At 47.0% G+C, this 59,029-nt stretch overlaps 1 protein-coding gene across 1 annotated transcript; it reads right to left on the reverse strand.

Annotated features, from left to right (window-relative positions):
• Window positions 1-12,168: 12,168 nt before the first annotated feature.
• On the reverse strand, window positions 12,169-43,888 carry B4galt1 (beta-1,4-galactosyltransferase 1). Its single transcript, XM_059254123.1, has 3 exons — window positions 43,185-43,888; window positions 15,061-15,296; window positions 12,169-12,689 (listed from the first exon to the last, which is right to left on the reverse strand). Exons 1-3 carry the CDS (start codon window positions 43,597-43,599, stop codon window positions 12,546-12,548), a joined length of 795 nt encoding a protein of 264 aa, XP_059110106.1. The 5' UTR covers window positions 43,600-43,888; the 3' UTR covers window positions 12,169-12,545.
• Window positions 43,889-59,029: the final 15,141 nt, after the last annotated feature.

Below are 59,029 nucleotides of genomic sequence, written 5' to 3' on the forward strand. Positions count from 1 at the left end.
CCCACATGGTGGCTCACAACCATATAATGAGATCTGATGCCCTCTTCTGGTGTGGTGTGCAGGCATACATGCAGGTAGAACACTGTATACATAATAATAAACAAACAAACAAACAAATAAATCTTAAAAAAAAAAAAAAAACCTGGAAGCAAAGGCCAAGAGACCAGAAAGAGATAGGAACCATGGGCATTACCTGTTAAAAATGTCATCGTCTTCTCCTCCCCAGCCCCAATAATTATTAGGAAATCCATTGATGGCAAGAAACTGTTGTTTACTGAGAGCAGAGACACCTCCGAAATACTGAACGTACGGCAGGCTGGGGAAGAAACACATACACAGAGCCCCATGGTTAGTAGGCTCTGACCCCAAGTAATGGCTGGAATACACCAACTTTTTCCTGTCCATTTGAGACAAGGGCTGTGTATCCCTGGATGGCCTACAACTCACTATGTAGATCAGGCTGGCCTTGAACTCACAGAGATCTGCCCACTTCTCTCCCAAGTGCTAGGACTAAAAGCACCTGGCCACATGAATATTTTTGAAGTTTTTTTCTTAGGCACTGGGAGAAAATCTGTTTAATTTGCTTCCCCGTCCCCACTTTAAAAGGCAGTTTACTTGCTCACCATCTTTCCAAATCCAGCCCTGAACCGAAACGGTTCCTTTTGATGTTTAATTTGCTTTTACATCAGTGTTCAGATTATCTTAGAGACACACAGATATGCAGAATCTTTTTTTCTAAGAGTACAGAACTGTACCTATGGTTATCTAGAAAACAGGTCAGTTACAGGGAGGCTAAGCAGTTCTTCTACTGTGGCTCTGGAATCTGCTTTCTGTGTACCTTGTTCCTGCAAAGAAGTCCTCATTCAGGTGGCCCTGCCCACTGTCACACCATACTTCTTTGTTCTTCCTATCTGCCAATCTCTCTTTCTCCCAAAGGCATAAGGGTTGAACACTAACCCTAACAATGGCAGCTACATCCCTGGAAACTGCCTCAAATTTTCTACCTTATCAGATTTAGTAAGATATGAACCTACTTTTCCATATTTCCAAGTACTGGGACTGTGGGGGTCCACAGAGGCTGCCTAGTGAGACTTTACTCAGGGTCAGAGAATCTGAGCTTGCTTTACCCAGCAGGGCTGCATAATGGGATGATGTGACCACGGGTGTAGTTACCAGGTGTTTTGAAGGGTCTGCACTTGGCTGTGCTTTTATTTTGAAAGGGGGAGGTCTTCTGCCTCTCTCCTTGGCAGTGTATAAAGAGCCCTTTGGCATAAACCTCGAGGTGACTGGGTATTGACCCAGGGTCCTCCCAAAGCCATCCTTTCTTATCATCTCCGTCTATATTTCTATCTATCATTTCCTCATTCCTCTCTCCTCCCCGCAAGAACCCTTCACAGGTCGGAGCTGGACTCCGACAGATTCCCACACAGGACACTGGGAGCTCTTGTCCTTCTATACCCTTTTATATTTTAACATCTTGATGATTAGGAAGGATCGACTGCCCCAAAGGCAAAGGTCTGTCCAAGGGCCCTCGAAAGGCTTCAGTTTCCTGTTACCCTACGTACAACTCCAAACAACACTTAGGTTCCTACTAGACTCCAAAGAGACTGAGAACCATCACATAAACTGAGGAAAGCCAGCCAAACCACAGAACACACCCAACTGAAGATCAGTAGTGGTTCCTTGTCTTTTGGGAGACGAAGTCGTTTGTGGACAAAGGTCTCACTTTATATCCCAGGCTAGCCTTGAACTCACAATTCTCCTGCCTTACTTGGCCTCTCAAGTGCTAAGGTTGTGCCTGTGTGTGTGCTCACTCACTAAGTCGCCCAGGAAATCTTTGGACAGATGACCCTCCCAACCTCAGTCTCCCAATTGTTACAATTACAGGGACAGAACACCTCACTGGCTCGGAAGAGCGGCTGTATTCACACAGGCTATTTGCACAGGCCAAGTACACTTGGACCCAACCTAAACCCAGGTAGCTGCAGTACAGATTCCTGGAGCCTCAGCTTTACTTAAGGAAGGGAAAGATAATGCTTTTCAAATATGAGTAATTCAAAAACATTTCTATGCTTAATGCAAACAAGGATGTCAACTGTGAAACAAAAATGCACACTTATTTACTTACTGACTTTGATTTTTTTTTTTTACCCTTTGCCTGCGTGTGTGTCTGTGAGGTTGTCAGACCCCTGGAACTGGATGGAGTTACAGGCAGTTGTGAGCTGCCATGTGGGTGTTGGGAATTGAAGCCAGATCCCCTAGAAAGCAGCCAGTGCTCTTAACCCCTGAGCCATCTCTCTAGCCAGCCCTCCTCCCTTTTTGTTTTAAAGGCAGGGTCTTACTCTGAAGCTCTGGCTGTCCTAGAACTCAGTATGTAGCCAGGCTGGCCTCAAACTGTGGAGATCCACCTGTCCCCGCCTCTGGAGTGCTGGGATAAAGGTGTACACTCTACATACACATATACTATGCCTAAGACTAGACAACTGACTGTACAGCTATGTTCCACAGGCATCAGTAAGGTCTGGATCACACTGCTGCCCCTGTGGACAGGAATATTTGGCCTCCTCACTAGCACTCTGAGAGAAAAGTTCGAGCCCCGTGTTTGAGCAGAAGCCCGTGTTCTTCTTGGAAACAGAACCATATTTCTTTGACGATGCTGAGGGACATCCGCCAAGATACCCAATCTCTAGACTCAGTGTGTATTTTGAGGGTCCACTTTGCTTCCCAAACTGTGGGGCAGGGGAGGCCAGAAGGTGAGGAAAGCCAGGCACTGTTGGGAGCCCAAAGGTAAGAGCCATGCTGAACACTAAGACCTGTTATCAGGATACACAGTAACTAAAGACACCGCTGGATTAGTTCCTTCTCCAGCACTAAATGACTGCAGACTTTTAAAAAAGCAACCATGTCTCAGAGGCAGCGTTCTCCTGCAGAGCTGAGCGGCACTATGGTCTACATTTTCTAGACCACACCTAAAATGCAGCAGGTCTGTGGCGGACTCTTGCTGAGTATGTCTTACCTAAACCCAAACTTGTCCATTGCAACAGAAATGTGCCGTGGCTGTGAAAAACACCTGTAGGCATTATGGTCGTCCATCGGGATGAGGTCCACATCACTGAACACAAAGCAGTTGTAGTCATAGTCCTTCAAGGCCTCTTGAAAGCCAATGTTGAGGAGCTTAGCTCGATTGAATATGGTGTCTCCAGCCTGGGGCAGAAACAAGAAGTAGTATCAGATGCCACAAGACCTTGGAAGAGAAAACTCAAAAGGATCAGTGACTTGTCTGCTACACATGGTCATTAGTTAACTGGCGGACTTCATTTTTCTGCCCTTACTGCACAAATCAATCCTGACTATCAACTCTCCAAGTCAACAATCCCATTTCCAGGAACCTGTTCGGGAGAAGGGCTTACATGTATGTGACAAACTGAATAATTTTGTCCACTGTGAAGTGTGCATCACAGCAGCAGATTGCAAACAGTTACATAAGCATCCCTGGGGAACTGGTTCAACAACTCATGCTCAGCCACGTAATGGAATAGAGCTGCTAAAAAAAAAAAAAAAACAAGGGCCAGGTGTGGTGGCACACACATGTAACCCAGTACCCAGGAGCTTGAAGGATGTAGATTGTGAGGCTGAGACAAGCCAGGGCTAAATAGAAAATTCCAGAGCAGCTTGGAATACAGTAAGACTGTTTTACAGTGTGTGTGTGTGTGTGTGTGTGTGTGTGTGTGTGTGTGTAGTTCTAAAAGAAAAGGTGAAAAGGCATTTAAACATATGTCAGATGTTATTTATATTATTACATTATTACAAATAGACTCCAGGAAGGAAACACAGGAAATAGTGAAAATTAGGTGTCTCTTCATCTCCACTCTCTATCACAGCCTGACTGTCATATTTTTTAACTTCTACACAGCTATCAGATCATCAACTAGACGCTGCAGGGACATGGTGAGGTCCACTCAATCCTCGCCCTCCTAATACCAACAGTGTATAGCAGGAAGCAGTTGGATACACATGAGAGAGTTAGAGCAAAGCACCTGCTTAGGTCTAGCTGATGGGCCCAAGTCCTTCATATTTTCATGACTTACCTTGTTTATTTCCAGTATTATCCATGAAAATATAAGTGTGATAAAGAACTTACACTTCTGCTTTTTATTCACCTGGTGTCCCACTGTCATAACATAAAAATGTAATAGTTGCTGTCAAGTTGATGGATGGAAGGATGGATGGATGGATGGATGGATGATGGATAGATGGAAGGATGGACAGACAGATACGATGGATGGATAGATTAGATTGGACGGATGGAGAGACTGATGAACAAGTTTCAATGTACAAAGGCAGATGGTGGCACTTTCTGTAAAGTTCCAACCAAAGTAGCTCTCTGTAGGTTCCTCTAGGGGTATCTGCTCTTACCAACTCCTGAGACCCAAGGTTAGCAGAGATGGTGCCACATCGACCCTGCTGCCCTTTACACTTAGCAGCTTCCAAAGCCCTTCCTGAACGTGTGCTTTCATTCCAACCTCATAGTAGTGCCATGACGCAGTGAAGGCCCCACACTTTGGAATCCTCACTTACTGAGGCTCTTTTCCCTGAAACTCTTGGAATCAAGAGAAGGAGGCCTCCACTTTGAGTATTACTGTCCCACAAGGGCCTGGAGTCCATAGGTGAAAACTCCTCTCCCCGTGCCTGGATGAAAACTTGGAAACTGGTACTCCACAGGCTGCCCATCAGGTAGATAACACAGAAACAAACTACTTAGAGAAAGGCAGGAACCAGGAAGTCAGAAAACAATGAATGAGTGAAGAAAGCACTCAGCACACAGAGCTCCTTTCTCCAGCCCTAACAAAGCCCTTCAACCGTGCATAACAAGAGAAAGCTGAGCCAAAGGAACGCCGTGTTCTTTGGTTGCTCTTCCACAGAGACTTGACTGGAAATTCTGGGTTCCATTAATTCCAGGTAAGCCATGGGGCAAAAAGTCCAAACAGTAGAAACTGAATAGGAAAACTACGAAGTTATTGGGACTACTGTTATTGTGACAACATACTGCTAATGTCCATGGGGGATGTCATATGCAAGGCACAAAGTAATTGTTTCTACCCTTGTGGTGCATGGCTTGATCATCCTGACAATCTTTTAACAACCATTGTCCCAACCCAAATTACACTCTGGAACACAAAGCTCCATGACGACTTTTCTAAAAAGTGAAAGGGACGTATTCCCAAAGCCTCTAAGCCCTCCACAGTATACTCTAAGGGTACACTCCCATGATCTGGGGTGGAGGTCCCTCTTGGCCTTCTCTGTACCACAGGACCTGCTGGCAATGACTGTACGTCTAAGCACGGCCTGAGACTAGCAGTGTACACTTTCTAGGAGCTAAGAATGTGGAACCATCGGCCATAAACAATCGCAACGTGGAGAAGTCCCAACAGACCTGCTTGAGCCCGGTTCCCTGAGGAGAGTGTGACAGACTTCCTTCAACTCAGAAGGGACCCTGGTGTCTGGACCACATTTAGAACTGGTCAGACAATTTTCTAAATAACCTGAACCACATTGTTCCTCCTCTGCCTCCTTTCCAACTAGTGTGACCTCTATGAACCAGGAAGAAAGGAAGTACACGATACATGCTAGCAGGTGTGCTGTGGCCCACTAGGAACCTGAAACAGGAAAATGGGTAGAGAGTGTGTGTGTGTGTGTGTGTGTGTGTGTGTGTGTGTGTGTGTGTCTTCCTCTTCCTCTCTTGAGACTGCAGAAAAGTCAAGTATTTTCTAAGTTTCTTTTGGTAAAATGCTTACCTTTCTTGGTAAGAAAGACAGCATGGCCAACCCAATTCTCTCTCTCTCTCTTTCTTTTTGCTTGTTTCTTTTGAGACAAGGTTTCTTCATGTAGTCCTGGCTGTCCTAGAACTTGCTCTGTAGACCACACTGGCCTCAAACTCAGAGATTCACCTGCCTCTGCCTCCTGAGTGCTGGGATTAAAGGCCCATGCTACCACACTTCCAATTACCTTTTTTTAAACTGTACTCCACCTCCCCAGAGGTATGAAGACCCTCCCCCCAAGCCTCATTCCCACCCCTCCTCACACAAACCTTCTGCTACTTCATTCACTCAAGTGCAGATTTCTCAAGCACCTAATGGGCCGCACACACTTTCACTCCAGGCTCTCCACTTGTAGCTAAGTGAATGGGCAAATCCTACCTTTGGCCTTGGTTTCCTGCTTTGTCACACGGGTATGATGCCAGGTAAGTTGTAATAAATCAAATAGGGCATGAAAGTACCTTACCTAGTGACAGTTCAGCTACTACCACAATTATGAAAACAGGTTTTTCATCCTTCTGGAACTATCAAAATGACTCTTGAGTCCTGTGGCTGTTTTCCAACACTCCTGGGGACTCTGTCTTCTCTAGTGTTTACTTTCTGGCCTTTTTACCAGCGTCAAGAGTCCTCCTCGGGGCTGGAGAGATGGGTCAGGGGTTAAAAGTACTGTCTGCTCTTCCAGAGGTCCTGAGTTCAATTTCCAGCAACCACATGGTGGCTCACAACCATCTGTAATGAGATCTGGCGCCCTCTTCTGGACTGCAGGCAGACATGCAGACAGAATATGTATCTATAATAAATAAATAAATCTTAAAAAAAAAAAGAGTCCTCCTCAATTCCTGCTTCTCTGACAGACAGGGAATTTCTAAAAGGGATTCGGCTTTAACTGAGTTAGCCTGTGGCTCACATGATTGAGACTCCAGCAGCAGAAGAAAGTGAGACCTTTAGACCCAGGTAAAGTGTAGGGACACAGAGAGTCCGGGGAAGGGGAGCTTCCCACCAAAGCAAGTTTCTCTTTAAAAAGTGACTCAGCTTTTTTTTTCTTTTGGTCTGTTTTGGGTATTTTGAGACAGGATCTTACTGTGTAGACCCAGCTGGCCTCAAAATCACAGAGACTGAGTGTTGGGATTAAAGGCATGCCCCACCACCATGTCCAGCATGATTCAGTTTTTAAAAGCTGGCTTCTTCTCACATCTCACATTGGTAGACAAGACTCACAGTTACCCTTTCCTAATTACAGGGGGAAACAGGAAGAAAGAAGAGAGGCCAAAAATAGCTCCAATCTCTAAATGACTGAGAAGCTGCAGATGAGAACGGACTCTGGGAGTGGGGGTGGGGCGTGCGTGCAGAAAGGCATCAGATGGGAGGAATATCTGTAAAGGCTGTGAAGAAATAGGAACATTTTCAAAATTACAAGAATTCAAAACAGAGAGAGAGGTGGGCCAGTTCACAGGCAGAGAGGAAAGTGGGTCCTTGCTGAGGTACTCAAAGGCTTTATCTTCATCTAGGCCACAGAGAGCCTTACACTGTGTTTTACCTATCAGGGAGGATTTGTGTCTCCATCCAAGTAAAGGCAGGGAGACAGCCAGTTAGAAAGCTGATTTATGATTCATGCAAGACAGGCAAGCCTAGGAAGTAACGGTGAGCAAGTTCTGACTGAATCCCCTCCTCTAAGGGCTCCAGGCTGAGGCTCCATCCACTTCCTTCTCATGCCCAGTCCTTAAGTATGTACACTCCTAAGAGCCCTTTGGGGAGAGGCCAGGACAGGTACCAGAGTCTAGTCTAGCCTCCAGGAAAAACTTGAGGGCAGCTATGGAGGGCAAGAGTAGACACCCCTTGACTGCAGCAAAGGCCAGAGGAGCAGCCACAGAAAGCCATGGTTCACTTTGTCCATGTCCCAACAGCCTCTAGACTATTCATTCTGTCCAACTGTCCTGCCTGCCAGGAATGCAGGCCACCCAAGTGTGCCAGCAGCAGCTCTCTCTTGAGACCTGCCTGGACTGGGGATATACCACACATGCCTCTCTGCCAGCACAAGACAGCTCAACCACCAAGTGTTCCCAAGATCCTCTGTGAGTCAGAGTATCTGTGATGGGAGGGATTTAGTTACTGTGGCCCCGGTACAAAGCCACGCCCACTCAGACAGTGACCCCCAGAGCCAGCTGCAGGTCTACATACAGCCAATGACACTGGTACTTGCTGACCAAGCCCCAAGTGACTTTCCATGCTTCCTCAGATGCCAAGAAGATCTCAGCTGAGTGGGCTGTGAGAAGGCTAGGACAGCTTAGGACTGAGGAAGCTCTGACTGGGCAGCCCTGCAGGCCTCAGTGTGGATCTTAGAACAGCAGACAGCCTGGAGGTACCACCTAGGGGAGTAATGTAAGAGCCTGGGGTTATACAAATGCTGAATCTGGGGGGCAGGGGAGGGCGGGGGGGGGCGGGGGAGGGCCCCTAATATCTATTCTTGAGTTCCTAGCAGTTGGGTTCTAGTTTTTATCCATAAGATAGTGGCCTTGGGCTTAGACACAGTCTCCAACAAAACTTGAATCTGAGACTTAAGTTTTTCACCCAGTTCTCTGTTAGCTGAAGCAGTCACTCACAAGGATGAGCACATTGCTTTCCAAGAACACAGGTTTGAGGAACAGCACAGGAATTTTGGGTGATGTGTGCAGAGGTCAGCTTAGAACCACAGTTACACTGAGGCCATAGCCTTAGAAGGCTTGCCTCTTTCTGGGTCCAAGGCACAGAGACCTGCCGAATACAGCAAAAAGGAGGGACTAAACACTTCCAGGATGTGTAAGACACAAGCTAAAATAAAGACTTCTTCCGAAGCAACTTGTCTATTTGTATCAGTTAACTTGTCTATTTGTATCAGTTAACTATAAAAATGTGTAAAGTATTTCTTTTTCTTTTTTTTTTTTTTTTTTTTTTTTGGTTTTTTGAGACAGGGTTTCTCTGTGTAGCTTTGCGCCTTTTCCTGGATCTCGCTCTGTAGACCAGGCTGGCCTCGAACTCACAAAGATCCACCTGCCTCTGCCTCCCGAGTGCTGGGATTAAAGGCGTGCGCCACCAACGCCCGGCGTGTAAAGTATTTCTTAACAGACTATCCTATGTCTGAAAATCCAGTCTGAGGAAACAGTCTTGAATGTAGAAACCAAGACAGAGTAAACCTGAGACTTGAGGATGTTTGTTACTGTTTATTAGGCTTCTAATAAAAGAAAGGGTAATTATGGTAGAACTCAGTGATCAACTACTATGAAAGCATGGAAGTTATGAATATGGAGACTATGAAACAGCATGGGAAGATGCTAATGATATGGAGCTGAAGAGAAAGGCAAGACAGAAACATTTATATACATACACTATGAGCTCTAGCAGGGTTTAATCTCTAACAGCGAAGTCTCATCAAGACAGAAACATTTATATACATACACTATGAGCTCTAGCAGGGTTTAATCTACAACAGCGAAGTCTCTCGGGCTCTGCACCATGAGCTGGCTTCCACTGATCTCGATGTTTTCCCAGAAAGCCCACAGCAGTCCTGTGCTTGTCTGGGAGAGCCCACAGCTGGAGGGCAGCACACTCACAGGCTTATTCACAGCTTCCCCTGGCCAGCAAGGCCTGGCACTGTGTTGGATGTGAGAGCATTACCAGGGTGGCCGTGGCCGTGGCAGTGGCGGTGGCAGCAGCGGTGGCGGCAGTAGTTAGGATAGCAGCAGTAGGTAAGTCGACTTTTCTTTCTTTAGAGGAGGCAGAGAGGATAGAAGAGAAGGTGGGTGAAGAGTAAGAAGCCGCCCACAAACGGGAGCTTCTCCTTCAGTTTGCTTTGCTAACAGGATTAACAAGAGAAGGCAAAAGTCCCCCACTAAAAGGAAAAAAAAAAGGCATATGCAAAGGAGATGGGTGTCGAGGCAAACGGGCTGCAGCAGGGCAAGGGACCCGTTCTGACTACCCTGTTCCAAGGCCAAGGCCAGTTGGCTGTCACTCCCTTCTTGTGGAACGAAGGGTGCGTAGGGAAAAGCTGACATTTCCCAGAATGACGTCTGGAGGCTAGTCACTAGCAACTGAGTGCCAGTAAGTGCTAGGATCCACTCCCCAGGAGGATACCCAGGCGTGGTCAGAGGGAGACAGCAGAGAGAGGGTGGCAGGCTGCGGTGACACACTCTCAGCCTCCCCACACCACCTCTGTGCCAGCAAGCTGAGCTTCGACCGGCCCAAGGAAAGGGAGGGTGAACAGCTGAGCCCTCCACTACCGAAGCCCCATCCCCCTAGTATCCACTGACGGGAAGAGGAAACAGTAGACAGAAGTGACATAGAGACAATCAAGACAGAAGCCAAACCACGGGGGCCATATGACAGCCACCCTCATCCTCACCACAACTGATGCCGACCTCCTGGAGGAGTCCTGGTGACTGGACCACTGCCCATGACAAGTGCATCTTATTAACCTACAACAGGCCACAGCGGGGGGGCTGGAGATGGCTCAGGGGTGTAGAATACCCATTGCTCTTGTAGAGGACCTGAGTCTCGTTCCCAGTACCCACACCAGGAGGCTGACAACTGGCCATAACTCGAGCTCCAGTGGATCTGATGCTCTCTTTCAGCTTCTGTGGGCACCTGCACTCACGTACACACACACACACACACACACACACACACACACACACACACACACTTTAAAAAAAAAAACTTCAAAATAAAAAATCCGAGACAGAACAAAGTCACAGCCAGACAAAGCACCATCTGCTGTCCTAGCCCAGGCTGGGTTCTTCCGCTTTCCCAAAGCCTGTTCAGCCAGGTCTGCCGGGAAGCATAACAGGTGAGAAAGGTTCCCGGGGTCTCTGTGGCTGTTACACATAAGCCACTGCCCATCTCACATGGGCAAGTGTCTCTGGCACATTCTGGAAACAAACACAGCACGCAGATATTCCTCAGCACGTCTGTCTAATCCAGCTCTGCTACAGGCCATGATGACATGCTTCCCTTTGCAGCCTTCATAGCAGGGACAAATGAGAAGCCCTCACTGGAGAATGTCAAAACGCAAAGGAACACAAGAGACTTTGCTTTTGGTTTGGGTCTTGCTCCGTAGTCCAGGCTCACCTTGAACACGCTGTGTGGTGAGGCTGGTCTCAAACCTGCAATCCTCCTCTTTCTTACTACAATTACAGGTATGAATCACCGACTGTATCTGGCTCAAAAATGAGTTTTATGACCATGAACAATCACAGGGCTAAGGTACACTGCATCTTTCCCGGAGGACAAGGCCACCCCGAGAGATGCATCACAGGCAGCCTATGCCCTAGTCAGCAATGCATAGGAACTGCAAGGGAAGGGTCCTAGGGAAGGGCAGTGCCAGTTCTGCAAGGGTCGTGATCTGACCAAGCTAGGAAAGGAGACTTTGCTTCTGGCAGGGATGGACCCAGCAGAGAACCAGGAGCAGGCATCTTGAGTGTGGGTATAAATAAATGGGCAGGACACAAGGTAAGATACTCCATATTCCAAACCCTACAGAGTCCATACTAGACTGTGGAGGAATGGCATGGTCAGAGATGTAGGATAGAGTCTGGCTGAGGACTGGGAATCCAGGGCCAAGATGAGGCACAAAAAAGATGGTTGTCAAGCCGGGCAGTGGTGGCACACACCTTTAACCCCAGCACTCGGGAGGCAGAGGCAGGGGGATCTCTGTGAGTTCCAGGCCAGCCTGGGCTACAGAGCAAGTTCCAGGATAGGCTCCACAGCTACACAGCGACACCCTGTCTGGGGGGTGGGGGGGTAGCTGTCCCTTGCACCAAGTGGGTTAGGAACAGTGAGGAGGGAGAAGTCACCTCTACTCCAGGGGCTTCACAGAGCTACTGAGGCAGAGGAAAGGAGCTTAAAACATATCCAGAAAAGGCCAGTGTGTGTGTGTGTGGGAGACATGGACAGAGAAGGCAGGGTAAACAAAGGCATGAGGAGGAGGGACAAGTGTCTGGGTGAGGAGGACAGGCAGCTTGCCCATGGCACACAGTGTGAAGGGTGACAGGGAAGAAGTGGCGGGAGGTAGCTCAGGACCAGCCCCCAGGTGCTATCACAGCTAAGGTTTCAGGTCACTCTGGCCCTTGCCTGAGGCAGTGGGGAGATTGTTGAAGGGTTTAAATGATGGATAGTCCCCAAAGCATCTTGCCTTTCTTTTTCTTTCTTTCTTTCTTTCTTTCTTTCTTTCTTTCTTTCTTTCTTTCTTTCTTTCTTCCTTCCTTCCTTCCTTTCTTTCTTTCTTTCTTCCTTTCTTTTTTTTTTTTTTTAATTTAAAGTTGGTGCTACCAGGTGGCCGCGGCTTCCCATTTCCTGGCTTTGTCCTTTTCTGACTAAAGTATGAGAGACAGAATGCATCCCTATTTACTGTATGATACCTTGACATTCATTTCCAAGTCAAGGTCCGTCCCAGTGCTGAACTTGGCTGGATATCGTGTCTCAGAGTGGGACATGGCACTAAGTAGGATGTGCAGGGACTCTAACAGGACCCACATATGTTATGGCAAGAAGAGAAACAGAAACCCAAAGGACAAAAGCCAGACTTGCTCCTCTGCAACAACTGGGAAGCCCCCCATCCCCACCCTCTGGCACACTTACTTTGAGCTTTAAGTTTCACAGTGGCTGGGGAGCCTACACTGAACAAGGTCAACAGCTTCCTACAGAGAGAACAACTATAAACCATAAAAACGAGTGGGAGTTCATTTCTGTGTGTGGGACTCAAGATACAACCTTCCACTGAAGACGTTTATACGGCCCGGTCCCTGAGTCTCCTGAGTCTGCCGGCTGACTCACACCACTATTTGTTATCTTCTGGCCCCACAGAAGTCCCAACAGGTGGAAGGCAAGCCCCTGATGTTGGTACTACATTGGAATAAAGCAGGAGGCAGGAAGAAAAACAAAGAATTTATTAGTAAAGTACCAGCCGGAGGCAAGAGGCGGGAAGGACAGAGGGAAAGACGCAAATGAAGGCAACAACAGCTAATATTTACTGAGGGTTAGCCACACAGGTGCTTCGCAGCCTGGAGAGGAAACAGTAACTCCTTCTTTCTTGGAGGTGTCAAGGGCTTACGTGGCCTGCCCAGGATCACTGACTGGGAAATGGCTCTCCAGGCATGAATGAGGCTTACTCCCAGCCCTGGATACCAGGCTTTGAGAAACACCCCAGGAAGAGGCTAAATGGCCCCAAAAAGTGCTACTGTGACCCAGTCGGAGGGCATTAAACTCGGAGTCTGGGGTGGGGTTTAGTGGCAGCCCGCTGTTACTTGTGACCAGTATGTGTCTTTGCTGGTTATTCCTTCCCTCTGAGTCTCTCAGCTGAGGCCAGAGCAGAAAGCTCCCTCCCTGCCCTCTAGGGTCTAGGCTAGCCCCGGCAAGGGGAAGGGAAGCACAACATGACTTTTTTGCTTTTCTTCAATGCTGGAGCTCAGAGATAAGGCACTTGAATGCTTGGCAGGCATTCTACCACTGAGCTACATCCCCAACTTCTAAAAATGATTCTTTTCCTGCTACTAAGGTACAAGTGGGGTTAAAAGAGAAAGGAGTTCCTGGTATCCCAGGGAGAGGAGGAGGAAGTAGAGAGGGGGCTGATTCAGGGTTGTTTTCGCCAAAGTGTGATTCACAGAACACTCATCGCTGGAGATGATTCTTGGAAAACAACTCTGCCTAGGTTGGCTAGCTCAGGAAAGCTTCCGGGGTCGCAGTGTACCCGGGCATGGAAAGCTCCGTAACAGGGAGATCTGCCTTCTCACATATTTAGGAACCCCTGTACTAGATTATCAGGGAACAGCCTTCTCTCCTTCCTCTAAAATTCCAAAGCATTGGACTGTCATCATCCAATCATATTTGGGGCCGGGGGTTGGGGGGGGAGGGTTGAGACAGGATTTCTCTGTGCAGCCCTGGCTGTCCTGGAACTCACTCTGTAGACCAGGCTGGCCTTGAACTCAGAGATCCACCTGCCTCTGCCTCCCAAGCTCTGGGATCAAAGGTGTGCGCCACCACAGCCTGGCTCACGGCTTTTTTAAATTGATAACAAACTGCTTCAGAGCAAAGTCTCACATGCCTAGAGTGGACTGGGAGCTTTAGGATGGCAGAATCTTACACTTCTTTGGAACTTCCCTATAGTAACTGAGGCAGCACCATGCCACAGGAGCCCTTAGCTAGATGGGCAAACAACTATCCCAGCTTCCCTGAAGAAACATAAAGCCCTGACTTTGATGGAAGCAGAAAACAGTTAGCAATCTTACTACCTCAAGCAGGCTCAAAGCTGATCTTGAAACAAAAGGGGCCAACTGCCTTTTCAAACACATTTCAATGAAATCTGGCACACAGATAACTCAGACCTGTGAACGCACCTAAGAGATTACCGTATAAACATGAATTTAAGTATTGGGGATAAAGCCGGGCAGTGACAGCACACACCTTTAATCCCAGCACTCGGGAGGCAGAGGCAGTGGGATCTCTGTGAGTTTGAGGCCAGCCTGGTCTACAGAGTGAGATCCAGGACAAGAAGGGCTCCATAGTGAGACCCTGCCTCAAAAGAACCTTAAAAAAAGTTTCTTAGGTCTGTCTGAGTCTCCAGGGTCTGGTGATAAGGCAGGAAAGTCTTCGGCATTCATGTCCTAAGCAGATGACAGCCTGACACACACGAGCTGATGAGCAGTGGGAAGCTCAGCCTCGTCCACATCACTCTCTGAGGCTCTTGAATAGGACGTTCCCAGACTTTTCACCCATGGCTGGCTGTAGACACATACAGCCTCAACTTGGTATATGGTCTCTTATGGATGCCCCAGAAGAAAGATACTGTCCAGTTGGGTCAATTTCAAAGTTGTCCAAAAATCTGACACAAAAATGGAGTTTTGTTTTTGGATTTTTTTTTTGTAGAGTAGGAAGAAAAATACACAGTTACCTTAAAATGATAAATAATCAGTGTTTCACTTTGTGATAACTGGACACGGTCTTTTTTTTTTTTTTTTTTTTTCATTTTTGCTGGAAGGTTACTTCCAACACCCAAACACACCCTTCCTATTTCCCACAGCTAACAGTTGTTATCAATAAGCAAGCATACCATTTGGCACTCAGCTCACTGCACTGTTTAAATAAGGTCAGCAGCAGTAGCAGGCAGGGTGGGACTTCACTGTAAAATGTCACACTCCCTTCCCTTAGTACTGACTGTGCATGCACTCGTGGACCCGGCCGGGTTCGACCTCCCTCGCCCCATCTTCCCAAACCTCACCTGGTTGATGACGTAGATGCCATAGTCCAGTTGCTGGCGCTGTAGGACCGGGTGCAAATAATACAGCCAGTATTTGAGGTGCTCCTGCCGGTTGCGGAATGGGATGATGATGGCCACCTTGTGAGGAGAAATACAGTCCTTGGGGGAGTAACGACCGCCCATCTTTATCTCTGGGTTCTTCTTTGCCAAAAGCTCCAGATCCACAATAATATTAAATTCAATCGCCATGGGGCCAACTAGAGAGGTGGAAGGGAGAAGTTAGCCAGCGGCAGGGCCCACCACACCACAGACTGCATCAGCTGACCAGACCACAGCTCAGAGACAGCTCCTCCTGGAGGAAGGAGGACAGAGAGGGCACCCATGCCCACCGCTGGTGCAACTAATCACCTCAGGAAACCCCTCGTTCCAGGAGCTCCTGGAGCTGGGCAAACCTAGACCATCAGGTACCCATGGAACACGCCGTGCCCCAGAGACTCTCTCCCCCTCGGGGTGCGCTGGAAAATGGAGTCCTGCTCAGACTACTTGACTGCTGCTGTAGAGACTGGTGAGCACAGATGAGGAAGCACTTTCTCACAAGTCTTGAGCTTGACGTAGCTCTGCCACCTGCCATCTGTGTCGTTCTAGACAAAGGACTACTATGGCTCTTTCTAAACTTAATCTAAGCAGGATGTGGTGGTGCACGCCTTTAGTCCCAGACTCAGAGAGGCAGAGGCAGGCCAATCTCTAAGTATGAGGTCAACCTGGTCTACAAATCTAGTTCCAGGCCAGCCAGAGCCACACAGAGAAACCCTGTCTCAGAAAATAAATAAATAAATAAAACCTAACTAGACCAAAAAAAAAAAAAAAAAAAAAAATCTAACTAGAGAAAAGAAAGGAGGGTGTGGTGTATGGGGCTCACATTGAAGACAGTGAGGAGGGGAAGGAATTCAGCGGAGAAGGATGGAGGGAATGAGACCCCAGGAGAAAAGGAGGGGAACAAAAGGGACATTCAGAAAGAACATCAAAAAAGAAAAGAAAAACAACAACAAAAACCCTGCAGGCTATGGTGGCACAAGCCTTTAATCCCAGCAACCTGTGAGTTCAAGGCCAACCTGGTCTACAGAGCAAGTTCCAGGACAGCCAGAGCTACACAGAGCAGCTCTGTCTCAGAGAGAGAGAGAGAGAGAGAGAGAGAGACAGACAGACAGACAGAGACAGAGAGACAGAGACAGAGAGACAGAGACAGAGAGAGAGAGAGAACGCTGCCTAATAGTGGCTGATAAAGTATATGAACCAAGAAGGCAAGGTCTGGATGGCTCCAGAGTTTCTGTCCTCTGGTCAGAGAAACGGGCCAGTAAGAAAGTGCTTGGCTTCGAGGGAAAGGCAGACAGTCGATTCTGACATGGTGGCCAGGAACAGAGGGAAGAAAGGAGCCTGTGGAGTGCACAAGCCCAGGCTCACAGTGCTCAGTGGAGAACTAACTGCCCGGGACAAGCCAGGACGGGAGCCGCACCCAAGCACTGAAAACACTGTGCTGTGGAGAAACCCCTTGCAGTTCACTAACTCACCATTTCCTAAATCCACATCACCACTGAACTACGGCTGTCACTGGGGGAACGGTCATTTGTTTCACATCTGAAACTAACTAGGCACCAGAACACAGAGGGAAGCCTCTACGGGAGGGATACTAACAGACCAGTCACCTGAAATACAGGAGCGGGAACCACTGCTCCTGCCCACCGCTCTGCGGGCCCCAGTCTGTCCTGTTTATTAAAAAACAACGTCGTAGCTCCCATGCCCAGAGAGCATTTGCCCTCCTCAAATCTTCCTCTAGCAAAGGAAGCCGTGAGCTGCTCCCCGTGTCCGGTAAATGCTTCTGGACAGCTGCCACCTCCTCTCCCTTTCCTGGGAACCTCCTCAATCTTATCTCTCTGTCCTTCACCACAGGACCTGTTTCCATTAGTTCATTTTCTTCTGAGACACAGCTCTAATCTTATCACCTTCCTGGTGAAAGATGTATGTATGGGCTTACACAAAATGAGGCCAAACGCTTTGGCTAGGCAACACGGCCTGCCGCTCAGCTGTCCTCCCCACCTTGGTGTCTGTTTCCTTAGCCTTTCCTACTCTCCTTGAACCACATAACTTTTGCACTGACAGGCAGGGCCTCAACAGAACTTCATCTCTTGACGACCACAGAGCTCAGTCAAGAAGGGGAGCCTCAAACTCAGAAAAGCTGTGCCTCGAATCTGGGCTATGACCTCCCTTTTGGAGGCCAGGGGTCTTGCAGAACCAGTTTTTAACAATATTGCTGCTGTCCCAGTTCTGACCTCCCAAGATGCCCTGAGGTGGGAGCAGGCACTCTGTTCTAGGGCTAGGTTAGTGGTCACCTTGTACAATCCACCTCAATCCTATCAGCAGAATTTCCTGGGGTAACTGGCACCAACACACAATCTCGGTTCAACTCAGCTGACCTTGGGAGGGCCAGAAGTGGATAATTAACAAAAAGCCCAGTAGATTTTGGTTTAAATGTGTCTGTATGCTGTGTACATATGTGTTCCTATGGGTGTGTAAGATGTGTGGAGGCCAGAGTCAACATAACACCATCCCCCAACCCCCGCCGCCCCGATTGCTTTCCATCTTAATTTTTGAGACAGAGTCCCTCACTGAACTTGGAGCTCATTGATTGAGCCAGGCTGAGTTCTAGGGATGGGCTTGTCTCCATTCCTGCTCCCTGCCCCTGCAGCACGGGGGCTACAGACAGATGCTGCCAAGCCTAGGTACTGGGGATCTGAACCCAGGTCCTCAGGCTTGCAGCAAGCGCTGTACTGACTGGGCCATCTCCCCAGCCCCCACATAGTAATTATTGGGCAAAGTGGACAAAGAGAGCTTGATGGCCAATTTTCACAAGCCTTGAAACTTTCTAGCAATGAAGGTCCCTAGAGATCCCCACTCTCCCACAAGACCTACTAGGTTTAGAGGCTCAGCTCTCCAATCCTAGGACAAGATCTCTGAGAGATCTCAAGGTACAGGGAACTCATGACCCATCACTGGGTTCTTCTTCCTTCAGGGGGCCCCACACCATCTGTTCCCTACACTACCCTTTGGTTCTAGAGATACTGAAAAACATAACCCTATTTACAAGAACCCAAGAGGCAGCTGGACTGCCTTCCTACCAGCTTGCTTACACTTTCTGAAACCAACCCAGAAGACAGGAGTTCACATGTGGTCTGCCAAGCCTCCCCAAGGGTACACCTGCAAGGTGAAGTGTCCCGTGTTGCCCTGCGGAAAGATGCTGAGGTCAAGAGCCCCAAATAAGACAGGGGATTCCCAGACGCCAGTGCAGCTGCATCAGTGATTTACTGGGTGATCCTCGGACAATTTCCATCTATTCTCAGGGCACCTATTTTCCCATCCCTGAACTGCAACAATTGGACTAGATGAACTCTAAGGTCTCACAAACACCTGACAGGCTCAGAGTGCTGGTTAAAACTAGGAAGAACAGACCCCCAAGCTAAGATCTCCTGAAAATCCTTATCTCACCTTCCTTGATCCCAAGCAGAAAGGAAGAAATGAATGCATGCCTGGATGGGGAGAGGAGGCAGGAGGAAGCCTTAGTTACCACACACCATGACCTCTCATGTCCCCTACCTCACCACCCAAGCTTTCTCAGCCTCTCTCCTTGATAACAATCACTCTCCCTTTCACTCGGGTCTCTGATTTAAACAATGACCATCCCCCAAATTCTGTCTCTACTCCCCAGCTTTCTGCTGGCTCCCCAGGTGCCACAAACACCTTAGTCAACCTACCCCAAATAACACATACGCCTGCTACCCTTCAGCACCTACCCTCTAACGTGTTCTCCTCCAGGGCTCCCCTGGCCACGACACTGCTGTCCATGCAGTCGGGAGCTGACATGGGCAGTCCATCTTCCATCCCCTCCTCTTCCTACCCAACTCCAATACTCTCTATCCCTGTTTCTATTGGCTTTTGTCGCAGACTTGCGCACGCACGCACAGAGGTATGAACAGCATGCTGACCGAGGCCCTGGGAGCCTACCAAGAAGGAAACCAGCCTTTATCCTGAAATGTTTGCATTACACAACTCTCCTTGTGATAAGACACAAACATTTTTTCAATTTGTGTCAGTCAGTGCTTTCTGGGTACCAACTGAGTGCGAATCCGTATGCCAGCCCAAGAAGGGTAAGTTGAGGGAACTAGAGAAAGAGGCCAGACAAGAATGTTCCCACCTCCCAGAAGCTCCCTACTGGGTATATACTAAATATAACTGAAAATTGCCCTGGTTTCCAGCTGCCCAAGGCTCCACACAGCTTGGCCACGGCTCAGCCTTTCTTCACCCTCCAGCTCCCCTCTGTGGCACTCTCACAGCCCACCATGCCTCCAATACATTGAGAGCACCTCACCCCCACGCCGTTTACCGCATGGCAATTCTTCCCCCCTCCACCTCTCTGACACCCCCACATTCTGGGAGTCCTGCAGCTCACACCTCTAGAGTGAGGAGCACACAGCAGCACCAGGCCCAGAGGCGAATGCCTTCTTGGGGCCAGTGTCAGCCAGGAAGCCACACCTTCTGCTGCGCCCTAGGCCTACCCTCCACTGCACACCCAGCTCTACCTCAAAATCCGAGGAGCTGGACTCCAGGCAGGCAAGGACTGACACCATTCACATACACACGCCTCTGCAAGCAGTTCTCAGAACCACTGAGACACAGGAAGAGGAACACGAGGCAGCCAAAGCCTGAGAACTTCATGAGAATCCTCAGGCTGGGCCAAGGCCCCCTTGCTGCGTGGCGCATGGCATGAGCTTCCACAGGCTCTCAGCCCCGCTGGGCTGGCTTGTGTGTTTTCTTGGCTCTGAAAGCTGGGAGGCAGGGTTACGTAAGCAGATGAGATGTGAGCTGTCCTCAGCTCCCCAGGCCGGAGCACTGCCACGTGGGCCTCACGGCTGGGAGTCCAGGTCATGGCCTTTTGTGTAAGTCGCTCAATAACTTCAACGTGTGAGCTCAACTCTGCAAATTCCACTGCTTCCTTAAAGGACACAGCAAATCCAAACACACTTATGCCCCTGTATCAAAAGCAGGGCTAAGCTAGGCGTGGTGGTGCATCTTTAATCCCAGCACTGGGGAGGCAGAGGCAGGCAGATCTCTGTAAGTTCGAGGCCAGCCTGGTCTACAGAGTGAGTTCCAGGACAGCCAAGGCCACACACAAACACACACACACACACACACACACACACACACACACACACACACACAGAGAGTCTCAAAAAACAAAATAGAAAAAAAAAAAAAAAAAGAAAAGAAGAAGAAGAAAAAAAAAAAAAAGCAGGGCTAATCTAAGCCAGCCCCAACAAAGGCCCACTTTCAAATTGGCTGGGCCACTGGTTCAATCCTTGAGCCTCAGCAAAACAGGCTGGAACATTGATTTCACTGATTTCACTGATAGGCCAGTGAGTGTTTTAGGACATGATCCTTACCTGAGGCTAGGCTGTGACAACAGTTTACAAGATTAAGAAATGCTGAAATCAGGAGGGCAGTGGTGGCACATGTCTTTAATCCCAGCACTCAGGAGGCAGAGGCAGGCCATTCTCTGAGTTTAAGGCCAGCCTGGTTTACAGAGCAAGATCCAGGACAGCCAGGGCTACACAGAGAAACCGTGTCTCGAAAAAAAACCAAAGAAGAAAGAAAAGAAATGCTGAAATCATGTGTATGAGGCTAACTGATCCACTGGAGGAGCCTCTTTCTTCCAGGACTGAGTGCACCTCTGTCTGTTCAAAGGCCTTTTTTCTTAGGAAAATAAGAAACCATGGTGGATTTTGCTAGTGATTTTTTTTTTTAATTTTACCTTAAAAACATCTTTCTTGATATTCAAGGGTGAGGCCTCTAAATTTCTTGTGAAAAATTTCTGAGCAAGAAATTCCACCATTTGGGGAATGTGTAGGAGTAGCCAGAGCCTAGGAGGCTGACACTCTAAGGTTGTGATTTTGATTTGTCTTCTGAGGCCAGGTCTCAGAGCTCATCATCTAGTCCCTCTTCTGACCTCCTCCCCAATACTGTGCTGCTCCACAGACACAGTGTGTGTGTGTGTGTGTGTGTGTGTGTGTGTGTGTGTGTCGAGCCTTTCCTCTCTGGGCCTTTGTGATTCCAAAGGGCAGGAATGTACCAACCAGAAGCCGGGCAATGCAACAGAGTGTCGGGGCTTGGGAAAGACATATTATTAAACCAGGGCTGATGACACAAGCCAATAATCTCACCTCCTGGGAAGTGTAGCTGGATCAGAGGATCAAGACCAGCCTGTGCTACTTGAGGCTCTATCAGATGGTCGTTAGACTAGAAATGAGACCACTAACTGCTGCAGAGAGCTCACCCCAAACCTTCTCTTCAGCCCTCTGAGGGGGACAAGCTCTCTAGACATGTCCACTAATTGATTAACTGTTATCACTAAACCTATCAGGCCTCTAGCACCACCCCCTCCAGGATGCCATCCCAGGAGATTTGTTATTTATTTTCATCCACTTATTCAAAATATTTACAACATCAAATTCACTCAAACAGGTACCCCATTAGGAATTACCACGTACTAAGTACCAGGCATGCAGAAGTGGGTTAAGAAATGGCTGTTGCCTTCAGTGTGACAGCTGGGGAGAGCCAAGACAAAACATGAGGAGGACCAGCAAAGCAGATCATGGTGGGGCATGTGACAATGGCAAACTGTAACCAAAGAAGGGAAATCAACACCAGTGCTAGGGAAGAGAGTCAGGGAAAGCTTTGCGGACAAGCAGCTAGCTCAGGCCGGCCTCTGGTGCCTCTTGGGGAGGGGGGGTCACACAGATTTATATCCACTGGCCAGTGAGCTCCCCGAAACACAGTACACACCAAAACAAACAAAAACACCTTATGTTGTGAGTATTAGTTTAAGATGTGTTACATTCACTTATGCTGTGAAATATTTATTTAATGATGCAAAGATGTGTTGCATTATGTTGTGTTTATTTAACTCTGTGAAGCTGTGATTCTTTGCCTGTCTAAAACACCTGATGGTCTAATAGAGAGCTGAGTGGCCAATAGTTAGGCAGAAGAGGGGTAAGTGGAGCTGGCAGGCAAGAGAATAAAAGGAGAAATCTGGGAAGAGACTAAAGAGCAAGAAAAGGAGGAAAGGAGGACACTGGGGCCAGCCACCCAGTCAAACAGCCACCCAGCCAGCCAGAGTAAGAAGGAAAGAAAAGATATATATATAGGATAAAGAAAGGAAAAAAGCTGAGAGGCAAAATGTAGTTAAAGAGAAACAAGATAATTTAAGTTAGAAAAGCTGGCTAGAAACAAGCCAAGCTAAGGCTGCGTATTCCTAAGTAAGAATAAGTCTCCCCGTGTTTATTTGGGAGCTGGGTGGCGGGTCCCCAAAGAGTAAAAAAAAAACCCAGCTACCCAACCTTACCCAACTGGCCCTGCACTCTGCTCACCTTGCTGCTCTGCTACTGACACAAACACAAAGCATTTCAGTAAATCCCAAGTGAAGCCGAGAGAGAGCAGGGTGAAGGACACCAGAATGGACTCTCAATTCCCATAGGAAGCATTTCTCACTGAGTTTTAGGATTGAACTCAGGGCCAGTGGGATAAGGTTAAGGTACTTACTACCATGCCTAATGACCCGAGTCTGACCCCAGGACCCACATGGTGAGAGAGAACTGGCTGCTCCAGTTGTCCTCTGACCTTTCCACCTGTGCTGTGGCACCTGTACACACATACACAAACACATACATCAACAAACTTGCTAAAACTCTTTTTAAAGAACTGGCCTAGTGAGATGGCTCAGTGGATGAAGGTATCTGCTGCCTGAGGTCCTGAGTTTGGACCCCGGGAACCAAAGGGTGGATGGAGAGAACTATCGCTCACAAGCTGTGACTTCCACATGCATATATGGCATGTGCTCCCAAATACACATACAAATAAATAAAATGATTTTAAATGTTTAATTAAGGAAAACTATTTAACTCACAAAGATTCCAAAGGAGTCACTATAAATGGTTTATCTTTTTTTCCCCTTTATATTTTTTCTTTTTTGTTTTTTGTTTTTTCTTCCGAGACAAAGTTTCTCTGTGTACCTGGCTGTCCTGGAACTCACTCTGTAGATCAGGCTGGCCTCGAACTCACAGAGATCCTCCTGCCTCTGCCTGAGTGCTGGGATTAAAGGTGTGCGCCACAACCGCCCGGCCCATAATTTGTTTCTTAAATCAAATGTTTGTGTCATTTTATTGTACCTTTGGGGCATGTCTTTAAAGCTGAACTAAAAATAATTTAAACTATAACCCAAGGAAAGATGATTGCAGCTTTTAGTTCCATCTTCAAAGAAAATATCTCCTAATAGAAAGACTAAACTCGGGCTAGCAAGATGGCCCAACAGGTAAAGGTGCTTGCTGCCTGGTGATACAAGCCTCATGTTCAGTCTCTAGAACCCAATGGGGAAGGGGACAACTGCCCTCCATAGCTTGTCCACAAGTGTGCCATGGTGCACACCCTCAAGCACACACATGCACTGTGGTAGTTGGACTGTAACTGGCCCCCATAATCTCATAGGGAGTGGCACTATTAGGCAGTGTAGCTTTGTTGGAGTTGATATGGCCTTGTTGGAGGAAGTGTGTCACTGTGGGGGCAGGCTTTGAGGTTCCCCTATGCTCAGGATACCGCCCAGTGTCTCAGTCAACTTCCTGTTGCTGGCAAGATGTAGGACTCTCAGCTACTCCAGCACCACATCTGCCTGCTCGCCGCCATGCTCCCCACCATGATAATGGACTGAACCTCTGAAACTGTAAGTGAGCACCCCGATTAATGTTCTCTTGTAAGAGTTGCCACAATCATGGGGTCTCTTCATTAATACAAACCCCAACTAAGACATACACTAAATGAATAAATGTAAATTTTTAAAAATAATTTATTTTATTTTATGTTCATTGGTGTTTTGACTGCATGTATGTCTGTATGAGGGTGTCAAGAAATCCTGGAACTGGAGTTACAGACAGTTGTTAGCCGCCATGTGGGTGCAGGGATTTGAACTGAATCCTCTGGAAGAGCAGCCAGTGCTCTTTACCACTGATCCATCTCTCCAGCCTGAATAAATGTTAAATTTTTTAAAGCTTCAAATCATATAATTTCTGTTTAATTTTGAGACAGATTCTCATATAGCTCAGGTGGCTCAAACTCACTGTACAGCTGAGGATGACCTGACCTGCTCCTGCCTCTCCCTCTCAAGTGCTGGGATTACAGGTGTGTACAACTATGTCTGGTTCCAAATCACAGGACTTGGCTATGAAAAAAGAGCAAACCGAGAAAAGAAAAAGAAACGTCTCTTTTCCTGCTGCTGACACAACACATCTTGGGCATGTGCACAGAACACAAGTTCCACACCCACAGCTCTTCCTGCCAACTCATCACCCACTGTTCGGCCCAGAGGGAGAAGCCCATTTCGACAGGAAACCGAACACATCTGTGGGAGAAGATCTCTAGAATTAGAGACAGAGAAAAACAAAGCATTTGCTCAAAACATAAAGGGACCTGCCAGAGGAGACCTACAAGACAAAGCTGGACAGAGGGTCAAGCAGAAAGCTGTATCACAGTGGGGTTGGTGGCTGTTCTGTCCACCTCTCTGCTTGGGGCAGCCTTGCCACATGCCTATGCAGCCCCACTTTGTCACCTTCCATGTGTAGAGAGCAGCCTCAGCAACAGTCAGCCATCAGCTTCATGGACCGGTCACTTCCCACACAGTGACACATGGCTGTCTACATCATTCAAGACCTAGCTAGCCTTCAAAGGCCAAGCGCCGTGGTCGGCCTTCACACTGCTGGTGAGGCTACCATCTACCACACTCAAGCCGTGCACTGAAGGGAAACTCATGCTGGGCAGCATGTCTACTCACACACACATTCTGAGTAGCCCAGAAAGCCACATCTCTGATTTTGATTTGATTTTTTAAAATTGTATGTGTACGAGTGTTTTATCTCCATGTATTTGTACCACATGTGTGTCTAGTGCCCCTGAAGACCAAAAAGGACATCGGATCCCCTGAAATTGGAGTTATAGACAGTTCTGAGTCCCCATGTGGATGCTGGGGATTGAACCGAGGTCCTCTGGAAGAGCAGCAGCTAATCTTAGCCACTGAGCCATCTCTCCAGTCCCAGGAAGCTACATCTTAATATGAGTACTAGGGTGTTTTGTTTGTTTGCTTGCTTGGGTTTTGTCTTGTTTTGTTTTGAGACAAAACTCTTATTTCTAGACTCTAAGCAAGCCTTTTGTTTCCAGGCACAGCTCCTGATTCATCAGCTGCTGGTACTGCCCAAAATAAGCTGAACTGGTTAATTTAAACTTTCTCAGGCTATAGGCCTGTAATTTGCATTTGTGGCAAAGGGTGGACTAACCTGGTGAAAATGCATTGCCTTTCCTGGTCTGGGCCTCATGCTGCCATGCAGAACACACTCTTCACCCCGTGCTACTCACTCCTGGTGAGAGCAAGCCCAAATCTCCAAGTCTTATTCAGGCTGTGGGATGACCAGAAAAGCCTAAGCCTTGGCCATTCAGTCCATGGAGATGTCACCAAAGGCGTTAAAACCTAAATCTAAGTAAAGGAACAACATTATGACCAGATTACATCACCTTGAAGGGTCAGGATCCACCCCAAACCAGACCCTTAAGACTCTTGCCAGAGAGGAAACCATAATCCCTCCATCTGAAGAGAAGTTAAGGCAAGGGGGGCTGACACAGTCGACAGGAGCTATCTTGCCTCTGAGGAGCTGTCTCGCCCTGCCCTTCACTAATCCTTTAGGGTTCTGATGGTCAGCTACATGGAGGACAGCAGATGTGAACAGGCAGGCCTCTGCTGTCCCCGTGTCCCCATGCTCTGCCCTACCTCTGTCTCTGAATCCTTCTCAATCTCGGGTTCCAGGGAGTAAAGGGAGGGAGGCGACACAAAAGTTGGGTCTGACATGACTTCACTGAGCTAAACTCTTCTCAAGCCTCTCTGTTGGTTGTGGCTCTTGAATTCAGTGGGGGCAGTAGAAACAAGACAGTGCAGGGAATCCTCTTGGAGACTCCAAAACTAGAGATGTGACAGTTTACTTCTGTCCAAAGGTAAAAAGGTTTCCACCCGAAGTGACAGTTTTCTTCTGTCCAAAGGTAAAAAGGTTTCCACCCAAGGTGAGAAGGTTTTACCAGCACTGAAAACTCTTACGAGTTTGTGATTGCAGGTCAAGAACGTCTCTGGCCCAATTAACTAGGTTGGTGTTCACCTTTGTAGGGAAATCCAAGAATGAATTTCTGCTTCATTTGGTGCAAGCCTAAAGACAGATTCCTGCTCTTACCCCTTGCTGGGGTTTGTAGAAAGTGCACCTGCCTTTAGTTGTCCAGCTCAGAAAGAAGGCTCCTAGAAACCCCATGGCAGGCTGGGGGATAGCCCAGCGATAAAGCATCTGCAAGAGGCCCTGAGTTCAGATCCTCAAATCCACACAAAGCTGGGCTTGCTAGCACACATCTGTAATCCCGGTGTTCCTCCGATGAGATAAAAGGCAGGGACAGGGAATCCTGTATAAGGGTGCTCCTCATAGTGCTATCTGGCCAAGGAGTGTGGGAAAAGGAAAAGAGAGGAGAAAATCGGAGGAGTATCTCTGGGCAGTCAGAATCAACAGGCTAAGTGTACACATGGTAAATGGACCCTAAAAACAAAAATAAACACCTGGCAGCTAATTCTTGTTCTCTAAATATAATCCTCTCCTGAAAAGAACTAGGACTCACTGGAAAAAATGGCTGGTGCCAGGGCTGTTGGGGAAAGAGCAGCCTCCCGAAACACCTCACTCTTTCCTACAAGAAGTTGCTCCAAGAACGACGGGATACATCAAAAGGATACAGGAGCCAGCCAGTGGGAATCCCATTGGTAAGCCTGGGATGGTAAGCATCGGAATAAACAACGACAGTGAAAGCTGTAACCCACTGAAGAAAGTAAAAACCAAGACTCAACAGTCTGTGAGCAGGCTGTACTTAGGCATTTAGGGATATATACACATATACAAATATGTATATAACAACAGTTAATGAAAAAACAAGGCCATGAATTTGAAAGAGCAAGGAGGAGTATATGGGAGAGTTTGGAGGGAAGAAAGAGAAGGGGAAATGATGTAATTATACTATAACCTCAAAAGAAAATACTTAAAAAAAAAGGATTCACAGTCTGCATTATCTATAAATCAAAGAGTAGACAAAAACAGAGAATTGATTGGGGGGGATCTCTTTTAAGTAATAAATGCAAAGAAACCAACCACCATAGTAACTGATTCAGGAATAAATGACCACAGATGTTAAAAACAATCCGGTGAAGGGAAGTTTGAAGAATAATCGAATATTTACATAATAACAATAGGCTGAGGGAATAGCTCAGAAGGAACACAAGTACAAAGCTAGCCTGGGCTACACAGTGAGACCCAGCACACAAAAAGTGTCATCATGAACCAACAGCAAACCTGAGGAAACTTCTACAAATAACTGGCTTCTACTATTCAACAACATCCTGTTGTAAAATACAAAGTCTGGGATATGGTGCCAGATGGAGAGGCTGAATATAATACATAATTGCTGATTTTCTTTTTACCACATTATTGGTACAATTGACAAAATTTTCGTAAGGAACTAGGCATGGTGGTACCTATAATGCCAGGTCTCAGGAAGTTGAGAACAAACACGAATTCTAGACCAGCCAAGACCATACAACAGAGATCTGGTCTCAAAACACAAGCACGCATGTGTACGTACGTACACACACACACACACACACACACACACACACACACACACACACACACACTGGGGCTCAGTAGTAACATGCTTACCTATTACATGTAAGGCCGAGATGGAGGGAGATAAAAGTAGTGATGGTTCATACTTACAATCTTAGCATGTGGGAGGCTGAGGCAGGAGGATTATTTAGAGTCCAATGCCAGCCTAGCCTCAACAGTGAGTTCTAGGGCAGTGTAAACTATAAAGTGAGACCTTGTATCCAACAAAACAGTTGTCTGGGATTAATGAGAGGAGACTATGACTAATAAGGAGGACTTTGGAAAGGACTAAACTGTTCTATATTTTGATTATGGTGGTGTTTGAGTCCATAAAATATAAGCAAGTTTGAGTCCATAAAATTATATGACAAATCAATGTTACTGCATGTTAATCTAAAAATGTAATGGTTTTAATTAAAAATACACACACACACTCCAGAGGCTTCTGTGTGGCAAGTGGAGGCCCACATGCTGTAAACACAGGAGCAGGGCTGCCTGGGGCAGCGTTCAGAAACAGAAATGAAAATAAAGACAAAACACAACAAATCCGAGCAAGGCGAGAGAATCTGTAGTAGAACAATGATGATAACGGGCGATGAAGTGACGTTTGATAGCTGGATGGGAAAGGAGAAAATAAAAAGAAAGGAAGAAAATAAGGATGGGGTGGAACGTGCTCCTCAAGGGCTGCTGGGAGGAAGGAAGGCCTGCAGGTCTGGGTTATCTGTCACCATGACAGCCTGAGGCTAGAGCAAACTGACTTCTCCACTCTGGCTTTTGACTTCTCAGCTCCCTGAGCAATCTGTGGCCTTCTGTGTATTGCTGTCTGCCTCTACAGAAGTCTTTTGCTTGCTTGTTTGTTTTTTGCTTTTGTTTTCCAAGATAGGGTTTCTCTGTGCAGCCCTGGCTGTCCTAGAACTTTATCTACAGACCAGGCTGTCCTCAAACTCATAGAGATCCACCTGCCTCTGCCTCCTCCTGAGTGCTGGGATAAAAGGCGTGCACACAACTCTTAACAGTGGAAACCTGAGTATTTCACCACTAGGAAAGAACAAAAGGATGTCCTCTTCCACCACACCAATTCAGCATTATAACAGAGGTTCTGGTCAGGACGATTAAGCAAGAAAATGAGCTGCTGTAACTGTTAATGAAAAACTTTCCCCAATGCCTGGCCTGTAGGGAATGCTGAACAAATATGAAGTGGTGCATGACTGATGTTAGTGTGGCTGCAGCCTAGGGCTCTACAGTCAGAATGGCTCCTACTGACTAGATTCTCACACTGAGCAACTCATCGACTGATCCCCAGCGTCAGCCGTCCTGCTTAGGCCCCAGGTTTGCCAGATGAGTCTAACAGCTGTCTGCCAAAAGCAACCACAGACCGGTACGAATGCAGCGCCACACAGTTATAATTTACTTAAAACACGGAGTGCGGTGAGTGTGTATGTGTGTGTGTGTGTGTGTGTGTGTGTGTGTGTGAGAGAGAGAGAGAGAGAGAGAGAGAGAGAGAGAGAGAGAGAGAGAGAGAGAGACAGCGCTTTCTTGTGACTGGATTGCACAATTCTCAAGTGTGAATCGGTAATCAAAAACATCATGTGAGGACAGGGCAGGTGTGCATTTCTTCAGTGAAGACTCAATGCTGGTTCTCAAGGCCTACTGACAACCCTCCCAGCTTTACAAGGCGGCCCTAGTAAGCACTCCAGGGTCCTACAATGAAGCCTTTTGGCTCACCACGGCTACAATAGCAACATCAGGCAGGAAGATACTCCAATGAGCATTTAAGGCAACCCTCAGTCTTATCCCTAGATAAACTGAGACCCAGAGATGATTCAGGACACTGGCAACAGACGGACTTCCAGACAAGGCATCCTGGATTTCAACTCCAGCCCCCATGCAGAACGTAGACGGCTACCCCACGCTTGTGCCTTAGGTGGTCTACCAACATGCCAGACATACAACCTAACTGAAGACATATTTTTTTCTCCATTTTTTTTTTCAAGAAAAGGTTTCTCTATGCAGAATTTTCCATTTTTTTTTTATTTTAATAACACACCTTCTCACATCTTGAGAGGCCACAAAACATCCAACACTCCTTTCTGGCTCCTTCTGAAAATCTTTTAATTGTTTATGTTCCGAGTACTCACAAACTAGGTCCACCTGGAGAAGGCTGTGTAGGCAGCTTCCATTCCCTGGCACACCTAACACATGGAAGCACATACTCCAGGTATGTTCCCAGTGTGGATTAACAAGATGGAGCCCTTCTCCCTGTGGCCTAGAGTAGACCTGTACACACCAGCCAGGCCAGTCTCCCCCAGACCACAGCTCTGAGTTTTCCACTTCCGTAAGCTTTGGTCATAGCTTCACACTTCTCTATTTGGAAGAAACTTTACCAAATCGCCTAAGGAACTGGATGTATGCCTTCTGTGCCCAAGGGAACAGTATTTATCAACAATTCTATGCCTTGGGTCACTTGCGAACTCTCCAAGGAAAGAAGTGATCCCATTTCACATAGGAAAAAACAGCTCTGACCTGACTCAGTGGACCCAGAGTGTCCTATTGTGTCAGAAGGGAACTGTGAATTTGGTAGAAGATACAGGAAGGGACTAAAAGAGGAAGGCAGTGTCCCTTACAGGTTGAGTATGGCCTCATCTCCTGGATCTGTACACTTGTGCTCATCTGAAATCAGTGGCTCTAATTACTTTACCATTTCTGCAACTAAGCAGGCTTCTATTAGTGTCCCAAAGAGGCCTGCCCTGGCATGTCTGAGGGAGGCCCTGAATTCAATCTCCAGCCCTGTAAGCCAGACAAAAGGCATGTACAGGAAAATATCAGCCCTTCATATTTGCAGATTTTAGACAACTGCATCAGCTTATTTTGAATCCAAAATAATTCCAGTGTTCTTTGATTTGGACACTGTTATTGGCTTCTGAAAACCAGAACTGTTATTCGGGAATTTGTCCACTCAGGTTAAATGACCAAGCACCCAGGCTAATCTACCACAAACTATTAATAACAGTCTCTAGAGCTGGCTGCATGCAGCTGTTACTAGCAACCAACTCACAAAGGTTTAGATCATTATCATTTTAAAGTTGGGTTTTTATAGCCAACATCTGATCCTATTCTATAAGTTTGGCTTTACATATAAAGGAAAGAGGAAAGTTCACTCTTAATTTGTATAAATCATCTCTGCAGATTCCTTTTTAGAATACTGAGTACCCGGGAAGGAACAGCCCAGAGGCAATCACTGTCAAGAAAAGCATGTCTAACTTGGGAAACTCACTCTCTCTCTCTCTCTCTCTCTCTCTCTCTCTCTCTCTCTCTCTCTCTCTCTCTCTCTCTCTCTCTCTCTCATACACACACACACACACACACACACACACACACACACACACGGGTTGGAGAGAGAGAGAGAGAGAGGAGAGAGAGAGAGAGAGAGAGACTAGAAATGTTCACATGAAACTCAAGATAGATTGAACACTCCTTTGGATCCACATTCTTTAGAAGCCAGGAATTTCATATTTAAAGCCTGTGAATGACTCCAAACCTCTTAGAAAGTAGTGTGGCGGTATGAACCCATGTTGTTAAGATGACCCTATCTGGCCTACAGATTCCTTCTAAGAATGTATCCCAAGGAAGTAATTTATTGTATGATATTTTTATTTCATTCTGAAAATAAAGCTTGCTTTTTGAGTCAGAGGGCAGAGCTAGACACTAGCTGACCAAAATTAAACATAGAGGTTTGAAGGACTGTAGACAGATAGAAAACAGGAAGTAATAAGGCGGGGCTGAGAGAGGATCTGAGCCGTTTTGGAGGAATGAACAGAAGAGGTAGGAAATCACTGGTGGCTGCTTCCCTGTATCTCTTCCCTTTCAGGTTCTTATCCCAATATCTGACTCCCAATTTTTTATTGATACAGAATAATTAGATAAACGCTTCAGTAATTCAACTGAAATAAAGAACTATGTCCTGCAAAATGTGCTCAAGATTATGACAGTGAAACCTGGAATGAAGAACACTAAGGAATTAGCAGTAAGGTTAGTAAACAGGCATGAGGCTGAGGCAGGAGGATTATGAATTTTAGGTCAGCCTAGACTACACAGTGAAAATTAGAGGAACTGGGGGAGGGGAAAACATGATCAGAGTATATCGTATGAAAAAATTTTAATTAGAAAAGAAAAAAAATTTAGTTAAAAAAACAGTTAAGCCAGACAGTAGTGGTACACACCTTTAGTCCCAGCATTCTGGAGGCAGAAGCAGGAGGATCTCTGTGAGTTCGAGGCCAGCCTGGTCTATAGAGAGAGTTCCAGGACAGCCAAGGCTACACAGAGAAACCCTGTCTCAAAACCAGCCCCCATTCCCCCGCAAAAAAGAAAGAAAAGAAAAAAAAACCAAAATAAATAAATAATTAAAATTTGAAAAAAAATTTTTTTTAAAGATACTAGGCAGCTACAACTAAAGATAATCAGGATAATTATAGGCAAAATTACACTTTGGAAGGTCATGGACAAACAGCTGAATATAAATTAGTTTCACACAATAATTATGGTTGTAACATAGTAAATTATGCATGCGTTTTGAAGTAGCTTTGTTACAGTGGTAGGTATAATTTTTTTTTTTTAATTAATGTGGTATCATTGTTAACTATAAAGGGAAGAGATCCCATAAAGCAAAAATCAAAGTGGGGACAAATTAGTGGGGGAGGGGAGACACGGCTCATGGGAAAAGTGCTGGTTGTGCAGGCTGAGAATCTGAGTTCAGACCCCCAGCATCACATGAAAGTCAGGCATAGTGGCCCCCGTCTGTAACCTTGATGTTGGGAGGAATGAGGTGAGGGGGGTTCCAGAGCTTGCTAGACAGTGAGCTCCAGATTTAAGGAGAAACCTCAAAAAGCAAGGCAGAAATCATTGAGGAAGACACAGGACGATGACCTCTAGCCTCCACATGCACATAATTCATGTGTGCATGTAAGCAATCCTGCACGTATACACGCGCACGCGAGCACACACACACACACACACACACACACACACACACACACACAAGGGAGGCTGGGCTGGGGATGTGGCTCAGTGGTAGCGTGCTTGTCTAGAGTATGTAAGGTTCCCAGTTCAATTCTTGGCCCCTGTCAAGGGGGAAATTCATCCGAAATAAGAACTACAGCCCACCCACCCCCCACTTCAGTTTCCCATCCCACAATTTCAGTTACCATCCCATTCCAGTCGTGTCTACTACCCGAAAATACCACATGGAAAGTTCCTGAAACAAACAATTCACCATTCCCAAATAACCTTCTTACAGCATATTGGTAACAATTATAAAATTGTTCTATTTTTTAAAATAATTTATTTATTTTTAATTGTTTTGGCATTGGTGCTTTTGCCTGCATGTATGTCTATGTGAAGGTGTCAGATCGTGGAGTTACAGACAGTTGTTAGCTGCCATGTGGATGCTGGGAATTGAACCCATGTCCTCTGGTAGAGCAGTCAGTGCTCTTAACCACTGAGCCATCTCTCCAGCCCCTAAAATTGTTCTATTTTTATTACTATTGTCTCTTACTATGCTTGATTTAGAAATTAGGGTTTGTCATGGGCAAATAGGCTTCAGTACAATTTGTGTGGCCTCAGGTATCCTCAAGGGACTATACAGTATTACTACTATCAACGATAAACAACATAATCAGAGTTTAATACATGCTAGCACTAATTTAGGCCATTTCATTGCCACTCCCTAAATCTCTCATCTCTTAAGTGATACTATTATTAGCCCATTTTATACATGACAATACGGAGGCACAGAGGCAACTTTCTCACACCTCACAGCTGCCTAGTATGACAGAGACATTCCTCACTTTATTTTTTTAAGAGTCATTTTCATTTTGTTTGTGTGTCTGTGAGAGTGGATACAATGTGTGTGCAGGTGCCCTCAGAGGTCAGGAGAGCATCAGATCCCAGGAGCTAGAATCACGGTGGCTGTGACCCACTTAAGGTCGGTGCTGGGAACCAAACCTGGGTCCTCTAGAAGAGCAGTTCAAGCTTAACCGCCCAGCCACCTCTCCAGCCTCCCCGATCCATTTCTCAGTCAGCCATGCACCTGCTAAAATCATCACGTCTGTTTGACAGAGATGACAAAGTCCTCAGAAGAAGCCTCACCACAAATGCTCTGAAAGTAGTGGGTGGTAAGCGTCACAAAGAATTTCTGAGGCCTTTCACGATGCAGATGTAGCTGCTGTCTCTACACACACCCCACACTAGAATTTAGGAGGGAGAGAAACGGTCCACTTAAAACTTCAGAAAGGCAACGTGAACCAAAGGAGTCTGACACCAAGGAGCAGAAGCCCTGACTCCACTGCGGGTCCAGACTTGTCCCTGCCCTCGACAGACAGACAGACACCCCTCCCTCACTGCCTCCCTGAGGTCCCTGGCCTTCTGCTGCCTGCCCACAGCAGTCCCCACAGCCTGAACTCCACCACTGCCTCTTTGATCATCTTCCACGCCCTCTGCCTTCGCTTCCTTTCCTCTCCTACCCTGTGGGTGACTGGAGGCAACAGCTGCAGATCTGGCTGTGTGACAGCAACTAGGAGAAATCCTGGGCTGTTTCCAGCAACAGACCCCAGCCCACCACAGCACGGGAAGAGTGTTCGGACAGGCTGAGGCAGGGTTGCCAGAATCAGCGTGTGCAAGGGGCCCTTGGTGTCTGATGCTGGCCCTAGTCCAGACCACCCATTTCACTCCCTGCCCCTAGGAGCCTCTGAACGGCAAGGCTTCTGGCCCTGGCTGGCCAAGATTCACCCACTGTGAAGGGACTCTTCTAGAACAGGAGGCTGGACCTCGTTTGGGTCTACCTCTTGCACTTCGTACAGTGTAGTTTCCCATAAAATCTGCTGTATAAACAAACGAGCTCATGTCTGTCCCCTTCCTTTGGGGTCTCTCTTAAGCATGTTGGCCAGCAGAGCCTCTGCTCAGGCCGCCTACAACGCTTATCTGAATATAAGAAGCCACCAGGCCATGTCTCCATGCTGGTCTAATACAAACGCCAGCTCCTCTGCATCTCCCTCATCCTAGAGTACTTTTCTGCCTGTCCGTCTGTCTTTCTCTTTCTTCAAGCAGTTGATGTCTTGTCACACCAACAGCAGCTCTGTGGTTTCAGGATGTCAAAGGCAAGTGGACATTACACAAAACAGGAAAGAACTTTCAAAGAAAATGTTAAGGGCATTTTTAGAATGAACCCTGTCGTTGGGCCAAGCATTTACTGACGCCCCTGCCAGGCCTCTCCAGGCCCATATGGAAAGGCAGGAAGGAACCTGACCTCAGACGCTGCATGGGTCAAGCTAGTCTGGCAGAATCCTGCCCCCTCCTTCAAGGCAACCTTGCTCTCACTCCAAAAAGCTCAGTGCCAAATGAGCCCCAGCAGATTCTCCACACCAAACATCCCCTCAGAAGAGAATCTAGCTCCACTGAGAACAATCAAAATGGAGTGACTTCAAAATACACTCCTTGGGAAGAGCCAAGCGCAGCAGCCTGAGGCTTTGTTGACGTAATCCACCAAGTCCTCGCTGAAAGCCAGCCTCTGTTACTTTCCCAGGCTTTTCCCTTAAGAGAATTCCCGGAAACGTAGAAGATTCTCACTCCACAGCCCCTCCCTAGAACTCAGGCACATGTGGTAGTAGGAAGCTGTGTATGTTTCAGCATCTAATTTGTTGGCTCATTCCCACCTCTCCTCTGTGTCAATGGCACTGGCTGGCCCACAAGTATTCATCCGGCACTCGGCCCTGGAGCCACATTAGGCCACATAAACCTACCCAGGGATTTGGCGGCTAAGGAAACAAGTGGAGAAGTTCCTGAGGTGGCACCATCCCCACGGATTCTATTCACAGCAGATCTGCTCAGCCAGATCTACAGATCTGCTGTGTACTGTACTCTGGCCCTGCCCAGGCACTTCCTGGTCCTTTTCTCCTTTTAATCAGAATTCTAAACATATCATTCCACGTAAGTGCTATTCGTTTAACAGCACTGTGCAAACCTGTCATTTCCAATGCACTTAACCCTTTGCAAGAAGGCTTGAAACCCAGTGCTTCTCAAACGGAACTCATCCTTTTTTCTCTTTTGGAAAATGTCCTACAGACACCATACACAAAGTACAATTTTGCACACAAAGCTCACCATACCACCAGGAAAACAAAACCCACATATATGTGTCTAACAACAGCTGAGTGATGAGAAAGGAAAGCCATGGCATATTCTGTGACCAAGATGACACCGCTTTTGTGATTTATTGGTTAGTTTTGTTTTATTATTTTCTTGCAGTGCTGGGGATCAAGCCTGGGGCCTCACACCTGCTAGCAATCACCCTTCTACTGAATTACATCCCCATCCCACCTCTGTGATTTTTTTTTTTAAAGATGCAGGACCAAGATTGTAACAGAACCTTAAATGAAAAAGAATGATCACCAGGCTAACTACATGAATTTATATCAGCCTATTCTTCCTCCTGTAAAGATATCAGCCATACTGGGCATCTTAGTTAGGATTTATTTCTATTGCTGTGCTAAATACCATGACCAAAAGCAACTTGGGGAGGAAAGAGTTCATTTCATCTTACACTTAGAACTGAAGCCATGGAGAGACTGCTTGCCTAGTTGCTTTCCTATGGCACCCAGCACGGTCTACCCAGGGTTGGAAGCACTCACAAGGGACCCGGCTCTCCTACATTGGATCAAGCTCTAAGGAAACGAACCACAGGCTTACTCATAGGCTAATCTGATGGGAGCATTTTCTCAGTTGAGGTCCCCTCTTTCCAAATGACTCTAGTTTGTGTCAAATGACATAAAAACTAGCCAGTTGGCTGAGGAGCTGAGGACGGTGCCAATACACCTGGAGCCCTAGTCCTTGGGAGGCTGCGGCAGGAGTTATAAGCCTGGGAAACCTAGCAAGACATTGTTAAAAACAAAAAAAGAAATCCAGAAACAAAGTATCAGCTATATTCTTAAACACTTGAAGAAAAAGACTAGCAGAAAATAGGGAGGCATGTTTATCTTAGGTGAAAAGAATGTGAGTGTACTTTTCTTTTTTTTAACTTGGCAACTTATTTTCAACATGCTTGGGTTTTGTGTGTATGTTTTCAGAGCTGGGGATCATCAAATCTAGGACTTCAAACAAGTGCTCTGCACTGAGTTATACATCCCCACCACCTGCATTACTCTCCACAAAAGAAAGGTTACTCCTACCCTCAAAAAGAAAAAAGCAAACAGCCTTTGTCCTGACACCTCCATGAGGCAAATCATCATAGTTACACAACACACCCAGAACACTTAAAATCACTGTCAGAGGATTCAGCAACAGCCAATAAATGATACAGCCCCTGGCCTCCATTTGTATAAGGAAGTGGAGGGCTGAGGACAAGACCACGAGTGTGTGACTCACCCCTCTGTCTCCTAATGACGAATCCCTTTAGGCCACGTTCACTTAGAACTAAGATCAGGCCAAACTACTACAGCCCTCTAACCTGGAGGTCTCTGACTTTCAGAACAGGCCTTAGCGAGTTCAGGACAATGGCACCCTCACCACACCCTGCAGAGACCCAGACAAACAAAGGTTCCACAACTGAGGTCTTTTAAGTCACAGCTGCAGTCAGCTTTTAGGAGATCTTGCCCAGTTTAGATACAGGAAGGCTAGCTCTATGGAGACCATGAAGTTCAGTCCCATGCCTTGCTAAGGCCCTTCAAAGTTGCAGGGCCTGGCTGGCCACTGGCCCAGGAAGCACATCAGTTATGACAGAATCAAATGTCAAACCATCACACTCTCAGTCTCAAAGGGAAGCCTATTTGTCATCAGACCACTCCAGAGCGGGGGAGATGGTCCAGGATAAAGTTCTTACTGTAAAATCAGGAGACCCTGAATTTGAATGCCCAAGTAAAAGCCAGACCATAGCCCATGTAGGACCATAGTTCCCAGCGCTCCTACAGTCAGTGGGAGGTGGAGACGGGAATCCCAGATGCTCATGGGACAGGCAGCCCTAATGAACGCAGCAGCAAACAACAAGAAACCTCGTCTCAAACACAGTGGAAGGCAAGAACTAATACCCAAAGTTGTCCTGTGACCTCCACAAGGGTGCCATGGCAAGCATGCCTACACACACACACACACACACACACACACTCATGTACACATGCATACAATTTCTTTCTTATAAAAGATTACCACTCCACTGCACACACACACACACAAAAAAAACCTACAAATTCCAAGTAGACATTAATTAATTCAAGCAGAATTTCAGTCTCTCTTGGCAGGAACAAACAGGGAACAAAGAATGGGAATAAGGAACAGAGGCAGTAAATAAATGGGAAGTAAAGGAATCACCAGGCTTGACCAAAAACTACCTAGGTCCCTTTCACAGAGACCCTTCGTCCACTGAGCCCAGTGCATCCAGGTGAGCCGGCTGACTGTGCTTCCAAAGTCTGAATGGTCCCAGGGCAGAATCTGTGGGAGGGCTCAGACTGACTTGGCACCAACTGCCCCATCATTCTCAACCCCTAAATTAGCCTGGAAATCCCTACCCTGCTGCTACTCAAAGACCATAATACCCAGGCAGATGGCCGTTGATATCTCATTATAATCATTATAAAGCAGCAAGTTAAGATTACCCAGCAGAGCTAATGGACGGCCTCGGAAAGAAAAGGAAAATTTTCACACAATCAAATAAAACCAGGACAGAAGAACTCTGATATCAAGCCTGAATGAAAGGAGGGGAGCAGTGTCAGGGAAAGGGACACACACACAGTTCAGAGGCACTGGTATAGTAATTATGTCTCTCCTGCCTAAACTGTGAACTGCTACAAGGGAGACCTCTCCCTTCTCTGTAGCTCCAGTACTCCACACAGTCCACACTGTAAATGAATGAAGTTACCAGTCATCCCGACATGCATAAGACCTTTCAGAGGAAGGGATGCACAAGCACCCTTAGAAGGATCTTCTGTCAATTAAGGCAACTCCTGGTCCTCTGGGCATTAACCTGAGGCAAGAATACCACCGAGTCCCCCCACCAGGAATGCTAACCCGAGAAACCATGGTTAAATCCAATCCTGCTTTTTTGGCTCTTGTTTTCCATGTCCCAAGGAACATCTACCAGATTATCTGATGCCCTTCCGCCACGGTGGTTCCCACACTCATTCAGAGCCTGGGATTTTTTTTCCCCAGTGCTGGGATTAAACCCAAGGCCTTGTATATGCAACCACTGAGCCACATCCATAGCAAGTGTAAAATAACTAACAGGCAGGGATCACTTCTCCTGCCATAATGCTATTTGGGAGAAATGAACAGGTTTCACAAAAAAAAAAAAAAAAAAAAAAAAAGATCCAGACTGTCATGGAGGGTATTTCTGAAGGACCTTGGCCACCAGGTTTCCACGTTCTAACTACCTGACTGTGTCTGAGATGGGAGGAGTTGGGGCCTTGTAATGCTTTTCCTGGAACACACATCTCTGCTCCAGGCAGGTTAGGGTATGTCTAATGTGACTGTTAGAGACAGTGGGATCTGTGCGCACGCACATCAATAAATTATTGCCTCCAGAGAAAAGCAGCAAGACAAAACTGGCTTAAAGGGCTAGTTACCCAAATCCAAAACTGCAAGATCTGCATCCAGGTGAGGATCTCTGTACCTCCTCTAACCCCCAGGATGAAATTCCACCCTAAAACATAGGGTGATGAGGTCCCAAGAGTCATCCCAGAACGAGAAAGTCAAGGACAGCCCTCTCCCATGTCTCACAGTACAGGCTGTTCTAATCAGCTTGCTTGTGTCCAAATGTGCACACATGGGTGAAGGCAGCAGCATGATAAAGAGAAATGTCTGAGAGCCAAGAGCCCAGAAGAGACCTAGCAAGCACTTCATCTTCAATGTCACAAGCCATGGCGGAGGCTCGGCTAAATGCACCCCCCAAAAGCCAGGGAAGCTGGCTAAGAAAAAGTACTCTAAGAGGGCCTTGGTTACCTACAGCTCCTGTTTGCTTCTAGATAAGAATCCTCGGCCAGCAAGATGGCTCAGCAGGTAAAGGTGTTTGCAACCAAGCTTGACAACGTGAGTTCCATCCCTGAAACCCATATCCTGGAAGACCCATATGGTAGAAAACTACTGACTCCCACAAGTTGTCCTCCAGTCTCCACACTCACACCATGGCATATGGATCCACATATACACACATACACAAATAAATAAAAGCAGCACACACATTAATCCTCCCTTTTCAACACATGAAGGGTATCTCCTTAAAGCATAGTTGGGCAAGAGGGGCCTCTGAGGTTTAAGATGCCCAGAACTCACTGCCCCCTTGAAGGATTTGTACTATCTGTCCCAGGCCCCCAGCTGAGCCAGCTATCCCTGCTTCCCGAAATCAAGCCAACTGATATCACCTTCTCCACCAACACCACACCCAAAATGCCTGTGCCACAGCCAGTCAAATCACATTGAGCTGTGCCAAATATGAGCAGATAAAACATTCTGGACAAAGATAAACATTCCAGGAAAGAACCGCAAGCCTGTGGCTCCTCCTATCCCAGGCAAGCATCCAGGTGGCCAGAAAAGAGAGCCTGGTTGCCATGATCAGTAGAGTACACAGTGCACAGTTACCTGAGGGCCTGTCACAAGGCTAGAGAAAAAAAGCCCGAAGTAACTAGAATTCTCTGGGCAAGTTGGAGAACGTCTCAGGAAAGGCCAGCTAACCCCTGGGGCCCACACTGGAGTTGAGGAGGGTGGGACAGCCAGCCAGGGACTCACACTAGCCCCACAGGAGAGGAGTCCACCCTCACCAACACTAGTACTCCAAACAATACAGCCTGCCCCCAGTCACACATATTGTAGAAGCGCAATTCTAACCTCAGCCTATTTAACATCCATTCGAATGTTCTGATAGACCGAAGACAGATCTACCAGTGACCTAACAGCAGCTTGGTCTGGTCCCTTATCACCTCAAAGTTACCAGCTATCAACTGAAAAAGATCCAAGCATCTCGCTTAGACCGCTGGACACTAGAAAGTAGGGGAAAGAAACTGTAAGTAGTGAAAGAGCCACTGTGCTAACCCCCAGGGATGCTTTCTCCCAAAAACCTCAAAACCACGGCCAAGGGCTTTGGCTGACACCTGCCCGGCAGAACAGATGGGCTGGACTACACACACACACACACACACACACACACACACACACACACACACACGAACACACAGTTCCTGGCAGATTTAAAGCTTTCTTAAGATTCCTCCTGGCCAGGAACTGCCCTCCAAAAGTTGCACCCAATCATTCAACTCTAAGAGCTTAATAAATAAATAAATAAATAAATAAAACTTCTACCCTCATTTCTGGGGTTGTGGCCTCAGCAGCAGCCTGAACATCAGTCCCATGCAAGTCACATGAAGGTAGCCAGGCTAGAAAAGGCCCAGCCCTCTGGCTCCACAGTCTAAAAATGTTCTCTCAGGAAGGCCCTGTTGAGCTGTCTATTTCAGAATTAATTCAGCAACACCACATTACCAAACCCAACCCAAGAGAACTATAATCACCACTGTCTCTCATATTTCAGCGGAAAGACCCTATACTCTAAACAACTATAACCACGTTTACCTGGTTTTCGTTTTGAAACGGGGTCTGATGTATGTCAGGCTAGCCTCCAACTTACTACACAGAAGAAGATGACTTGAACTGATCCTGCCGTCTTGACCTCTCAAGCGCTATGGTTACAGACATGCACCACCATTGTGCACTTTTATGTGGTGCTGGGATCGAACCCAAGGCTTTCCGCACGCTAGGCAAGCACTCCTCCAACTGAGCTATGTCCCTGGCCCTAGGGAACTTGACTAATTTTATCTGCATAATGCCCAGGCAACAACCAAAAACAAAAGCAAAAGGCCCAGACACTGTGGTCTGGGGACTCACTCTCTTCCTCCTCTGTGTTCTTCAGGGCCATCTCCACAGAGGTCTAAGAAAACCTCAGACTGTATTGCTGGTTACTTGCTATCTTGGACCGAGTGGCTACTATGTACACAATCTCAATCAGTCCTAAAATAACCCTGTGAGGGAAGCAGAGACAAGCCTATTCTACACACTAGGAAGGAACACTATCATGTTTGAAGTTGGACATTTATCAGTAGGACTAATATTCTACTTCACTTTCCATAGGGCTATTCCTGTTTTCCAGATCAACAACCAAGTCCACAGGAATTCAATTTTCTGCTCATGTTTGGCCAATTCCAAGAGGTTCCTCCCAAACTTGATATGAAAATATTGAAGTAATTATTGGAGAAATTGAGCAAGAGACTATAGGAAGGCCTGCTCTGCCAGGGCTCTCCGGGAACGTGACAGAACTGCTGGCAGACTGCCTGCCTGTTTGTGGGGAGGTAGGGCTCCTCCGAACAGCATTCTCTAAAACCTGGCATTAGAAATGAGCAGCCACCTGGCTGGTAGCGGTGGAAGCAACCTGTGGTCTACAGGGCAAACAGGAGGTCTACCCTGGGCCAGCCTCCTAGTACTAGAAACGTAAACCCATCTACCGGCTCCCTGCCTGGTGAAGGCCAGGGTTCAGTTCAGCTAGTCAAGTAATTTGCCAGGAAGAGTGCAGCCCCCAGCGATCTGGATAATTTTAGCCCTCCAGTCTCCTGAGTACACAGGCCCTCTGCGCCTGGAGAGCGACAGGCTCACTTTGGTTAAGAGGAACCTTGAGGCGGAGGAACTTGGGGTGGGAGACGGAAGGCCCCTTGATCCAGGAAATCCCACAACTGTAGCAACTTTGAAAAAGTTCATCCTCATTATTTAAACTCTTAGTTACAGAGCTTCATTTACTCCTTCAAAACAACTCCCTAAATAGATGCGGTTTATTATCTCCATTTACCAGAAAGAAACCTTAAAGAGAAAGTTAAGTCACTTGTTCAAAGGCGGAGTGGAGGAGGGTGGTGGTGAAGGAGGTGGTTTGCTCACTGTCGGTCCCGTCCCCAAACGGTAGAAGTGGCTACCGGTGTGGCTACAGGTAGGCAAGGCTGGAAGCAGCCTTTCAGTCTACCGTCTACCCCAAACCGACCCCAACTCCAAAACGTCCTGAGCCTTGGGCCAGAACAAGGGTGTTTCCAGGGCCTTCTCTGATGCTGGGGCCAGAGGAGCATGAGGGCTTCCCAACAGGGCCCCAGCCTCTGAGACACTAGGCAACCTCTCCCAGGTCAGCCCCGAAGATGGTCTTGGGGATGATCAAAACCTGGAGGCTGGCAGTCCTGAAAGAGATCATAGGATAACGTCCCGGGGACCCTGTAGAGGAAATCCGAGGAGTCCCTGACCTTGGATCTTAGTTCTTACCGAGCAGCGGGGACTCCTCCGGGCAAGCGGGTAGCGACAACAGCGCGGTGGTAGGGGGCACTGGGACCGAAGTCAAGTTGCTCTTCAGGCCGGGGTCAAAAGCCACACCGGGGCTGGTGTCGGGACCCGGCCGAGGCTTCGAGGAGACTCCTAAAGGAGGCGGCGGTCGCGCGCCCCGAGGCCGGAGCTCTCCCGAGGGCTGCTTGCTGGCGGCGGCGCCGCTCGTGCCGCCCTGAAGTGGAGAGGAAACTCCCACTAGCTGGGGCAGGCGGCTCAGGTCGCGGCCCGAGAGGTAATAGACCAGGGTGACGCCGAGGTGCAGCGCGCAGACGGCCACGAGCAGGAGGCAGGCCCGCTGGAGGGTCGCGCCCGGCATCGCGGCGCTGCCGCCCAGGAGCGGTTCCCGAAACCTCATCTTCCCGCCGCGGCTTTAAGAGGGGGTGGGCTACGGCTGAGAGGGCGGCCCGCCCGCAGGCCGCCCGCCAGGAGCTACCCGACCACAGCGATCGAGGGAGGGGCCGAGGGGGGGGGCTAGAGAGCGCAGCGCCGGCCGCCCGCGGCGGAAAGCCGACACCCCGGGCCGCCGGACTCGGGAGAGATCAGCAGGGAGCCACAGGCGCGGATGGGCACGGGGCGGGGCCTCCTCCGGGGGCGGGGCCTCCGCCGGGTTTTCAGAAGGCGAGGAGAGCGGAACCTGAGGGGGCGGGGCCTAAGGGGCGGGGCCGCAACGCGGGTCCCTGAGGAGGGCGGGGCTTGAGAGACGATGGGGGCGTGGAAGAGACTAAGGGGCGGAACCTTCAGCTGGGGTTTCTGGCCGCTAAGGGAGGGCGGGGCTTGAGGGGCGGGGCCTGAGGGGCGGGCCCACGGGAGGGTGGGGTGCAGGGCGCAGCGGCTCCTGGGGACTAAACGTGGCGCTCCGCCAGCCCCACTGCATCCAGGGGTTGAACCGGCATCCCACGCCCAGCGGCGCTCGGCTTTTCCTTCTAGCGTTCGCCGTGGGGCTTAAGTCTCTTCAGACCGTGCCTCCTCGTTCAAACCCCGAGCTGCTCTCGGGTGTGGGCTTGGGACAGTAGCGTGTGAGGCCAAGAGGACTGGCGGGTAGCCCTTGGGGTTAGTGAGAAACTGGAGCGGAGAAAGGTCGTCTAGGAAACCGGCTTCGACGGCCCGCGAGGCCAGCGGACGGATTCTCTGGGGCGTTCCAAAGATCCTCTTAGCCTAGCTGGGTCCGCCAGACTGTGTTGGGGAGCGGGGGGGGGGGGGGGGGGGGGCGAGCTAGCAAAGAGGAGCGGCTTAGTGGAGAGTCCTGCCGTGAGGGAAGTGACCAAGTTGCCATACTCCCACTTTGGTGTTTACCCGGTTGGGGAACCTCAGGGGCCAGCCCAACTTGGTTCTAGGTGCAACAGTGTAGGATATAAACCGGGTTGTTCTCCTGCACACAGGCTTGTGAATTAATGCATCTTTCTGCCAGTCCCATCCCTACAAGCGTGCGTCCTCGCCCTGTGGTGAGAACCCTTAAGACGAGAAATGTTAACTAATTCTAGCTACTCCTGTATTGTTGTTCAGTATATATGCCCTGAAGTAGGGGTTGTTAGCTGTCTCGGTTTCATAGATGAGAAAACAGGCTGAGCAGTTTGACATTTTGTTGCAGTCATATAAAATGTACTTTTCTTCTGTTGACTTCCATTAACTGTAAGCTGATGACACCAAAAATTTCTGTCTCTAGCCCGCATCTCTTCCCTAAGCTCCACCTTCCTGTATCATCTCAACTGAACAAATCCTGCCCACAACAACTTAACCCCTACGGTCCACGTCCATCCTCTTCTCGCTCAGAAAGAGACAGCATTGTTTGCACAGTTCCCCAAGACCAAAACCTGAAAGCTGTCCTTGCTCCCAAGTGTTGTTCCCAGGCCCTCAGAACGTTTGCCACTGCCGCCTTCAAATCCAGACTTCACCACCTGCAACTCTGCTGCAATCATCCCAAACCAAGCAACTGTCGTCTTGGCCTGGGTTATAAGATTGCCTTCTAAGTAGTTACCTGTTTCCGCGCCTCCCTAGTCTTCCTTTCTTCCTAGGTCAGGACCTCTGTACCCGCTCTTCGCTTGACCAGAAATACTCTTCCCTCAAATTTCATTCGGATTCCTCAAATGCTACCTTATGGAGAAGACCCTCTTGGAGTACTCTACTACTCATTGCAAAATCTGCTTGACCTGCTTGTGTTTTGTTTTGAGATTAGTGTCTCACTGCATAGCCCAAGGTGATCTCAAACTTGGCATTCTCCTCCCTCAGCCTCACAAGTCTGACTTTAGAAGTAGGCCTGCAGGGATACCTGTGAGCATCTCCCTTCCTTCCTTCCTTCCTTCCTTCATGTCTTCTTCCCTCTCTCTCTCTCTCCCTCCCTTCCTTCCTTTCTTTTCTTTCTTTTTCAAGACAGGAGCCCACACATTATAGCCTAGGCTGGCCTTGAACTCTCATAACAATCCTTCTGCCTCAACCTCCCAAGCGTGGGAATTGTAGGTGTGAACCACCTACCTGGCTTCTAGAAATGGTTGTCTTGGTATGGAAAAAAGGAAAGGGGAGGCTTTGTTGCTAAGTTAGTTTAAAACATAAAGTCACAAGTTCTCTTCTGAGAGCTGGTTAGGGTGAAGCTAACTCCACCATCCTATGCTAGTGGGGAAATTCTGGTTGGGCGTGAGCTAGGCTGAGGCATATTAGTTCACTGTCTGAAAAAATGAGCAGAGGAAAATGGAGAGTCTTTCTAGGTACACATGATGACCAGGGAACGGGATTAAAAGAGTGTTAGGGCCACAGATCTATCCCAGGACCCTCTGGGCCAGAAAGCCAGGAAAAAAATAACAACACCTGGTAATTGTCTAGGAAGATGAAGAACCTTTCTTTTTTTCTTTTCTTTTCTTTTTTTTTTTTTTTAAGATTTATTTATTTATTATGTATACAGCATGTATGACTGCAGGCCAGAAGAGGGCACCAGATCTCATTACAGATGGTTGTGAGCCTCCATGTAGTTGCTGGGAGTTGAACTCAGGACCTCTGGAAGAGCAGCCAGTGCTCATAACCTCTGAGCCATCTCTCCAGCCCCAAAGAACCTTTTCTACACCTGCCAGTTTACATGTCTGTTTCACCCCAGTAGATCAGAAGTAGTACACAGCACATAACAGGCAATTATTTTACAGGTCTATAACACAACTCCCTCACAGCGTGACAGCAGCTTTTCACTTTGGGCTATTGGCTGGCAGTTCTGGTTCCTGTGGTAATAACCAAGGCAGTAGTGCAGTTGGAAATTTCACAATAGCTTCACACAGTGCTTCTCCAAGCTCCTGTGTGTGCCCTGGTGATTGGTGCTAATGGAGGCTGGGAGCTCATAAGGCCTAGCTGGGTTGAGTTATGGGACCTTCATTCCCCAAGTTGACCCCCTCCCCAAAGGCCTTCCCATGTAATGACTTAGGCTGACAACTGCTTGGTTGTCCCCACAAACTGGGGAACATATTCCAAAAGCAGCTCAAGATAAATGCAAGAGCATTTCCTAAGACTCAGCCTTAAAACATCACTTCTGTTCACATTGTGTGTGTGTGTGTGTGTGTGTGTTCACACATGTCAGAAGTGTGTGAAGTTCATAGTACAACTTTCAGAAGTCACTTCTTTCACCTTGGGATGAGGGTTGAATTCAGGTCGTTGTGTTCAGATGGAAAGCATTTTTAGCTGCTGAGCCACCTTGTAGGACCCAAAGTATCACTTCTGAGAGAATTCTTTGGGTTAAAATAGGTTTCAGAGCCATACATGATTACACATGCCTGTAATCCTAGCAGCACTTAAAGGCAAAGACAGAAGAATCTTGAGTTTGAGGCCAGTCAGGGCTACAGAGTGAAACTCTGTCTCAAAATAAAAATTTTTAAATAATTTAAAGTCAGCTATGGTGGCATACACCTGTAATCTCATAACTTTGGAGGTGGAGGCAGGTCCATCCTTAGATAAATAAGTTCTAATCTAGACTGGGCAACAGAAGATCCTGTCTAAAAATGAACAACAAAAAGTAACAGGGCAGTCTAGGTTCCAAAAGAGTTAAAAAAAATAAAAAATAAATAAAAAAAAATAAAGACTTCTTGGTGGATGTAGAAGGAGCAAGAAGTTTGCAGGCATCTCTAAGTTTTTCCAGTAGCTACAAATGACTTAGATTCTTCTCACATGTGAAATATATAATATTTTATATCTGTAGTTCTAAGTCCTGTCCTCCCCAAAAGCTCATTCAAGTGCAAAATTTCATCATCTAAACCAGTTCCAGGTATAGTCCCTGAGTTCAAGAACCTGTAAGTTATAAGTCACCTTCTTCCTCTTCCTCATCCACCCTTCCTGAGAACTTCAGTCCAGAAGCTACTAGAGTTCAACAGGGTTAAGTAGTCCAGATGGCACACACGAGGGTAGAATCCACCAGGAGGAGGGGGAGGGGGCTGGGTAAGGACAGCAGCCTGACAGAGTACAGACACTCAAGCAGAGTAAAGAGGGCATCTACGGGGTCTCAGGACTAGTGTTTGGAAGAAAAGCTAGAGCAATCCGAATCAGGGTGTGTAGCCCAAGTAGGGAAAGGACATTGTTAAATCCAGGCATATGGTTCAAAAGAAACTCAGTATGTGGATAAGGAGAGTTACTGAAGTCTTCAACTGTATGCCAAAGGGAGGTAAATGCAGAGAACAAAAATGAATCTTCTGACACTTTATTTGAATGGGAGAAATTGATATGAACTCATGACTGTCTACTTAGAGGTACTACCTTTGCATTGCTGGGGTTTGAACCCAGAACTTCACACATGCTACACAAAGGCTCTACCACTGAGCTGCACCTGCCATTCACTCAAGTTAAAGATAGAGAATGGAGCTGATAGAGACATCAGCAAATTTATGTTATGTGTGGTAGTATTTAAATATAATCATAGTGCTCAGGAAGTGGCGGCAGGAGGATCCAGAGTTTAAGGTCATCCTTGTCAAGTGAATTTCTGACAAGCCTGGGCCAAGTGAGGCCTATCTGGAAAAAAAAAAAAAGAAAGAAAACGAATATGGGGCCGGGGGTAGCTCAACTGATAGAGTGTTTACCTAGTATGTTTGAAACTCTGGATTCCATTCTCAGAACCAATAACCCAGGCGTGGGTCCCAAACCTAGAAGAGCCGGGGAGTGGTGATGCACACCTTTAATCCCAGCACTGGGGAGGCAGAGGCAGGCAGATCTCAGAGTTTGAGGCCAGCCTGGTCTGCAGAGGGAGTTCTAGGACAGCCAGGCCTACACAGAGAAACCTTTCCTCGAAAAACCAAAAACAGAAAGAAAAAGAAAATGAGTCTGGCCGGTGGGTGGTGGCGCACGCCTTTAATCCCAGCACTCAGGAGGCAGAGCCAGGCGGATCTCTGTGAGTTCGAGGCCAGCCTGGTCTCCAAAGCGAGATCCAGGAAAGGCGCAAAGCTACACAGAGAAACCCTGTCTGGAAAAAACCAAAAAAAAAAAAAAAAAAGAAAAAGAAAATGAGTCTGACTGTCTGGAAGCAGAAATTTACCAAGTCGGTGAGCACAGCTAGCCACCAAATCTTAGTTCCTTAAACCCCACCCTACAAAAAACAAAAACAAAAACAAAAACACAAAACCTAAGTGTTGTGGGAGAAAAGCCTACTCCTTGATAGGCCAGAAAATAAGATGAATCATATCATCAAAATGAAGATACGTAAATGGATTCAGAAGTTAGTTTAGAGGGTTCCAGTTAGCCAAGTACAGAACAATTTAAGCATGGGGTTAAATGCTGGTAGTGCACGCCTATACTCTCAGATGGCTTGTGTGCTTAAGATTTATTTTTATCTTTATTTCTGTGAATTTGTCTGTGACTCTGTATGTACACTGCATGTGTGCAGATACCTCAGGAGGTCAGAAGATAGTGTTGTATCCCCTGGTTGTGAGCCTTCTGACATAGGTGTTGGGAGCTGAACTTGGGTCCTCTGGAAGAATAACAAGTGCTCTTAACCACTGGGCCATTAGTCCAGCCCTCAAGCGTAGCAGGCTTTCTTTGGGCCACCAACCAGCTCCCAAAACATGACATGGAGACTTATTATTAGTTGTGAATGCTTGGCCTTATCTTATGCTCGTCCCACTAGCTCTTATAACTTAAATTAACCTGTTTCTCTTCATCTACATTTTGTCTCAGGGCTTTGTACCTTTCTTTCATTCTGTATGTCCTACTCCGTGTCTGGCTGGCCAGCCCCAGAAGTCTCCCTCTCTTTCTCTCTCATTCTGTCCTTCTTTCTCCTCTCCTTTGGAACCTAGATTCCTCCTTCTACATATTCTCTCTGCCTGCCAGCCCTGCCTATCCCTCTACTGCCTAGCTATTGGCCATTCAGCTTTTCCTTAGACCAATCAGGTACCTTAGGCAGGCAAAGCAATCCGTCTTTACATGGTTAAACAAATGCACCTTAAATAAATGTAACACGTCTTTATATCATTAAACAAATGTAGCACTGACAAATGTAACACACCTTTACATAGTTAAAGTAATATTCCACAACCCCCACCATACAAGGTTATACGCAATGTTGGGGATTGAACCAGGGCATTGTGCATGTAAGGCAAGCACTATACCAACTGAGCTACAACTCAAGCCTCCCTTAAGATTCTTTTTTTTTTTCTTTTTTTTTTTTTTTTTTTTCTTTGAAACAGAGTTTCTCCTTGTAGCCCTGGCTGTCCTGGAACTCTGTAGACCAGGCTGGCCTTGAACTCCAGAGATCTGCCTGCCTCTGCCTCCTGAGTGCTGGGATTAAAGGCATGCACCACCACCACCCAGCATGATTTTTTATTTGGGGCGGGGCACTGGAGAGATGGATCAGGAGTTTAAAGAGCTTATTGTTCTTGCAGTGGACCCACATTCAATTCCTAGCATCAACATGGTGGTTCACAACCATCCATAACTCTAGTTCCAGGGGATCTGATACCCTCTTCTGATCTCCAAAGGTACCAGACATACACATGGTGCACATATATACATGCAGGTAAAATATCCATACTCATAAAATCTATAAATGAACCCTTAATTTTTTATTATTTTTACAAAGTTCGTTTTTGACTTTTTGAGACAGTTTTGTTATTAGCATGGACTGTCTATGAATTCTTTTTTTCTTTTTTTTAAATACACCATGTCCAGTGAGATTTATTACAGGCATGTAAGGTGTATTCAATATCTGAAAATCAATTATATCAGCCTCTCCTTTTAGCAAACAATGAGGGAAAAATCTTAATATAGATTTATAATAATGTATGCACAACATAAAATATAATTTAATGTATGCAAAATAGATTTTTTTAGTTTTTGAAATTATAATTTTATTACAGCATTTCTCCCTTCCATTTCCTCCCTCTAAGCCCTCCCATATACCCTGCCCCTACTCTCTTTCAAATTCATGGCCTCTTTTTGTATTAATTGTGTATATAAATTCTCGATCCTCCTGCCTCAGCCTCCCTAGAGATTGTTGCCACACCCTACTTTGTCCTAAGTTTTAGCTTACTTTTTTCCCTACCTCTAGAGACTGTCCTGGCTGGACCCTTTTGAGATCCTCTAAGTCTTGCCAAGCCAATAGTGTTTTCCTTCCTGTTGTCACAAATGCAATAAGCCAAAAACAGTCAGTCTTTGCACAATGTCAGAGTTTACTGAATAACAGTAAATTTACAGGGTTTAGAAGTTTAATGACAATAATTGGTCATAAAATCCACCTACCTTAGTAGCCTGGCCAAGGCAAATGTAAGTTCTTTTATCCTAGTCACTAATATTAACTCTCTTATCATACGGCAAATATACCTATACAGCTCTATACATATAAAAAGAGGCGGCTGCTGAGGACAAGAAGTTTCAGAAGTAGGTTGAGAAGGAGTTGGTACTGATAAGATAGTGAATCAGACCAGTGCTGGGAGAAACCGCTACCAAAGCTGCTAGAATCCAGTTTGAGAGTGAAGCTGCCGAGTTCAGCTTTGAGGGGAAAGGCTAAACGGAACTGAGTCCAGAGCAGGAAATGGCAGGTCAGATCCAGATCCAGACAGACGAACAGGTGGTCCAGCAGACAGGGCAGTAGACTGTTTTAACAGTGGGGGACTGAGCTGAGTCAGGGAGTCCTCAGGCCTCGACAAACACTCCAGACGTTACTCAGTCAGATGTTAGGCTGTTGCAGGACCATGCCATTGTGGTGCTGGGTGTCCATCACTTTTACCCGGCAGATGGTGCAGTTTCTAGGCCCACTCGTGTGGTTATAGTCAACCTCTCCCCTCAAAATGAGAAGAAAGCTGCTTGTAAAACGGAGTTTCCTAGAGCAACACACAGCCCAAAACAAAGCAAAACAAACAGAATCAGAAAAACCACAGTGGTGTATACAGTGTGGAGTAACCTAGAGTAGGCCACAGCCTGATTTCAGTGCTGGACTCTTCTGTGGGCTGCTGAAAGGAGTCAGTTGGACTTGGAATCGTGTACTCAGAAATCCCCAGGTCAAGGCCACACACTCTCTGGTTAAGGCATGTTATCAATGTGTAATTTGGGCGAATAATCATGATTAATAGTTTGATTACTGGACTTTGATCATCCTCATTGCACTCAGAACTCCTCGGACTTCCTGGTCCCAAAGTCAAATGTCACACTTTAGGGTTCTATTGCGGAAGCTGCAGTTTCTGCGTGTGTTGTCTACCACCGTGTCCGGGAAGCCAAGGTCCCATGCACTGGACCTCTCCCCCCACCCATTTTTGTGAAGGACGGTGCACTAGAACTCAGCAGCCCACTTCTGTTGGCGTCTCGTCTACGGTGACTTTCAAGCTACAACTGCAGAATTAGGGAGCTGTGACAGAGGCCACGCGCCTACGAAGCCAAAAATACTTACTGCATTACCTCGTCTTTCACAGAAAAACAGTTTGCCAACCTTTGATTAATCACTATGCAAAACAAAACCAAAGAAAAATTCTGACCCGAAATGATCCCCACCCCCAGTACTCTTGATCTTCCTGCCTCAACGCAACACCACAAGTGCTGTCACCACAAATGGCTCAAAAGTGAGTCTGTCTGTCTATTGGTGAAATTATTAAGGCCACTCCACGTAGTTAAAAGGAGATTTATTTAATGGCGTAACTTACAAATTAAGGGATAGGTAGGTCGCGGGGTCTGGGGAAGGTGTATCACAGTCCAGTGGTGTTCTCTGGAGCTCTGCTTTGTCCACCTCCACCATCCAGGGTCCTGGAACCGAGTGAGTGTCCGCCGATCCAGATCTCGGGTCCCCAGGCGCCTCCCTTGGCCCCGCCTTGTAGGCGTGACAGTTGCTGAAGTCTCAATGGGGGTTGGAACTTCCAGAACAAAGCTGGAATGGCTACCCACTACATCTGTCTGTCTGTCTGTCTGTCTGTCTCTCTCTCTCTCTCTCTCTTCCCTCTCTCTCTTTCTTTCCTTTTGGTTTTTCAAGACAGAGTTTCTCTGTGTGGCCCTAGCTGTCCTGGAACTTGATTTATAGACTAGGCTGGCCTCAAAACCACAGAGATCCTTCTGTCTCTGCTTCATGAGTGCTGAGATTAAAGGCATGTGCTACCATACCTGACTCCAAAAGTGAGTTTCTTAAAAATAACATATATATATGTATATATATACATATATATATGTATATGTGTATATATATATATATATTTAATTAGTTTGTTCATTAACCAGGTGTTTTTCTGTTTCGTATAGTGTTTTCAGGAATTATAGAGCGTATAGAAGGTACAAATTGCCTCATTCACGAGGCTGAGAAGTAGTGCTGGTTGGCAGCTAGTAGCTCAACTGGAGCTATTAGTCTGGTGTCTTTCCCTGCCCTCCCCTCACCCCCACCCCACCATATGAGTCTCCCACAGAAGCTGTTTGAGCTTCTCCGCAGAATGGTGGTAGGAGCCTGGGGAGAAGGCTCCTGGAGTAAATGCCTGCTGTGCGAGAATGAGGACGTAAGTTCAGGTGCCCAACCCCCACACAAAAGCCACTTGTGCCGGGCGGTGGTGGCGCACGCCTTTAATCCCAGCACTCGGGAGGCAGAGCCAGGCGGATCTCTGTGAGTTCGAGGCCAGCCTGGACTACCAAGTGAGTCCCAGGAAAGGCGCAAAGCTACACAGAGAACCCCTGTCTCGAAAAACCAAAAAAAAAAAAAAAAAAAAAAAAAAAAAGCCACTTGTGTCTGCATACCTATAACCCCATCACTGAGGAGATGCAGACAGGTGGGTTCTGGGGGCTCCCTGGCCAGACAGTCGGACTAACTGGTGAGCTTCCAGTTCAGTAAGAGACCCTGTCTCAAAAAAAAAAAAAAAAAGGAGAACAATCATACTCATACATACACTACACACACACACACACACACACACACACACACACACACACGTACATACACTCAGTGTAGCCCTGGCTGTCCTCGAATTCTCTATGTAGACTAGGCTGGCCTCCAACTCAGAGATCCACCTGCCTCTGCCTCCCGAGTGCTGGGTTTAAAGGCATGCGCCACTACACCCAGCCTGAGCAATCTTTTGAGCCACATCTCAGTTGGGTTTTTTGGAGACAGGGTCTCTCTCATGTAGCCCCCAGGCTGTGTAACCAAGGCTGACCTTGAACTCCTGATCTTCACCTTCACCTCCCAAATTCTGGGATTGCAGGCATTCGCTACCATGCTCGCTTTCCGTCTTAATTATAGCATTGTCCAATTCTTCTATTTACCTATGAGAATACCATGCCAGAGACTAAGAGCCCTGCCAAGGACTCTGTTTGCAAACAGATGAACACATAGATCTTGTAGTCTGTCAGTTCGGGGATTTGTCAAATAGGAAATGTGATTGTGTTTGCCCTGGCTTATTTTCAGAATAAGCCACTTCCTTTATATCTTTCAAAACCTACTTTCATATAAGAGTATAGTTTGCAGAAACAATTTTTTTTTCTCCCTACTATAGTGTGGATCCAGAGTGTCCCCCAAAGGTCAATGTGTGAAAACATCTCAGCCCTCAGCTCGGGGCTACTAGGAGGTTGGTAGGAGCTTTAGAAGGTGGGGCCTACTGAAAAGTCTCCAGGTAATTGGAGGAGGCCCTGGAAGGTTTATGGGACCCTGCTCTCTTCATCATTCTCTGTTCACTCCTGGTGATGAGGTCTGTGGTTTTGTTCCACCATGGACTTCTGTGATCTTGCCACAGACCCAAAGGAATAGGTTCAGTCAGTTATGGACTGAGAGCTGGGTATGAAGGTTCACATCTGTAATTTCTGCTGGTGGAAGATCAGGAGTTTAGTATCATCCTCAGCTACAAAGTAAATCCAAGGCCAGCCTCGGCTACATGAGACCCTGTCTCAACAAACAAAATCATAGGCTGAAATCTCCAAAATTTTAAGCCAGAATGAAGTTTTCTATTTGCAAGTTGATTAACTTTGGCATTTGTTATAGTAATCCCAAGCTGACTAATGAATTTCCTGGAATGGACAGATACTGGGTTTGTTTGACTTCTATTCATTATGTCTTCTAATAAGAGACATCCTCCACCTTTTCAGGACTGGAGAGATGGCTCAACAGTTAAGAGCATTGTCTTCTCTTCCAGAGAACCTAGTTTCTAGTCCCAGCATCCACATGGTGGCTTACAACTATCCAGTTCCAAGGGAGCCACCATACTCTTCTGGTCTCTACAGGCACCAGGTACACACCGGTACAGACATATATGCAGGCAAAACACCCACACACATTTAAAAAAAACACATTATTTTTTAAAGAGAGACCCTCTCTTTTTTTCTCCACATGGTTAGGACAGGTTAACCATAGGTTTCTGAACGGATCATGCAACTTACATTAGATAGAGCACATAATCTCTCAGACAATAGTGACTAATTCAGGGAACAACACATGGCCCAAAGATGATTGGCAAGCAGTGCCCACTCTTGCCTTACAATATCTGCTGCTAGTGTCAAGAAAAGGCATTTCTTTTCCTCTGCAATTGCCATTCTGTAGTAAGTATTACATTATCTTTCTAGGATCCCTGGAACAAGTTGCTACAGACTTGATGGTTTAAAACAACAGAAATTCAGTGGTGGTATGTTGGGGAATATTATTTTAAGGTGTGTTACTTTTGCTTATGTTGCATTTGTTTAACTCTGTGAAGCTGTGTTACTGTGCCTGTGTAAAACACCTGGTGGTCTAATAAAGAACTGACCAATAGCAAGGCAGGAGAAAGGATAGGAGGGGATGACTGGCAGAGAGAATGTATATAGAGAGAAACCTGGGCGGAGAGAGCTAGGAATGAGAGAGGAAGGAGGAGGACTCCAGGGGTCAGCCACCCAGCTACACAATCAGCAAGCCACGGAGGAAGAGTAAGATTTACAAAAGTAAGAGAACGGGAAAAGCCCAGAGGCAAGAGGTAGATGGGATAATTTAAGTTAAGGAAAGCTGGCTAGAAACTAAGCCAAGCTAAGGCCGGGCATTCATAAGTAAGAATAAGCCTCCATGTGTGATCTGTTTGGGAGCTGGGTGGTGGGCCCCCCAAAGAGCAAAAAAAAAAAAAAAAAAAAAAAAGACAGTGGGGCACACCTTTGGTCCCAGCACTCAGGAGGCAGAAACAGGTGGATCTCTATGAGTTCAAGACCAACCTGATTTACAAAGCAAGTTCCAGGCCAGCCAAGGTTACACAGTAACACCTTTTCTTCAAAGCAAAACCCAGAAATAATTCTCCCCCAGTTCTGGAGGTCAAGTCTGAAATCAAGGTGGCAACAGGGCCATGTTCCTCTTAAACATGCTGAAGAATCCTTGGGGCTGGAGAAGTGACTCAGACGTTAAGTGTCTGTTGCTCTTTCAGAGGAACCTGGGGCTAGGTTCCTAGCACCCACATGCTGGCTCACAACCATCCATAACTCCAGAGGATCCAGTGCTCTCTTCTGAGCTCCTGGGTAACCAGGCATGCACATGGTATACATATTTACATGCGGGCAAAACATCCATACAGGCAAATAAATCTAAAGTAATAATAATTAAAACAGAACACTCCTTCCATGCATCTTCTGGCGTCTAGTGGCCGTCAGAAATCCCTGGCATCCTGTGATTTGTAGCTTCATTCCGTCTCTCCTGCTGTCTTCATGGAGACTTCTTCCTGTGTATGATTCTTGAATTCGTTACTTTTCTCACCTGTGTGACAAAACCCACTTTTGGCTCTCAGTGTGAGGGTACAGTCCGTCATGGCGGGGAAGGCGTGGCAGGTCACGAGACTGGTCACGTGCTTCTACAGGCAGGAAGCAGAGAGAACAACAGAACAGCTCCGTTTCTCCTTTTTCTTCAGTCTGAGGACTGCTGCCCATATTCTGATGGGCCTTCCCTCTTCCCTCCATGGTCAAACCTTTCTGGAAACACCCTCATAGGCACACCCATCTTGGTGTCTCCATGCACATTTTAAATCCAACCAAGTTGACAGGATTATAAATCATCACAATCCCATCCTTGTGAACGCGGCCACCCCACCACATCACTTAGAATCATGGACATTTCTCCTCTGCTAATGTGCCCTGGCTTCTTTCTCTGTCCCCTTTATTTTTCATTTCTTACTCTTTCTCGAGTTCTTCCTTTTTTTTTTTTTTTTTTTTGTTTTGTTTTGTTTTGTTTTGTTTTTCGAGACAGGGTTTCTCTGTGTAGCTTTGGAGCCTGTCCTGGAACTCTCTCTGTAGCCCAAGCTGGCCTCGAACTCACAGAGATCCACCTGCCTCTGCCTCCCGAGTGCTGGGACTAAAGACGTGCGCCACCACCGCCCGGCAAGCTCTTACTTTTTTTAGACAGGGTTTTGCTATGTAGCCCAGCTGTCTGTTGGCCCAAATCTTCCTGTCTCAGTCTCTTGAGTTCTGGGATTAACGATGTTCCTAACACACCCAGCCTCACCTTTTCTTCTAGGATACCACAATGTATTTGAGGTCAACTCTAATCTACTATGACATCATCTTCACTTAACAAATGCATTTGCAAAGACTGTGTTTCCACATAAATACAATTCTGAAGTTTTGATTAAGGTAAAATTTGGAAATTCACTATTTAACCAACTACAGCCCCCGTGTAGAAGGAACCAAGAAGCATGAAGCCAACAAGGATGGAAGGGGAATGTGCCCTGCTACGCCGCGTCTGACTGCGTAAGACCCACTGTTATAAGCACCTCCTCCCCCTTTTCTTTAAGTAGATCTGAGCTAATAGGAATAAACTGCTATCTTTCCTGTGGTGGAATTAGAATATACCAGTGCTCCAGACTTCCCCCAGCTGTACTCACCTCCCAAATCCTCCCACTGAGGTCTGAGCAATTCATTTGCCAGTAGGCTTCATGCCTTGAATTACTTCATTTGGCTATGAAACAAATTTATTTTGAGCAGCTAGAAGACTGAGCCCTTCCAGTGTCTTTAGCCATTGTTCTTTTATTTTCACATTTGTTATGGAAAACTTGAGAAGCATACGAAGTAGAGAGAACAGCAATCCCCAAGCTTCTATCACCTCCTTTAAAATGTAACACCTGACATCTGCATTCAGTCTTCAAGCTTCCGCACAGTGGGAGGAGGGAACCTTCTCTGACCTCCACAGACTCATGAATAAGTAAAAATGTAACTTTTTTGTTTTTAATGTAGGTGCAGCTTCACTAGGTCAGGGAGGAATTCTTCAGCTGGCTTTTGTTCGTTTGCTTGTTTTGCTTTGTTTTTATTTGCTTTAAATTTTTTAAGATTTATTATTTTATTATATGTGAGTGAGTGTTCTCTCTGCATGTATGTATGTGAATCACATGCATTCCTGGTGCCCAGGGAGGTCAGAGGAGAGCACTGGCTCCCCGGAGACTGAAGCTATGTGTGGTTGTGAGCCATTATGTGGTTGCTGGGAACCAAATCCGAGTAATCTGCAAGAACCACAAGTGCAGCTGGACATGCCCACGGACACCTTTAATCCCAGCCCTGGGGAGGCAGAGGCAGGCCGATCTCTGTGAGTTCCAGGCCGGCCTGGTCTACAAAGTGAGTTCTAGAACAGCCAAGGCAGTTACACAGAGAAACCCTGTCATGGGGAAAAAAAAAAAAAAAAAAAGAACCACAAGTGCTCTTAACTGCTAAGCCATCTCTTCAGCCTTGTTTATTTGCTTTATTGAGACAGAATCTCATTGCATACCCCAGACTACACTGGAACTTACAGGATAGCCTAGGCTAACCTCAAGCTTGAAATTCCCCTGCCTTAGCCTCCCAAGTGCTGGGATTAAGGCTGGAATTCTGCACTTCTAACAATACTTAGGTGATACCAATGCTGCATGTCTATGGATGACAAAGTTACCTGTCCCTAAGCCATAAAACAGAAGAAAATAACAGGGTGCTATAGTGGTAATGAGCCACAGGACTTAAGAACTGGCTTGCTGAAGAGATTATAGCGACTACCTAAACTAACTTATAAAATATTCCAAAAGGAGGCCAACACTGGACCAGGCGCTGAAGGAGACACAAGGAAATCCTGTGACTTCTGGGAAGAGTCTGGCACTGCCGCAGAGCAGCGGGATACTTCCTTAGCCACGCATGGGGCCCTGCTGGGTTCAGCCTCAGACACCCAAGAGAAAATGAAGAAATTCTGAGAAGTGAAGGCACATTTCTGTGTCCGTTCTAGGAAAAGTGACAGAGTGAACATGTCCAGCCACTCAGTATGCCTGGTTTCTTTTAAAACGTGCTCTTTTTCAAGAAGGGGCCTTGGCAGTTCTCTCTCTCTCTCTCTCTCTCTCTCTCTCTCTCTCTCTCTCTCTCTCTCCCTCTCTCCCTCTCTCTCTCTCTCCTTTTTCACCTCAACTACCAACCAACTAGATCTGATT

The sequence above is a fragment of the Peromyscus eremicus genome, chromosome 2 (assembly GCF_949786415.1).
Source record: "Peromyscus eremicus chromosome 2, PerEre_H2_v1, whole genome shotgun sequence".
In the NCBI taxonomy this organism is placed as follows: Eukaryota; Metazoa; Chordata; class Mammalia; order Rodentia; family Cricetidae; genus Peromyscus; species Peromyscus eremicus.

Coding starts and splice junctions, on each gene's coding strand:
- B4galt1 (XM_059254123.1), bottom strand. CDS start 43,599: ATGAGGTTTCGGGAACCGCTCCTGGGCGGCAGCGCCGCGATGCCGGGC. Junction 15,297..43,184: donor GGAGGAGTCCCCGCTGCTCG/GTAAGAACTAAG, acceptor CCACCTCTCTAG/TTGGCCCCATGGCGATTGAA. Junction 12,690..15,060: donor GCATCTACGTCATCAACCAG/GTGAGGTTTGGG, acceptor ATTCCAATGTAG/TACCAACATCAGGGGCTTGC.